The sequence below is a fragment of the Manihot esculenta genome, chromosome 18 (genome assembly GCF_001659605.2).
Source record: "Manihot esculenta cultivar AM560-2 chromosome 18, M.esculenta_v8, whole genome shotgun sequence".
NCBI classification, from domain to species: domain Eukaryota; kingdom Viridiplantae; phylum Streptophyta; class Magnoliopsida; order Malpighiales; family Euphorbiaceae; genus Manihot; species Manihot esculenta.
Window position 1 is genome coordinate 4,761,790 of NC_035178.2, and position 60,948 is coordinate 4,822,737.

Consider the following 60,948-nt stretch of genomic DNA (forward strand, 5'->3'; position numbering starts at 1 on the left):
TAAATTTATATAAATATAGCTATAAAATTATATTAATATTATTATAAATATTAATTATTTTAATTTATTTATAATATTACATTTTTTTTGAAATGGGTTTATAATATAACATTATATTTTTTATAGTTATTATTCTGTATTTTAAAATTTAATTTTTTATTTAATTAATTATATTATATTTTATTAAAATATTATATATTAAATTTATATAAATATAATTATAAAATTATATTAATAATATTAATTATTTTAAATTATTTATAAAATAATATAATATTTATTTTATTAATTATGTATTAAATTTATATAAATATAGTTATAAAGTTATATTAATATTATTATAAATATTAATTATTTTAATTTATTTATAATATAACATTATATCATTAATATTTATTATTTTATTTTATTGTTTTTATTACAATTAATTTATAAATATTTAATTTTTGAACAGTAACAGCTTTTAATTTTTTTTATTTTAAAATAGTAAAAGGTCCAAAATTTTTTTTAGGTGTTGTTAGTTATATAATTTTTTAAAAATTTTATAATAATAAAAATAATAAAATAAAATGATAAATATGAAAAATATAATGTTATATTATAAATAAAGTAATATAATTAATATTTATAATAATATTAATATAATTTTATAATTATATTTATATAAATTTAATTTATAATTAATAAAAAATATTATATTATATTATAAATAACTTAAAATAATTAATATTAATATAATTTTTATAATTATATTCATATAAATTTAATATATAATTAAATAAATTAAATTAATAAAATATAATATAATAATTAATTAAATAAAAATTAAATTTTAAAATGCAAAATTTTGCATTTCAAATTTTTAAAAGTACGGTGATGTAATTTTTTTTAAAATTATTCCTTCTTACTCCATTCTTAGAATGCGGTAAGCTCTACAAGTGATTGCGGTAAGTTTTACCGCAGTGCAGTAGAGTTAGCTTTGATCTGAAAAAATAATTTTTCTCAATTTTGAACTTGAAAAAGATAAAAAGCCCAAAAGAAATTAAAACCTCCCAGTTGCCTATTGTAATTATTTACTTATCCCAGGGCTCTGCACGAAAAGGATGACAATCGAATGTCGCGAGGGAAATTCTTCTTGATTGCGCTGATCTGCAGCTTCTCCTGGTACTTGTTTCCTGGATACCTTTTCCCAACTTTGTCAACGATTTCGTGGGTCTGCTGGGTATTCCCCAAGTCAGTAACAGCCCAGCAGATTGGCTCAGGCATGAGGGGCCTCGGTCTTGGAGCTTTTGCACTTGACTGGTCTGTCGTAGCTTCATACCTCGGCAGCCCCCTTATCACTCCATTCTTTGCCATTGTTAATGTCATTGTGGGCTATATTGCAACGATATATATGATAATGCCAATAGCTTATTGGGGCATTAATACCTACGATGCAAAGAAGTTCCCACTTGTCTCCTCGCACTTGTTCAATCAGAAAGGAGAGCTGTATAATGTATCTGCCATTGTTAACAACAGGTTTGAGATAGACCTTCCAACATATCAGAAGGAAGGGCATCTGTACCTGAGTACATTCTTTGCACTTACATATGGGATTGGTTTTGCTGCAATTGTTTCCACCCTAGTGCATGTGGCTTTGTTTAATGGAAAGTAAGCAGATTTAAGGCTGTTCTTTTTTTTTTTCTTGAAAGTAAAAGAGTTACAGACATTGTTTAATGGAAAGTTTCTTTTTTTTTTCAAAAAAAAAAAAGAAGAATTATATGCCTCTGTGTAATACCTAATTAGACCAACATTTCTTCCAGGGAGATATTTAAACAGTTCCGAGCTTCGTATGAGGGAAAGGAAGATATACACACAAGATTAGTGAAGAAATATAAAGGCATACCTAATTGGTGGTTTTACCTGACTCTTTTGTTTTCATTAGTCCTGTCTCTATTTTTATGCATTTTCATGAAAGATCAGATACAAATGCCATGGTGGGGACTCATTTTTGCAGTAGGCATTGCTTTGACTTTCACGCTTCCAATTAGCATTATAACTGCCACTACGAATCAGGTATCTACTCTAAACTATTACAATTTACTTACCTGTTTTCAAATACAAGTATAGTTGCAAGCTGGCCTTGCAATTGCTGATAAGCATTGGGTTATCAAAAATAAACAGAGAGGGGTCTAAAATCAGAATGCACTTTTGAAGATGATCTGTTTTTGATCCATCAATAGTTCTTTCTTCCAAGTTCGTAAATATAAAAATATATGTGATTGAGTTTTTTTATATTACAGATTTGAGACATTCTGTGCCAACTTTCTTTTTCTCTTTCCTTCTTTATTATCAGTCACCAGGACTGAACATCATCACAGAGTACCTCATGGGTGTTATATTACCTGGTAGACCGATAGCCAACGTTTGCTTCAAGACCTATGGCTATATAAGCATGAGTCAGGCAGTTTCTTTCCTTGCTGATTTCAAGCTAGGGCACTACATGAAGATTCCACCAAGATCAATGTTTTTAGTGCAGGTGCGACTTTAATACAGAGATTTTAAAGAAAATAAATGCCGAATCATAGCATTAATGGTACTCTGGTAACTATGAGGGCACACCGAATTAACGGGCGTGGAGCTCATAGAATATTAGAATTAAATGAGCTTTTCAATCGCATAAATTGATGGGGAGTGTGTGATGGTTAGAATTGAAAGGACAAAATTGGTTAAATTTTTTTTTCTTTTTCAGACTTAATATTCAATTGCCTAACTCTTTTCTACATTTTTGCCTGCTGCAACACAAAAGTGCATAGGCACTATAATATCCGGAACAGTGAACACTGGAGTGGCATGGTGGCTGCTGACCACGGTTGAAAACATATGTCAGGATAATCTACTCCCTCCAAACAGTCCCTGGACATGTCCCGGTGACCGTGTTTTCTATGATGCATCTGTCGTCTGGGGTTTGGTTGGACCTAAGCGAATCTTCGGGCGTCTTGGAAATTACTCGATGCTCAATTTGTTTTTCCTTGGAGGTGCAATAGGACCTGTTATCGTATGGCTTTTGCACAAAGCTTTTCCCAAGCAGAAATGGATTGCTCTGATTAATCTTCCTGTACTTTTGGGAGCAACAGCTGTAATGCCACCAGCTACAACTGTCAACTTCAATTGCTGGATTGTGGTCGGAATAATTTTCAACTACTTCATCTTTAAGAACAACAAGAAGTGGTGGCAGAGGTATAATTATGTCCTCTCAGCAGCTTTGGATGCAGGGTTGGCTTTCATGGGGGTTCTTCTGTACTTCACTTTGACCATGGAGGACATATCCATATCCTGGTGGGGTAGTGAGGGCGAGAACTGTCCCCTGGCTTCATGCCCAACTGCCAAAGGTATTGTTGTTGATGGATGTCCCCTTTATTAACTGTGATTTAGTTGTTAAAATCAAAGCTACTATCTAGTTTTCTTAGTTTGACAACTTTGTAGGGCATTCACTGGAGATTTTCTTTTAACAAATTAACAACCATTATATTTCTTTTCTGATTTTTATCTTCATTCTCTCATTGCGTTAAATGGAGGAAGGAATAGAAGGAAATTATTCCTGTACAGCTGATGTCATCTAATTTAAGTTTGAAGTGACTGCTTAGAAAAAAATCTTAGGATTCAAGCATATAAGCCCGTGATAAGTTTTTTACTGTTTTTGTCTGACATAGTCCAACTTTTTCCTATAATGCATATATTTATAATTTTTCAGGAGTAGCATCTACTAGGATGATGTGTTGTTTCTTCCTGTCAAATTATATATTCCTTTTTTTTTTTTGGCCTTGACTACTTACAGAAAATGTTAATTTAATTAGTCCAATTATTTCTGTACTTCACAGTCTTATTTCAGGCATATTTTGTTAATAATAATTCATATTCACATGGGAACTGTTAGCCCGAAACAGTTAAGTAGCCTTGTCCCTCTCTTACACATCCTCTACATCTATATGCAAATTGGTCCAAAGCAAATTAAGGAATCAAAATCAAGATTGTAAATTTTCCTGAGAAATTTCTTAATCAAAATGCTTACTATTCCAGAACCTAATATCAGAGTTTGATTTCCTAAACATGCGCGTCTACAGGCTCTTGCGGCAGAGGCTGATCTTGCCTACACAGCTATGGCTTCTACTGACACTTAACGTAATGAATTGGGCACGGGCTTAAGTAATTTTGAGGTCAGATTTTGGATAAAGATTTTAGGTTTTGAGCCCTACGTAGTACTACTCTTAATTATTTTTTTTTTTTTTAAAAAAAAGCTCCAATAACTTGGAAGAAATTGAGAAAGGAAAATTGTTTAAATTAAGTTTATTTTACTACTTTATTATCTATCATCAATTTTCTATCTATCATCAATTTTCTATAGTTGGAGACAATAAAAAGAATTGGGTTTGGGGGCGTCAGGAAGATAATGACACTAATATGCGTTTAACAGAATGGTATTGACTTCACAGCAAAAACAAACTTACAAATGAATCCAAGAAATTGGACTTCATGATCATCAGCACAATACCACATGTTACATCAGCAGTTTAATTAATCCCCCTCGGCATCAAAAGTAATAAATTAACCCCAGAGGAGAAAACAAATTCCTAAATTCAAGAACATGTTATTTTTTATCTTCATGAATCGATCTTGATGGAGGAGGGACAAATCTTGAAGAGAACCCACGATATATCCCATCCTCATTATCATCATCCCAACAGCCCTCATCAAAATTTTGTGCATAGCTTAAAGGGTCGTACCCAAAACCACCAGCTGGTCTTGGTTGCCTATTTGCTCTTGTAAAAATTGATGCTATGCTCCAACCTCCCCTGCTTCTCTGGCTTGTGCTAGTGGAGTTGCTGTTGCTGCTGCTGCTAATTCTTCTCTTTGTCCATGGAAGCTTCAACTTGAGACGGCCCCAGCATGAAAGTAGGCCTTCATCTTCTCTCTTTCTAGGAGACGATGAATTTCTCTCCATCTGTCATCAGTTGATGAACCTTTTCAACACTGAAACTTTTGCTTAGAAAAGATGATGATAGATTATTCTCTATATGAAGAGTTCTGGGGGCCAGTCTCTCTCTCTCTCTCTATATTTCAATTAATTTTTTTAATTCAATTAAAGATTTTGAGCGTGTGGTAGAGAAGATCTCGTAATATCAGTGGAAACAAGATGCCTTTTGTTTTTAAAGGAAAAAAAGAAGAAAATGGGTAATTTCTCTTTATTTCCGTTTTGGCAGGAGAATCTCTCTTACAGTGCATGATAGGTACGTGTACTGGTATAATAAATAAGGAACCAGAAAACAATGACATGTCATTGGACAAACCTTTCGCCCACGTCCACTCTCGCCTAAAATTTTTAATTACTATCCATAAAAAAATGGTTATCAACACTAATTATTTGTTAAATAATCTTAATCTTAGCATGAATGAGTTGCATGCTGTGGAATTTAGTTGATACGCTTAATCAATTGTATATACGATCGTCTATTCACAATATCTATTAGTATTATTATTATTATTATTATTATTATTATTATTATTATTATTATTATTATTATTATTATATTCTCTCAATCCCACAGAAATATTTCAATTTTAGATAATTAAGTTCAAATTTTAATCCTTAATTCATAACTTCTTATAAACGTCAAGCTAACTCATAAAAATAATAATTTAAACGCTTTCCTGTCTTAATTTAATAAAATTATTAATCATTTAGTTAAATTAGGCTGTTTTAATTACACAAATTTTCTTATAATTAAGATTAAATTTCATCACTATTAAATATCCATTGGTGATGAAAAAATGAAATTATTTGAATTGATTGATAAATGTAGATAAAATTATATTTTCAATAATGGTTATAAAGTTTTAATAATTTTAGAAACTTGACTAATTTTGTTGATATTTAAACACTTAGGCTACATTATCAAAATACAAAGAAAAAAAATAAATTATTTCTAAATTAGGCTAATAAAAAATTATAAATCGCAATAATAATTAAATGTAAGGACTTAACTCTAAATATTTTGATTATATGGAACTAAAGAACGTGGCAAAATGAGATTTACCAGCCAACTATATGCCAGAGACTAATAAGTAATCAAATTACTCCATGATTCAACTAGCAGGATTTCCTCCCTGTTGGCCAAATAAATTTAAAAAGAAAAAAAAAAAAAAAATAAACTAAGTAGAAGGAGAGCTCATAAAACTAAAGCTCGTCAATTAGCTTTGAATTTCAAATTAAAAAAAATTAAATAAAAATTTAATATTTAAACATTAAAATATTTGACATGTATTTTTACTGAATAATTTATTTTGCAACAATAATAATAATGAAACCATGAAATAGACTGTAACGAAAAATGGAAGGCACTGACCATTGGTGGAAAAAAAGGAGAAGGGGGGGGGGGGGCTTTAACTGTTTTCTTTCTTCTTTTTTTATTTTTGGCCTTTTAAGTTTGTGGCAGTGTTTTTTTTTTTATCTATTTTATAATTTTTATTTATTTCTATTTATTTGTATATATTAAAAGAGATATTTTTTAATTAATTTTTAATTATATATATTTTAAAAATATTAATTTTTATTAAATATTAATTTTTATTAAATATTAATAGATATTTTAATAAATTTTTAAAAAATAAGATAAAATTAAATAAAATTATAATAATGGATTTATATATTATTATAATATAAAAGTAAATAATAATAATTTTAATATAATTAAAAAATTTTGATAAAAATTATGAGTGGAGAGACATTATTTATCAATGGAGCGGGGAAATGAATGCGGGAAGCTTCTTTTTTTTTTGTTGAGTATATGAATGCCGGAAGCTTATGCACAGAATATCCTGCAAGCGCATTATTAAAAGTTAAAACCATTTAAAAATCAGGTAAGCAGACAAACAGTAAGTTGTTTTCTGCTCCTTTCATTCTCATTGGCTCACCTTTTGCTGTGTGAATCTCATTGCTTATCCGAAATATATGATGAAACGTGGAGTAAATATATAAAATAACAAGCTAATAAAAATTTAATAATTATATTCTATATTTTTATAATAATATTCTATTATTAAAAATAAAACAGTTGTTTTTTCTTTTTTTTTTTGAAAGGAGTGGCACCTACCGCTCCTTCCCCTCGTCCACCCTCTTTTTTTTTTTTTTTTCTCCATTTTATTTTTTTCTAAACATCTATTTTCTTTCAATAAATAGATTGACTCTTTTGTGCAGAATTTCCTGCAGATGAGTCAAATCCACAGAAGCTCCGTTAGCAGCTGTGAAATTTAATAAAAAATTATATATAGTTAAGAGATTTGTTTATACTTTTTGCCTATGAACGACATGGACTAAGACTTTGGACTGATGTTTTAGCACCACACATCTGCTTCAATATTCAAACTTGAATCGCTACTACAACGTGCGACGAGCTCCTTCTAGGAGGTACGATAGATTTGTCTTTTTCATTAGCTGTTTCGCTTTAATTATAAAAAATTACCTCATAAGTATTAAGAAGTTATAAATTATTTGAAACATATAAATATGAAAAAAATATTTAAATAAATAATTATTTTAAAAAATCACATAATGAAATTATACATTTTTAGAATCTTTATTAATTATTTTATTACATTGAAAGTTAAAAAAATTAAAAATTTAATGAATGTAAAAACACGTTGAAATTTTAGAGAATTTTAAAAATTAAATCCGTTAAAAAATATTTAAAAAGTTTATATTAAAATTATATATTTTGGATTTTATTTATTTCTTAGAAAAATATTTTTTATATTTTTTTAATTTTTAAAGCACTCAAAAAATTAATCAATGACTATTTTAAATATTTTAAAATTTTTACTTTAAAATATCTATTCTTATAATTTTAATTACTTAAGAAAAGTGTCTACTTAACATTTTATATAAATTTTTCATAATTAATAATAATTTTAATTATATATATATATATATATATATTAAAAAATATTTTTAATTTTTTTAAATAAATAAAACCTTGCGGGATGACTTTTTAATGCAAATGGTCATACTCGACAGTTTTATTATTGAACCTTGCAGCTTCACAATATAACAGATTGGAAGTGAGGTTTTCTGGAATTGCAGATTAGGCCTGCAACTAATGTGAGCTAACTTGGATGGTCTTAGAATATTGGACCAGCCAAGTTAAACAATTAGCCACTAGCAGGCCGAGCAGCACGGCCTAAACATAAGATGAGATTTTTGTAAGGCTCCGTCCCCTTTTATCCAAGAGAGGCGCGCGGTAATTGACATTTCGAAAGAAAGATTTTTGTTTTGAAAAGTAAAAGAGAAAAATATAATTAAAATCATTAAATTTTCATACATTTAATTATATAAAATTTTATTGCATCTGCTCAAGCACTTATTTACTTAAAAAAATATAAAAGTATAAAATTAATCAAATAATAATTTTAAACTATTTTTCTGTTGGAACTTCATAGACAAACAGCCTAAGATCAACATGTTGGTTGGTTGGTTGAAACATGTATTAGTCTATCATTCAAGATAGTAGAGTGCGGAGTTGGATTTCAAATGCATCCATGCTTTTATTTTATTCTCTAAATAAAATAAATATTTTATACTAAAGTTTCATTTATTTTATAAAAAATACTTTTTATATTTTTTAACATTTGAAACACTCATAAAATTAATTAATTAATAAAAAATATTTTTTAAAATAAATAAAATAATAATAATTTTTTCTTTTTTAAAAGATAAAATATTTTTTTAATTTTTATATATTAATTTTTTAATAAATTTTATTTTTGAAATTAAAATTAAATAATAAAAAAATTATGTTATTGAAAAATATTTTTATTAAAAATATATTTTCTGTAAAAAATATTGTTTATGAAAAATATTTTTTAAATATAAATTATTTTTTACAAATAAATGGAGTCTAAGATTTTGTTTATTTGTGAAATAACTTGTGAAGACATTTTTCAAAAAAAAATATTTTCTATTTAAAATATTTTTTATGATAAAATTTATTTTTTATTATTTAATTTTAATTTAAAAAATAAAATATATTAATAAATTTATATATATATATTTTAATAAATAGTTTAAAATATGAAAAAATGACTTCTTCTTTGCTTTATCCTTTCAAAGGGAAAGTTATTAAGGATAAACTTATTTTTCTTAAAATACTTTTTTATGAAAAAATATTTTTTATTAATTTAATTTTTTTAAGTATTTTAATTATTAAAAATATATATAGAAGTCTACGTCTAATTTTTTTTTTCTCCTTTTTCTCAAAGGTAGCATTCATTAAAAAGATTGAAAATTAAAGGCAAAAGCCACATTACAAATGAGGAAAATCAAAACAAGCTAATTATTAATGAAAAATTTGCTTGAATCATCTAAAAGAGCTAGTCTTTTTATAAAAAAAATTAAATAAGTCCATTTTTATGTATTTCAGATTTATGGTGGACTGCATTTAATTAAAAATTTTCCATAACTACCTACCCATTGCATCAAGAGCCCCATGAAGAACTGATCAAGACTCAAAAGCAGCAAGATTTGGAGTGATAAGCATAGCATTGCCTCCTTTCTCATCAGCCCATCTCCATTCTCACCGACCCAATACGATGATGCAACACCAAGATATCGAAAGAGAACTCCCTTTTTCTAGCGGCTTCAAAGGATATCTTTGTCCAACTAAAAGAATAACCCCTAAAAACAAACATCAACGCTCATGGTGGATGGAAATAAGAAAATATAGGTTAAAAAAAAGGGTCTTCTCTATTATCAACAAACATGCACGAAGAGAAAAATACAAACACTATTCACACCTAGCTCTGGAGCCAAGCAGGAATGAAATTGTCACCTGCCCGAAAGGGCAAGGGTTGACCGTAGATATCGGAAGATGAGCAAACAATGGTCTTAGAATCATAACAAGCCATAGATAAATTTTTTATCTCTTAAACAAATAGAGTTTTTCAGACGATATACTTAGTCAATTGCTGCATTGGTAGATCATGTTTCAGATTTTGTATTTTCACTGCAATCTATATGATTATTTATTATTCTCTATTCTAAAAACTAAATTTGTAGTTATTTTCATTTTAATTAAAAAATATAACTAATGGAGTTAAATCAATAAATTTTAAATTGTTCGGCTCATATTGTTTTATTGTTAAATTATTTCTAAATATAATAAAATTTATTTTTAATACATATTAAATAGAAATATTTTTTTTTTTGAAATGAGAATTAGAGATTGGAGGAGTAGTCAAATTTATTCATATGTGTTTATCACTAAATTATGTTTTTGAGTACTATAAATATATTATTAAACTGTGGTACATAATATGAAATATATAAAAATAAAATAAAATTTAAAAATGAGCATTTTATTTTATTTTAATGAATTCATCTATATAAATTCAAATTAACTGAATAACTAAATAAATATTAAATAGTTTATAAAAAATATAATATATATTTATAAAACATGTTTCATTGGTGTTGTAGTTAGTAATATTTTTTTTTTAAATATAAGTTTCCAATCGGTTGGTTTAATTTTGAATTTAATTGAATTTAAAAAATAAAAAAAATAGAAAGTATAATATTGTGAACTAAAATCGAACTAAATGTATAGTGCAATCGAAGTCTTCTTCACAATCAATAAGAAGATATTGAGATTTTTTCAAAATAATTTAAAATATAAATTAAAGAAATTAACACTCAATAAAAATAAAACTTACACTGTTCATGTGTACCAAAACTTAAAATCTTCAATCAAATGAAATTTTTTCATCAAATCACATATATATATTTCTTATCATAACTAAGAATTTCAATATTTAAAATGAAAAATAACTTTTACATAACTCATGATCATTTACTCATAAAGAAAAAGCAATAAAATTATTAAAATTAATTTCAATACATTAAAAATAGATTCAGTACATAAATTCAAAAAGTACACAAATTAGTTGTGTGATGTACGCACAAAGAATCAAAATACATAGATGTGAAATATAAATAATCAAAATACATAAATTTGAAATACCATTAAGATGAAAATCACCTAGTTAGCATGACAAAATTGATAGAACTCACCTAAACAGTAGTCCACTTTCATCGCATAGTTAGTATCACAAAATTGATAGAATTCATGTTAACTGTAGTCCACCTTTATTTAGGAGCAACGATAATTTTTTTTAATTCAATTCCAAATAATCAAATTAAATAATAATTTTAATTCAATTTAATTTAATTTTCAGTTTAAATTGAAAAGGACTCTTTCATTAATTAATTTATTGTGATATATTAATTTACAATTTTTTTAATTAAAACGATCAATTTTCTCCCTCACCTAACCAAATAGTTAACCATGCATTATTATTGTTCAATGCACGTAACTTTCTGTTGCCTCTCTCTCCGACAGTGATCTATATTTTATGTATCGAGTGGTGCCAGCGAGACAACGTCAATGTTGGTCGCTTAGCTCAAAAACAGGTTAAAGTGGAGACACACGGAAATCTAATACTGCCTGTAATTTCGACCAATGCTGACAAACCTCACATTATGGGCTTTGTCAGCGGCCCAACTCAAACTATGTTTGTCCAGGAAAAAACAAACTATAAATATTAAGTTTTATAATTATTATTATTATTATTATTATTTTTAAAAAATATTATTATTATGTGGTCACTTTATATTTATATTTTGGGTTTCCGTAAAATCAATTTAGATAATTTTTTTAACTACTAATCAACAAATATTTCCAACATTAAAAATCAACTCAATAATTAACCGTCTATAATAGTATTTCGTAATTCTTATTTATTTTATATTTTATAATATTAAAAAATAATTTTTTATTATTTTTTTATATTCATCTTTAAATATTAAATTTTACTAAATATTATAAGAGAGATTTCTTAAAAATAATATAAAATTAAATTGAATTATAATAGTCTATTTATATATTTTTATAATAAAAAATAAATAATAATTTAAAAACAATCAAACAATAAAAAAATAAAAATAATATAATAAAACAAGTAAAAAATAAAATGAAATTTCACTTTGTTTAAAAAAAATAGAAAAATAATATCCTCCGATTTCATAAAATTTACCCATCTTTTATTCTTTGGTTATTTTAAAATTATTATTTATTTATTTTATTTAAATTATAATAATATATAAATTAATTATTATAATTCTATTTAATTTTATTTTATTTTTAATAAATTTTTAAAATATTTTTTATTAAATATATTTAAAATTTGATATAATTAAAAAATTAATAAAAAAATTACATTTTTTAATATATATAAAAATAAAGTGAATAAAAATTATAAAACATAAAAAATTGTTATTTTATTAAATTTATTATCTCTCTAATTTAAATAAAAAAAAATATTGTCGCTCTAATTTAAATATATAATAAATAAATTTATTTTCATATTTTTTAATATAAAAGAGGAAATAAAAAAGAAAAAAAATCTATGAATTATTTTTCTTTGTTCTTTGTAAAATATCCAGAGTGTAAAGCTCAAAGTCGTGAAAATAGGGGAAGAAGAAATAAACAAATAGGGTGTTCAAGTGCTATAGCCTATAAAGATACAATCTAGTAAAAAATTTTCCAGTGAGAAAGAAAGTGTTTGGGCATTTCTACTTTGAAAACAACAAAGATATTTTCAGTCTTATTGAACCAAACCTCTCGCTTTTGGAAAAACGTGAAATTATATACACGTGTCACAATTATACATCAGCAAAACACGTTTATCTTATTTATCTTACGTGTCTTTTAACCTGTTTGGAAGATATTTTCTTTGATAAACATTATTATATGTTATTTCTCGGGGATTATTAACTTTATAAAAGTAGTGTTGTCAATTAAGCAGGCATGCTTCCTCGGCACTTGACTGGGAATGAAAAATTGAAAATTAAACTCCGTTTATTTTATAAAAAATATTTTATATTTAAAAAGTATTTTTTTATAAAAATATGTTTTAATAAAAATAATTTATTTTTTATTATTTAATTTTAATTTAAAAAATAAAATTTATTAATATATATATATATATATATATATAAACGTTAATAAAACTATTAAAATATAAGAAATAATTTTTTAAAATATTTATTTTTTTATTAATTAAATTTTCTGAATAATAAAAAATATAAAAATATTTTGTATAAAATAAATGGAGTGTAAGAAATTATTGAACTTATTTGTAACTTTTTTTACTTGTTATTCATATATGAATACATTAGTAAGATGGGGATATTAAAGTATATATTAAATTTTTATTTAAGTGTACTTTGTTTAATTATTTATCTTTTGTGAACTTATATTTTAATTTACAAATATTGAATTAAAACACAAAATAAATTAGTATGCTTTATATCTATTATTTAACATTTCTGCTTGTTATACCTAGCTTGTTATACCTAGTACGGTCATAATCTTTCCCACCTGGTAGCTCAATTTTATTGGTGGATTTTGACTAACTCCGCTTAACAATTGCCTTCATCTCATTGGCAGGTTATTTTAATCCCATAAATTGACAGTCACTTTTCCTTTTTTTGTCCTTTCCCTTATACTCTATTCTAGATTGTTAAAATTCTCAAAACCTCGTGGCGTGAGAAATTAAAAAACTGTATCATTCTCTTACCGGTTGGTAAATACTAAATATTCCCTAATTATTATAACAATCACATCATTATATAGTGATACTTTACATTGCTCAGCTTTAAAAATATCAGGGCTATTAAAAAAATCAACTTTGCGGGATTCATACTATTTCATCATTGCTGAGCTAATCAAATTTACTTTTTCTATATTTATATATATATGTGAGTGCTAAGAATCGTAATTACTGGAATTATCAATTACTAAAGCTAAAGGTTTATTAAAATCACAAATAAAATGCTCTAGTTACGGTCAGAAAATTATCGATAAATTCGATTGGATTGGTGGCGTCCGTGCTGGACTTCCTCTGGCCAATTGGTTAATTTAGGCCATCTGTTTCTTTAATTTTTACGTTGACTGTAATTTGTATTTCAGCCTATTTAACGTTGTTAAAATGCAATACAATTTGCATTTTGTAAAAGAAAAATATAAATAATCTAAAACAAATTATAATACTTTGCTAAAATATCTGTTCCTTTTGCCTTTATTTAAAAAAAAAAATGTCAAATTACATATAAATTATATTATAAAGTCCAAATGGATTAAAGTGCAAAGTGGACGAGTTTTTTCTTTTTTTCCCCCGAAGAAGTGGACAAGTTAGATGTCAGGTGCTCAGGCTTCCGAACGTTTTCTTTTGTTTATTTTATTTCCTAGAAAAGCATAATTGTTTTGTCATTTTATTATATAAAAAAAAATTGTCATTATTTTTTCAGTGCTACCTTCGAAAGTGAGCCTAAAGAAAAGGTACCTACAATTTGGAGGGAGTTTTTTGAACTAGGCTGAGGGTAGACGTTGTCTACGTGTTCGATTTAGATTTGCTGAAAGCTACATGTTAAAAAATTAAATATTTAAGACCTGAAAAGACTGTCGACATTCGACGTGGCTAATTTTAAAGCCGATACGTGTACCGCTTTGATGCGCTTGCTTGCTCAGTTGCCCTTTGTTTCCCGGTAGTTGGTTTGCCTAACTGCATCATCTTCACGTTTCCATATGCGGCTTGAAAACAGCGGCGGCGTGGGTAAAACTAAGTTGAGCCGAATTTTTATTGGCTGATATTTTTTTTATATCAGTAGAGTGAGCAGCTTTTTATTTAAATTTAAAAAATTAATTAAATCAAATTAAATTAAAATTTTAATTTAATTCAATTTAATTTTTAATTTTAAAATTTTTAATTATTTTAATTTAATTTAATTTTAATAAAAAATAAAAAATTAAATATTAGTGATAATAATATTATTATTTTTAATAATATTATTATTTTTAATATTATTATTATTTTTAATAATATTATTATTTTAATAATATAAAATAATTATATTATAATTAATGTTAAAATATTTTAATTAAATTTTAGATTTTATATATAATTAAAATTAGTATAATTTCTTTACTATAGACTCATAAAAATAATGATGTATCGTAGATCCTAACCTACTGTCTCACTATTGTTATATGTTGGGATCACAACGGTAGCTTTATGTTTGTTCTTTCTAAATGGTGACATGGTAACTTTCAAGTCATTATTGAGGAAGTGATTATCATCCGGAAAGTACTCTCAAAAAGTCGTGCCTTACAACTCTCAAAGGTTTGATGAAAAAATGGATAATCTGTAGTATTTTATGAAATTGTGTTGTAACTTTGCTGGTAAGATGAGCTCTTACTTTCGATAGTCATCATTTATGAAATTTTATTTTTCATTTTTCTTTTTAATGCTATTTACTCTGAGGATAATACAAAAAATATTAGGATGAATAATGTATTGAGTAGACTTGTTGGTATGATTGGCTTATGATTCTCTCATTGTTGAATTTTGTTTAAACTCTCTTTTAGTAATTTTATCTTTCTTTGTTTTAAAAAAAAGCCATTTTCACAATTATAAAACTAGTTTTAGAAATTATCGAGATGAAAATAAATTTATATAACTGAGTATTTCTTATATTCCATAAATTATAAAATTACACGTGTGGTTGTAAGAATTATTAAAATAGTAATTTATTTGTAAATAAATTGAGATTAATTTTTATTCAATTTAAATTGTAAAATATTTTCAAATATTAATTTATTTGTAAATATCAAATTAATATGTTCTATTTGAAATATATTTTTAAAAAAACCTTTATTAGTCTCAATAATAGTTTAGTAAATTAACAATATTACAGAAACAATGTAACCGTACATTAAACATGCAATATTAAAAAAAATATCGGTTAGTAATATTAGTTGTTTTATTTTTAATAAAATAATTTCGGAAAACTAAAGTAAATATAGGCATGGGCATTCCATCAGCTTCGGTCAAAACCAAACTGCTATGGCAAAACCGAAATAAGCTAGCATAAATAAGAAGAAACAAGTGCTAGGGTTAGTAGCAACCAGGAAGAGAGCAAGTGAACGAGCAAATAGAGATGTGGGTAACGAGCAAGGAATACAAAGAGACAAGGTTTATGAAAAATGCCTGTGTATTATGAATTAAAGGACTAAGATTATTTCAACTAAACAATTTGGGTCTATATCAATTAAAAAAAATGAAAAATATTATATAAGACTTATTTAGATCTGAAATATTCTGTATTTTTTAAATAAAAAAAAGAGAGATTTGTAGTGATTTTTTAATTTTTATATTAAGTAATATAATCATTGTACACGAAAATAACTAATTTAATTATGTTTTTCACGAGTTTAGTTAAGACTAATTTAAAAGTTTATTAAAAATTAAATAAAAAAGGGAAGGGGAGAGTTGAATTTCAAAAATTAAGCCTCCAAGTTTTTAACATCGATTTTACAGCAGACTTGATGATTATTTTTTTTTTTTGAAATGCAATAAGATATGGATAAGTGGAGATTAACAGGTTTCTATAATTACTCTGATTGTGTAAATAGTAGAATGGGTTGGAATCTCCTTCGTTCAATTGTGACTTGTATAAATCGTAGAATGGATTGGAATCTCTTTCGTTCAATTGCTAGCAAGTCACAACTTTCATGGTGTATAATCGGAGATTTCAATGACTTATAATTTCCATCTGAGAAGTAAGTTGGTCACTCACATTCATAATGGCTTTTATCTGGTTTAAGGTAAATATTAACAGATTGTGGTGTATATGACCCGGGACATGTGAGTTCAAAATTCACATGGGAATTGATGAAAGTGACTATGGCATTTTTCAAACTAAATACTTATTTGATTCGAATTGTGGAATAATGTTCACTTTTATTTACAACTTATTTTTTTTTAAAAATTTGTTAATTACAATTTTAATCAATATAAAAATAAAAATAAATTTAGATGATTTTTTCTGATAATTGATTTAGATTTAAATTTGGCATCAATGGGTTAAATCAATTGGTTGAATAATTACTTTTTTATATTATGAATAAAATATTTTTTTAAAATTAAAAACAGAATTAAGGTTAATGTGTTCCTAGAAATTCCCCCCAGATCCTCTATTTGCGCCAAGACGACGTTGCGAGCCGGCTCAATTAAAAAAGCCCTGCTTGCTACAGTGAAACAGCAGCAGTAGCGGAGACAGAGAAATCAAACTTCACCCCATCGAGGAGAATCCGAATCTAGGTACTGTTAAAAGGAGGAAAATACACACAAATCTATATAATATAAAAATCCCCCAAAATTCCCAGTAAAAACCCTATTTGGACTTTGATTGATTACGTGTATAGATCAAGTGGGGGCATCGCCAGTACCTCCCCAACTATAAAAAAAGGGTCTATTGCTTCAGATGTTTCTGATCCGTCCTCTCTTTTTCTCTCTCTATAACCTTTTATTTTCTCTTCCCGTTCCAAAATTCATGCCCTACCAAGCAGATCTCTCCCTTTTTGCCCTCGATTGATTATGTTCACTCTTCTATTCTCTCTACGATTTTCCTACAGATTTCGATCTTAACTTTCCTGTATTTTGATCTCTGCTTTCTTTGTAGTTTTCATTTTTTTTCCTTGATAGATGACTCGCTTCGCTTTGAGCTTTATATTAACGCTTTAATGCTGGTTTCTCTTCAGTAAGTTTTCGCTTGAATCATTTGACAACAGTTTTTTTTCTCTTTTTTCTTTCGCTTTTTAATTTGCTGGAAAAGTTTCATCGAGATCTGTTTGGTTGCCGAGAATCCTTAAGAAAATGAAGGGAAGCTGAACTGATAACCTTATTATATATGCATTTGCAAACTACTTCAGCTCCTGCCTTTTGTCGTTCTATCGAGAGGGAGCCTTGTGTTTTTTTCGTATCGTTTACTCAACACTCATTACCAGTTTTTTTTTCTTTGTTTGTTTTATTCTTTTTTTTTTTTTAAATTTCATTTTGTTTTGAAATATCTGCAGCTGATTTTTAGAGGAAGAACGGAGTTAGCAGATGCCGTTTGGCTCTCAGGTCTGAAATTTTTGAAGGTACCTTTTAGATATTATTCTTTTTGCCGGTTTTGGTACAGTGTTAGCCCAATTCACTTCTAATTTTAGTTAAACTTTCATTCTCAATCATTGCACCATGATGATATTTTGTCTATGATAGTTCACGTTTTATGTCCTTTTGCTGGATAATTGTTAAAGTTCTGATTGTTTCATCATGAGGTAATCTGTGATTTTCTCAATTAAGGCCAACGCAGAAGAGCACATAAAATTTGCATTATTCAACATTTTTCAAAATCACGTACACTTTTAGTCAGTTACTTGATCTTGGCACTTGTTTATTCAGCTACTATCTTAATTACTATGATATTGAAATAATCAGAGATGATACAATATACAGCTTCCGTTTTTCAATTCGAGTAAATGATTATGTATTTATGGCTTTCCTTTTGTTTCTATATATTTGTAATTCAAAAGTGATGCACTGTCCTGAAGTTTCTTTTATTTTATTTTTTGTGCTTTATGGTTGCTGAATTTGAAGTGTCTGGTGATGCATTTTTTTTTGCCAGTTGTTTTCTGAGCTGGTGAAAGGAGTATTAGAAAAGCACATCATAGTTTAATTTTCTTTTTCTAGTTTGTGATGCTTGATATAATTTTCCGCTTGCAACTTGTGGAGCTTAATAGTGATCACTATGTGGATGAGATAAATTGATATGTGGGATACGATGTTGAGTAGCAAGCTAGCAAAAGGAAATTATATTATTGAATGTGGGTCTCAAAATAGCTGAAATATATTTATTAGTTGTTGTAATGAGAAGATGTGGATATCTGAAAAAGGTGTCATTGCTTCCATATTCACATGAAATATGGACCATAAAGTTATTTTTCGTATTATTTTGCGGTTTGTGAAACTATTGTGTTTGATTGTGCATAAGTTAAGCAATACAATAACATATTTGTTTATAGCTAAGTTTTGCACTAAGACAAGAAGTTTATATGTGATCTACGGGATAAATTTACTTTAGGGCTGTTATTCATAGATGTATCAAAGAATGTAATCATCACGTTTGAATTCTTGATTATTCATTTCAAGTAGGAGAGACCACTCGGCAGAACCAAATCAAAATTGAAAACTGAAAAACTGATTTTAATAAAAGCACCAACTGACAATGATCTGAACTATCATAGTAACTGAATTGAATCAAAATTTTTTCTATTCGGTTCATTGGTTTATGACCATAGAGTACACAAATCCATTTTACAACTTTTTTGCATCCACATGATTCAAAATCAACAAAAGCCCCAAATTACAATATCAACAATAAATGATAATCAAACCAAAAGACTGAAAATTTCTATACAATTATCAACTTCCCAATTACAATCGGCAACAAATAACAATCAACAAATAAAAAAAACCTGTCCAGACAATCAATGAAGTTCAAATCTGTGATTAGAAAGAACATGCTAAGAGGGAAAGGTTGACACCACAGCCCCAACCATTGATTGCCGCCTTCTAGCCAAGAAGTACACTCCTCACCAGATCATGAGCCAATAGCCAAAAAGTCTAGACCATTGTTTGCCACCTTCTAGCCCTCCTTGCCAAATCGCGAAGCAAAGCAGCGTCCATTCATTGATGGATCATGCAAAATGTTAATCGCAGTAGAAGAGGTGTCCATCATGTGAATGTAACGACGCCCTCTAGCACCCTTTATATTTGTCATGGGTTTGATATGGTTATGCAATGACGAACAAGAAGAGGAGGAGGAGGATGTGGTGGTGGTGGAGAAGATTGCAGTTCTTCGTGTAGATGGGAGTTAAGAAACTGGTATGAGAAGAAGAAAAGGAGAGGGAGATTGAGTCTTTAGATGAAATATGGAACTTTAGGTTGTGAGAAGACGAAAGGAATTAGGAAAACGATGTAGTATATACCAAATATCGGTTCGGTTTTTGATAAGAAAAATCAAAATGAACCGAATAACTGAAAATAATTAAAACATTACCGAATCACATTGATTAATATGAAAAACTGAACAGATTGAATTCAACTAGTTGGGTTTACTTTTTTGGTTTTAACTGAATATATTGCTCAACCTAATTTCAAGACTTCACATGTGCAGTTACTTATACAATACTTATTATGGGGCATTTTAGCGTTAAGACAAAAACCAAATTTCTCTTTTTGTTACCCTTGCCCATTCATATAATCATTTAGCTAAAGAAGAGATTAATACCTTTCCCTATTGACTTTTGATTAATAAACTCTACTAGCGTTATGTTTAGATGAATTGATCGCACATAATCAACTAGATTTGTTAAATTTTTTCATGGTTTAAACATGGTTATACTTGTGCCACTTGGATTTCTCCCATTTTCCATAGTTTGCTTGAGGTGGAATGTGGCACTGTGACATATATTTATTATCTATAAGCGTAAGTTCTATAACTAATTACAAAAATTGGTGATAGCTAGATCTGGCTACAAAAGATTGGGCCTAGAGACAGAGGAGTCAAATTTGAGATTAGAATTTATCAATGGTTCCTACACCTAAATTCAACTACAATTGCCTTGGGAGGGCTAGTCTTGATCTTTCTTCCTTGAAGTGGTGGTTGATATTGGTTCAAACTACTATGTTAACTAGAATTTGAACCAAGACTAGAACTATAAGTGGAATTGCATAAGTCGTGCTTGAGTTGGCGCCATGTAGTTCGGTTTAGGGCCCTCTGAGCCACAACATAAAACTGCCAATTTTTAACCAAAATTAGACCATGGTTGAGTCTAGTGGTAGCCCAAGTGCGATTTGATTTTGAATACGTAATTGTTAGGATTGTAAGCAAGTCTCTAGGCTATTGGAATGGAGGCTATTTAACTTAACATAGATGTTATCAAGGTTTAAATTTGTGCTTTAGTTGCTTGCTAAAGATTTTAATTTGATCTAATGACGGGTTATGAATTTCCTAATTTTGTTGGGCATAGACTGTTACCAAATCTTTGCAAGTCTACACACGTCACACATGGCTCAAGACCAAACAACCATGCATTGAAATCCTAAACTAATTACCATGTGGAATTTGACTCATTCAATTACTTTGATTATTTTATGCATTTCGTTATTTCTTTTGAGTTGTGCTTCCTGTTTTGTAGAAGGGAGTTTCTCTACTTTCTTTTAGTTGTTTCTAGTTGTAGGAGGGTGTTTCTCCACTAAAAAAGTAATGCTCTCTTTGAGGTAGGAGGTAGTTATGCCTCACTCCTATATTTAAAGAATAATATCAATGAGAGAAGCAGCTTTCAAAATCAATTAAGTCTTTGAACACTTTAGTCTCAAGAGGTTCCAGGTTTCCTCGGTTTCCTCTCTAGCGCCTGAATTAATAGCCATCATAGATCGCAAAAAAAAAAAAATCCCAATCTACCCACTCAAACACCATCCATACGCTTACCCAAAGGGCCCATAACTAGATTCTTAACCCGGGACGATAACATAAACTCTTCTTGAAATTAAAAAGTCTAGAGAACTAAAGAAAGACAACACAAATCTCTAATATAAATTTTTTGAAAGATTGCCCGAATGTGTATGAGTTGAATTTCATTTTTGTTAGTGGGAAATTTTGCCCATCAACGTTTTATGGCAAATGCAAGTCATTTAACAAAGTTAAAAGTTTTTGATAATTTATTGAACATTATATCCTTATTTGTCCAACTCTAATTTTGTTAGGATGATAACCCAAGTAGTATGAAGTTCAAAAAATTTTAAATTGATCATTTAAACTCTCATTCAAGCAATAGTGAATGATTTGTTTTGGCCATACCTTCGGAAGTTTATATTGGTATTCTTTGACCACATATTGGTATACAGTTGGGATTGGGATGCTCATTTAGACATTTGAAGACAGTGCTGAAATTACTCCACCACAATCAATTTAAAGTGAATCATAAGAAATGTTCATTTAGTAGAATTTTAGTTGAATATTAAGACTATGTCATTTCTAGAGAGGGAGTAGAAATGGATCTAGAAAAAGTTTCAGATATCCTAAGATGGCCGGCACCAAAGTCAATTAAAGCAGTCAGGGCTTCTTGGGCATAACTGGGTATTATAGAAGCTTCATTGAGAAATTTGGCCAAATAGCCAGGCCTCTTACAGAGTTACTAAAGAAGGAAGCTTAGCTTAAGTTTCAGTGGACAGAGAGTGCACAAAAGGCTTTTGAAACATTGAAGTAAGCAATTATTTCATCACTAGTGCTGGTCATGCCTAATTTTTCTTAGTCTTTCGTGATAAAATGTGATGCATCGGGATGTGGAGTAAGGGCTGTTTTAATCCAAAATTGCCATCCAGTGGCCTATTTTAGGGAGGCCATTTCACATAAATCTACCGTCCATTTTGCTTATGAGAGGGAATTAATGGCTTTGGTTTTGGCAATACAACATTGGCGACCTTATTTAATCGGAAAGAAGTTTATAGTGAGGACGGATCACTGAAGTCTCAGATATCTAGATATCTGCTGTTACAACAATACTGGCTCTCAAAGTTAATGGGTTATAATTTTGTCATTGACTATAAAGCCGGTATAACAAATAAAGCAGCAGATGCTCTTTCTCAGAAAGAATGGGGATGCAGAAGTGTGGACAATATCCATTCTAACATGGGCTGATGAAACTTTAAGGAGGATTATTCAAGAAATTAAGCAAAGAACAACTGCACTTGATAATTACTCTCATACAAGACATACTCTATTACAAAGGGATTTTTGGCAATCCCAGCAAATTCAAGCTGGATTCCAAAATTGATATCGGAATTTCATACTACTCCTCAAGGTGGTCATTTTGGCGCTTATCGTACGTATCGGCGGATAGCATCTAATCTCTATTGGAAGGGAATGATATCTACTATCCAAAAATTTGTTGCAACATGCTATGTTTGTCAAACCCACAAGTATGAAGCGCAATCCTCGGCCGGTCTTTTACAACCACTCCTTATTCCTTCTGCCATTTGGGAAGTCATATCAATTGATTTGATCACGGGATTACCACCTTCAAGCTGTATGGACCGCATATTAGTAACTCTGGATCATTTATCTAAATTCGTACATTTTATTTCCTTAAGGCATCCATTCACAGCTAAACATGTGGCTGAGGTTTTCTCTAGAGAGGTAGTACGATTATATGGGATACCTCGGATGATAGTGAATGATCGAGATCCGGTATTCGTCAGTAACTTCTGGATATAGCTCTTTCATCTACAGGGTACTCAATTGTAATTCAGCTCGTTGTATCATCCACAAATCAACGGGCATATAGAAGTTTTGAATTGATGCCTAAAATTGTATATTTGTTATTTTGCATCAAAACAGCCCAAAGGGTGTATAAAGTGGCTAAGTTGGGCTGAATATTGGTACAATACTTGCTTTTAAGGATCAATTGGTAAGACATAGTTTGAACTAGCGTATGGTAGGGAACCATCTGTACTACTAAAATTTTTACTAGGAGAAACCAGAACAGAAGTGATGTCTCAACAATTGTAGAATCGAGATGAGGTACTACGACAATCTAAATTTAATCTTAATAAAGCACAATAGTTGATGGTTAAATATGCCAATAAGAAGAGAAGGGATTTGGAATTTGTTGTAGGGGATTATGTGTTTTTAAAGTTGAGACCACACAGACAGTCATCTGTTGCAAACCGGATTTGCCCAACACTGTCCGTGAAGTATTTCAGTCCTTTCCAAGTCACTAGCAGAGTTGGAGTAGTAGCCTATAAACTGAAGTTACCGGTCTCTTCGGGAGTTGATCCTATATTCCACATCTCTCAACTCAAGAAGGCGATCGGGAATCATCCAATTGTTATTGAGTTACCTGCACATTTGGATGACCAGAGGAACCTATGATTGAACCCTAGAAAATATGCCAGCAATGCAAGTTTTATCGAGATAATCAATTGATACCTCAAATTCTGGTATAATGGAAGGGAAAGTCAGAAGAATAGGCATTTGGATTGATTAGGTTAATTTTCAGGGACAATTTCCTTATTTTAGCCTTGAGGACAATGCTAATCTTCAATGAGAAGGCAATGATAGAGAAGAGGTAGCCCAAAAAATAAATGAGAAAGTTCAATTAGTAAAGAAAGATAAATCTAGGCATTTTAAGGTTTGTTCCAGAATGTCTAAGGGTTAGGAGGATAAGAGGAGAATATTCTATTTTGGTGATGTGGAAATTACTCTTGCGGGATTCATGGAGATTGAGGATACTTGTCAAGGAGATTTTACTCCTTATTTAAGAAGAGGGGAATGTGTAGGAGAGGCAACTTACTTCTACCGACAAAATTAGTTAAGGGCAGAATATTTCTGCATGGGAGTTGATACTCTCTTGGGGCCTGTGACAACCATTTCTTTTGCATTGTCCTTCAGCCATTTCTTTGCATTGTCCTTTCTTTTTTATAATGCAATATTTCTTCTTTGTGTTCTGTTTCTTTGCAAGGAGATATAAATACAAACCTCTAGACCTACTTCATCTTGATTTCTTTATTAATCTTCTTTCTTTTGTGTGGGATTTGTGTTCCTTAACTCTATCAGATCCTCACTTTGTCAACCACCTTCCTCACATCATCTAATTGTCCACATGAATAAACCCTTGGATTAGTTTAGCACAGATGCAAGTGTATGACTTTAAGGTTTTATCTCTTAGTATTTGCCAAGAGGTCTTTAAAAGTGATGGCAGCTATTTGGTTGTGATATTAACATATGCATTTAGAGATGAGATTTTCAAAAAAGTACAAGAGGCTTTCATAAAGTATGGATTTCAGATGCTAATTACCCAAAACATACATGCCTCATATCCAAACTCTTTCTCTGGGAAATTTTGAATTGATTCCAACTAAGAGTCTTAACTTGATTAAGGCACTATTGTAGTATATTGAAGACCCATTCGTGCCTGAGACTCGAAGAGTTCTTGTTCTCATAGTGCACCCATTAATGCATAAAAGAATTTCAAGTCATATTTTGTCAATTATTGTACTTTTCAAAGATAGACAAATAGATAGGTTAGGATTAAATATATTTTTAAAAGTGAAGTTCTCTGTGTTCTTTATTTATTTGTTCACCATTTTTGTTTCAATTTTGACCTATGTATAATAGATTGGGACATGGAGCTGGTTTCAGTTTAATAAGCTTGTTTGGTTCAATCCTGAAAACATTGCTTAAATGTGATAAATGAATAAATATGAATTGAGTGAAACAATCACATTCATCTTCCTAACATGGCCATAATTAATCGAGTTCAAAGATAAATAATTAATCAAACACAGGTAGGTAGATAGATAGATAGATAAAAATGTGTATGATTGAATATAATTTTAAAAGTAAGTTGTGTGTTTTTTTTCTTCTTCTTCACCATTTTTGTTTCACTTTGACCTATTTAAAATAGATGAGATATGGAGTTGGTTTTTAGTTTAATAGGCTTTGTTTGGTTCAGTCTTGAAAACATTGTTTAAAAGTCATAAATGAATGTATATAATTTGATCAAACCAATCATATTCATCTCTGACATGGCTGCAATTAATCAAGTTAAAAGATAAATTAATCACTTTCATCTTCCTGACATTTGTCACAGTTAATCTATTACTCTATTACTTGGGAATTATGAGGGCGATCTGATTCTTCTTTCTAGGAAGTCTTATGTTGATGAAGTTTCTCCGTAATTTTCATGCACAAGTACTCAGGGGAGTTCCAAACCTACAAGTTTGTAATAATTACATTTAACTATAAAGGTACAGTGGTGTATAATAAATCAGAGTAAAAAATAAATTGGCTATTGTGTAATGATCACAAAATCCTTGCTATGTTAAAGGAAAAGCTACTAGAAGAATGAGATTTGTCTACCTATGATGCATGGCAGTGGATGTTTGGTGATGCCTAAGATCATGTCTACAAGATGTTGATTTATGGAAGTACAACAATTTGGTGAGAAACTATACATTCATATGAAATTGGAAGTGGCGTCCATTATGCTAAACTAGGGGACCAGTTAAGATGGTTTGGCTTTATTGGTGTACATTAATTGATGCATATTCATGGAAGATTATAACATCCAATTTATAGGACTGAACATAGTAAGAGCTAGGCTAACAATGACATAGGATGAACTGGCCCAGAAAAGCTTGACATCTCTTGACCATTTCTTAAAATGTACGTTCTAGAAGTGTTGGAGTGGAGGAAGAAGTTTATATAGGCAACTTTAACTAGATTGAGAGTGAGGATGAGTCGAGTACTTGGGCTGTTGATGGGAAGTGTGGGCTGTGGATATAGGAAAAAGCCTAGTGAACAATGCTAATACAACAGTTGCATGCAAGTGCAGCAATGATTATGAAAAATTTACAATAAGAATGCTGTAATTACTGAAAAGAGCTGGAAGAAAGTATGATGCCAGTGAAAGAAAAAATTGCTTGGAGCAATGATAGATTAAAAAAGAAAACTAGTTCCAATTTGCACCTGAAGCCGTGATTACTATAAGATCTTTGCATGAAAGTCTGGCATCTTTTTCTCATACCCCAAACTTTCATTAACATTTTAACATTAAGCCATTCATTCTTGACAACCTTCCAGAATTCTTAGAGGAAAGCTATTCAGAAACTGTCAGGTGCCTGCTCCTGAAAAATTGATAAGGCCTTCTGTATGCCTAAAACTTGCTGCTCACCCCTTCCTCCTGAGAAAGGAAGGCCTTTCTAGCCACAAAGGACACCCAGGCAGTGTATGCTTTGGATTATTAACATGCTATCGTTCTTCCCTGTATTTGCTTTGACTTACCAATTTTTGTTTTTTGATTTCTTGTCAAGTATGTTATTTCTGCTTATTTCTTGTTGAATGGATGTACATATGAAATCGATACAGCTAGTCTTTCTTCCTTATAGTTCTACCCTTCAAGTGTAAGCTCGATCTCAATGGTCTTGTGTTTTATTTCCATTATTGAGTGCTTATGCATCTTCAAAATAACTGCTTTTAAGCCGAGGTTAATGTAGTTGATGTTGCATCAACTAGTGTTGGAGACTATCAATGCTAAAGATGAATATACTAGTGAACTTCATTAATTAAAAATAATAGTAATAATAAGCAATGCACATTAATATTTGAAAGAAACTTGAAAAAACAATGATTGAATAGCACTTGCATCGTTCCTCTTACCTGCAAATATTGCAATATGGAAAAAGGCTCAATTGCATTCTTGTAAAGTACTAAACAATTAATACTCAGCTTCATACTATATTGCTATCCTATCTGAAATACTATTTGTCCAGTAATTCCTAATGCCAAATTTGGTACTGTTATAGTCTTGATTGTTTGAAAAGAAATATCTGTTCCGCGGACTTTTTTTGGTAATGTTTAGGAGAAGGCATGTTTCATATACTGATCTTGAATAGTAGATGCTTGTATTGAAAATTTAGATGCTCCTTTCTCTGCACTCGTTGCTGTCTATTAATTTTACTGCATGAAGTTGCCGTTTGATTCCCAATATTCTTAACAAAGGAACTTCTTGAAGCTGCACATGCGAAGATTTATTTGGCAATGTTTCTTTGAATGAGGTGATCTCTGTCATAGCATATGCACAAGTAAGCCAATGGTTAGTAGGAAAAAGAATTGTTTTCATTTTCCACATCTTTTGAGCAATTTGCTAACCATACTTGGACAATATCTACCATTGTGTTATTGCCTTGAAGCTGCATTAAATTCACGACGAGGAAGCAAGGATGTGTACAGTGTACCAGTGGCATGTTTTTTCTTTTTCTTTTTTTTTTTTTTCTTCTTGTTAGTTTCGTTGTTTCCATGTTCTTTTGATTTGTCTAAAGGGAATGTGTTCTGATGTTAATAGTTTATGTTCTTTCAATTTTTTCCTCCACTTGTGCAAAGAAGGATGTTTTATTTGAATGGATTATTATTTGTAGGTTTGCCAGTCATTGGGATCAGTAACACTCTAGTTTTTGACATAAGTAGTGCCAAGTCCCAGAAGGTAAAAATCATCACTTTCTGGTACAAATTATTCAAAGCTATATTTGTGTAGAAATCAAAGTTAAACCTGTAGTTATCTATAGTTTGCATCTCAGAATGTTGTTATCTTCCTGAAGCATCTATACTAGTGTTGGTCCATCAGATGACCTGATGCTTATGATTGCTTTCTCTTTTAGCAAATATGAACACTCTCAATTCAATAGTGCATGTGCATTTGAAGGGATATTAAAAACTTAAAAATGTGTTGATTATGCAGTTTACAATCATTTTTCTTTTTATTACATTTCATCTTATCTTTATATAAGCTACTGGTTTCCATGGTAATCACGCGCATGCTAATGTTTTTTTAATCGTTGATCATGTCAAAGTCAAACCAAAGTCTGCTTGTTGAATGGTCAGCGGCTAGCACACCATGCGACATTAATAGAAGAATAATTATGAAATCTTTGAGCCATAATATCGTGTAAACATCCATTCGGAGCAGTTGCTTCTTATTGACTAATGCAATTGCAGTCTGCTGCAGTTATCAGAGAAAGAAGTGCTCAACATCAAGATATGATAAAACATCTGGTGGGGATAATCAAAATGCTTATTATGCAGATGAAGTTGTACCACAATTTTGTAGATCTAGCTGGTGTTTCATAGTTCTGTTGCTGTGGTTGGCTTAGCCGAAGATGGACAGGCACATTTGGTTCCTCTGCAATGCCCAGCCCTTCGGTTCTGAGGTAATCTCTATTTACTCCGTTTATGTTCCCTGCTGCATAAACCTGGGATGTGATAGTTTTCAGGTGAGGATAAGTAAAATATCTCTCAATTTCATGGTGAACTTATGTTTGATGATTTCATACGTCCAAGATATTTGAAGATTCATTACTTATGCAAACCTCTACCTCGTACATTTCCATGTTTTCTTGTCAAATTAAGTTTACCTGCTTATATAGCTCCACATTCTCTTGGTGAATGAGGTTCCCCTGAAACAAAAACAATAAAGTTAAGCTACTTGAATTGGAAAAATGTGAAAGTAAAATTAGCGGCCATTGTCTCAAGGGCTCACCTTTCTGTTTAGTTCTTCTATTTCATCCATTAAGGTTTTGTCCTAAACAAGTCAAATATTAATCAGTGATATGTATGTGCTTGATATGCAAGTATGTAAAAGCTCAAGAGGATGATCATCGAGATAAGATTTCCAAATGATAAAGATTAAAAAAAAAAAGAAGAAGACTTTGTGCGGTTCAGCTACGAGGGCATGCACTCACAGACACAAAACCTCAACAGGCTATATTTTTATTCAATTATATTCTACAACTCATATATATAAGCTTCTGCAATTAAAATGGAGAACTTAAAGACATATATGGCATGATACTATAAATTAGAAGATTCTCCAACAAAATAGATAATATATAATATCCTCTTAAATAGGAACACATAAATTAGAATTGCCATGTATATTTTAGGGCATAAATATAAGAATTTATATTCCTAAATAGGACAGATTGATATATATTTGTATCAAAAGCATTATGAATAACGTACTGTATTATTCTACTACACAAACCTTTTTCATACGAACACCCCGGAGACTCATTTCCAGGCGGCTTTCCAAATTTTGTAACTCCTTTACACTCAATCCAGAGAGCTCTTCACCCATCATTTGCCTGTTATTGTTGCATGCCATTGCAATGTTAAAACTCCATTTCTTCTATAACAGTATTTGGTTTGTGGATTTGTGGAGGTTGATATCATTAAAATGTGCTGAATGCTTTGCTTCCTTTCTTGTCCAGATAAAAAAGGTGTCTTCTGTGGATATCTATTTTTATGAAGGTAGATTGTCTATATAGAAAAGCCACTTGGTCAATGCTACTTGAAGCTTTGTGCACATGGAGAGTAATTGATATGGTTCTTTATTTTTTGCATGGAAAACCAACATTAATATCCTTTATGGTTATTCTTGAGGTGAGTTATCATCATCTTCTTTCTTTCTCTAAAAATTGCAAATAGTTGCATGCCCAGTTTGTTACATAAGGACCTGCTTGGTGCACCCAACTGTCTAGACTACCTCAACAATGGAGAATCTAATACAAGTTGCAGCTACCTATCATTTATTAGAAGTATATTGGAGTCCTGATAAAAAGTCAAACATGCAAGGTCCAGTAGCTATAGGTTTAATTGTAATTTCACCCACTGTAATTTCTACGGAGACATAAGATGGCCGAACAGCATAAATAAAAAATGACTCCAAAATGCATTAGCTATTGGTTTTATGAGTAAGAAAACTTACTGTAGGATGTGGACATTATCAATGCTGTTGAGGTGTTTATCTAGGTGCTGACTGATACTAGATTATGATAAGGCAACAAGCCAGTCATGTACATAACTATACTAGTAGAGTGAAATAAAAATTTGGAAAAGGGAAATTTTGAATTGGCTTCAAAATTTTAGATTGATTCAAAATAAACTCTAATGTATAAAGGTCATGGCTTCCTGAATGTTTTGATGGTATCTCTTCACTTTTTCCCAATGGAATTGTACTCGCAGAGCATTGCATTTAGCTATTCAAGACTGTATTAGGAAATGGAGTTTTTGGTTCTGGTTTTCTTAATACTTTAGCTAGTTTGTAAAACTTTGTTATAGTTCCTAAATGGTACTGTTTTATGGTGAGGGGGTGCATATTAGGAACAAATTGATGTTTTCCCTGCTTCAAAGAAGATTATTTGCTTTTAGTTAAATTGATAGCTACTTGAATGGTTTAATATGCATTCAATAACTTTTGTTAGAATCATTACAATGTAGTCCAAAAACATTTACCCATATATATGTTTACACATACAATTTATGGAATTCAACTACTTTGCTTCTATCTGTTTATTCATGGTAAATGAGTTGTATAAAGAATAGCATGTCTATAAAGGTTCAAATTTCTCATCCTTGCTCTGTTTACTCCTCATCTTCATACCTCTCAAATGACATATTAATGTTCAAAAGGAGAAAAGTCATACCTATGATTTTCTTGTAAGTTTTGCAGTTGTTGCCTCAACATAGCTGCCTCCCTTTGCCAAAACTAGCAAAACTCACAAATATAGAAACATATTAGCCTTTTTGAAACATAATATATCATCAACTGATTTTCTTCACCCTCCTAATTTCAGTGTAGTGGTTAAATGTTCTTGAACCAGCTTGTTCTTATCCATTGATTGAGTTCCAAGATTCAGAATTTTAGTGCAACCATAGATTACATGACAAATCACATGAGAGTTATGTGATGTATGAGATGCCTGATTGATTTGATGACAAGTATCTGGGAAATAAAACATGATGAACTGTTTTTAGTATAAAAAATACTCTTTATGGTGGATAATCTAGTATGTATGACTGGTTGCCTGCCCATTCAAAGGAGAAGATTAGCAGTATGTTAAGAGGGCCAGCAACATAATAGATGGAGTTATATCTTATCATTGTTATCAGCATGAATCAGTATCAATTAACTCTGTTGTTTTGAGTGTTATCTGCTTAAGGGGACTATTTTGACAAGACGTGGCCACAATTCACTAATGGACTACATTGCAGGAGTCTGATTATGTCATCTGTTATTTCATATGTATTTTTGGTTCCACGTCACTAACACCTCCTGTTGATCTGGTGAGATGTTTTATATTGACATCATAGCATTAGTAAAATAGAAAAGTAAAGCTTCTATATGGTGTAAAAGGACTCACAGGAGGTTGGAGAGAGGGTAAAATTATATGAATCTGGAAGCTAAATATCTAACGGATTAAATTTTCAGGGTGGAGGAAATACCCATTCTCTTTTTCTACTTATGTGCTGGAATCCTGCCAATAATTAGTGTTGTTTTCCATTTTCTAGAGCTTTAAGATCATTTATTTTCTCTATTGATATATTCTGGAATTCAAACACTTGGATAAGTTGTGTGTGAGGGTGGGTGGGTGTTTCCTTTCCTTTTTCATTTTAAACTGATGTAGCAATTTTTTTTTTCATGTCATTTGCGACATTTACATCATCATTTTTTCCCTTGTACTCGTATCAAAGTATCCAACGCATGTGGCATGGGCTATATGTACAAACATCTGTTGTTGCCCATCCTTTATCGATACTTATTTTTCACATAATTCATACATTCACTCCTTGTTTGAAATAAAAAATTTCACAAGAATTTAAGTCATTTCATTTTTAATTATAAAATTTTCATTTTCTTTTCATACATAATTTTGCAAGAATTTATTTAAATTTATTTTCTTGCAAAATGGATCATGCCAAATGATATGTTAGATCTCCGTTCTCAGACCATCTGACACCAAGATTAGTGGGAAAATGTCATTTGTCTATTATCTCCTTTTATGCATAACGTACTCCTACATGTGGATGCTGTAATATCTGTGTAGTATGCAGAATTTTTTAGGTCAAAGTTTCACAGGATTGTTAGATTTAGTATCATTTCGATTTAAGCATGTTTGCCTCTACTACCATTTGTAGCCTACACATATGAAGGATCCTGGCTTAAAAAGGCCCAAAAACCTGTAAGTGATATGAAGGGAGAATGTAATGAAAATATGATGAATTTTCTTGCGCAAGTTAAATACATGGAAATGCAGTGACAAAAAATTGAGTGCTGAAATACCTTCATTTCGGAGGTCAAATTTCCCATCTGATGTTCCTCTTTTGATTTGTTGTATCTTTCAATTACTGATTTCATGCTGTAAGAACAGGGTCGAATGTAATCAGAAATACGTTTTGCAGAAAGTGAAGTATAGCTTCAGAATTGAACTGATTATTATTTGCAATATATTTTCTCCTATCATGTAGAAGTATCAAATTTCGAAGCTGTCAGTTTGAATCCTTGACTGATGTCAAGACTTCCGGCATATTATCAAAAGAAGAAGGGGGAGGTGTGCTAGGGGTTTTATAGCGAGTAAACAATCTATAGAAGTTCTGGTTCTGCTAATTACTGTTGCAATTAGAGTTCTGAGAGCCTGTATTTGATTCAGATTTCAGAACAACGGAAGATAACTCTGAAAGAGACTATAACATCCACTTCTTGGAAAGCAGTGAATGAATCTGATGACCATGGGTTAGAAGAAAATAATGTTGTATAAATAATACTAGCTGCAACTATTAAAATAACTTAATTAATTGTTTGGGGCCTGATAGAAAAAGGTCATAAGTTATTTGGCTATGTTGGAGGTGGCTATTATGATACAACAAGATATATCTATTGGACAAGGCATGAATTTTAAAATGCAACTCTCTCATCTTTTGAGACTTTGACATGGAAATTATAGTAAATTATTGGGTTGGGTTTTAACATTCACTGGAAGAAAATGCTCGTAATTATTCAATAATGAGCTCTAAGTTCTGGTTCTCTGATGTGCAAGGCTCAGGTTGCTTTTCTATAGAACAGCAATATCCAATTATCTTAGTAAATGTTTGGTAAAAGACTGTACTCTGCTCTCAGTTTTATTTTCATTCAATTTCTAACTGACGGGGACATTAACCGAGCATAATGAGCTCAATCTCTTCCCAGTGGTTATGCTCAGATAACATGAGACAGATCTCATGCAGTTGTATGTTTGTGTTTTCCTTTTCATTCAGTTTTAGGATCTTTATTTCTAGAGGCCTTAAGATGCTTCTACCATTTCTTCTTAAACTGATTCTAACATGAGAGCCATCATATTCACTATTAGGCAATAATATCTATAGATTTCAATTTAATTTCTTTCACTTAGATGTTTTGTAACATTTATAAGCACGAGTTCTGCAAGTTATGTGAATTCATAACCTCATAGTCACAGTAGCTGCTAGTTCATCGGATATTGATTATTGGCCATCCACAGCTTCAAGTCATAATTAGGAGTGGCATGGCAAAGTGGGAGTCACTCGGGTATCCTGGGTTTGACCTCTCCCCCCCTCCCAAATAATAATAAGGCAGTATAATAAGTTTAATAATGAGTGATTAATTTAATATTTAATAGCCTGTGGACAGAAAAAATATTGCTCACTTATTTCGTGCATGTTTTGTGATTTACAACTAAAATTCTACAGTCAATTTGAATAGGCTTGTGAGTGTGACTGAACAAATATTAGACAGATCAATACTTCTTATGGATGAATAGGGAGTTAAGAATTGAACCCAGCTTGTGAATCCTTGGTTGGAGTCTATTTTGAAAAACACTTCTGATATATATTTTTCAGCCAATCAAAATTTAATCCTTTCTTGAGTCAAAGATTCCACTAGGAAACATGAAGGAAAATGCTGCTCGAGATTCAGGTATAAAGAATCTAGACTATTATATTCTTTTCTTTTTGCTTGTAGCCAGGACTAATAGAAGCCTCAAATATTTAAGTGTAGTTACCAGTGAGGACCTAGTGCCTTTCACTTTTTGCTTTTCCTAACATCCTTTATCAACTGATAATAGTATTTGATAGAAAAAAACTGATAATAGTATAGAGCAACAATGTTATTTCGGAATGCGTTAAATTTACTAGGGATGATTGAGATATAATGTGGGTGGCGTTAGTGACAATGTTTGTACATTGTACTTTTTTGTAGTTATGGTTGTACTACATATATGCATGGAAAATTACTGTATGTGAACAAGGTACTGGAGGGAGAGGCATGCAGAGCTAACAATATTCCTAGCTAATTTCAGAACTGTTAGGGGAAGTGGGAGTGAGATGTTTAACTATGGCCTGTGTGGTTCATAATTATGATTGCAAAAGCATAGAGGATGTTTGGTGAATGTCTTCGAGGTTGGTGGGATACTGAATCCTTGTTTCTGTGTACAAGGTACTGAACCTGGAAACAGCTCTACGGAAGTAGCGAGGGAATAAATCTAGTGCTAGTAAAGAATGTGTTATGACATAAGAGTACTAGTAGCTAGTGGAAGAAGTATTGTTGAATTCAGTATACTCATCTCATTAACCATTTTCATTATTTTGTCTCCACCATAAAAAATCAAGACACAGAATTCATTATCAAGACACAGAATTCATTCATTATGCTTCAAATCGAAGCATAATTGAATTTTTGTTTCCCTACATTAAATTGAAGTGAGTGATAGTTTCTATTCTTCCTGTGTTATTTAACCATATAAGAGAGAAATTTTCTAATTCTAACTCTTTTTCGCCTCCTTTTGCCTTTATTATCATTTCTTTTTTCAAACATTTCGCCCCTGGTGAAGATTGAAATGTGATGAATTAGTGGTTGGATTATAGGAGCAAGGAGGAAAAGGAGAAGGGCTAAAATGTGCAAAGGTAAAAGATGCATACGATTGGAGTAGATAAATAAAGGTGCAGTTTAAATTGGAATGGTTCGGAGTAGTTAATAAGGTGCATTTTATTTTCTCTTTTTCTGTTCAGTTGTAACAGACAAATGGTGACAGGTAGTAATTAGCCAGCTAATAGTTCATTGCTGGAACCACTAGACTAGTAGTACCAGTGGAGAACTGAGGAATGAAGGAGAAACAGTGCAAGTAGGGGGACGCTGGGTAGAGCAATTCATAGGGAAACACCACCAAGTTGTGATTTCCTCGTTTCAATGGGAAGGTTTGGAAGGATGGTTATTAAAATATTATTAGATTTTCTTTGAAGTGCGAAAGACCGTGACTAAAAAACTAAATGAATATAGCTGTGTTGCATTTGGAGGAACACACTATTCAATGGCATCAAGGATACCTTAAAACCAAGGTTATGGAGGCATATGCTAAGTTCTTATGCTAAGTGAGGTGGATTTATGAGGTTCTTGGTATTTAGATACGCCTTTGATGACTCTCTGGCTGAACTGAAAAACCTGAAATAAATAGATTCATTGCAGGAGTATCTTAATGCTCTTGATGAGCTATACTTAAAAGCAGGTAGCATTGAGGATCGTTCTGAGTTTTTTCTTTCTTTCTTTTGATAGTACTCATTCGTATGTTTCAACCCAGAAGTTCAGCAGAAGTTTATGCTCTTGCTAGGTGGCAAGAGTTGACTGTTGCAGCAATACAACGGAAACCTAAACCATTCAAATCCTTTTCTTCATACGGTAGCTAAAGTAATTTTCAGAAACCACTCTTAACCACCGCCATAACCAACCAAACCAAGCTAGTGATAAACAAAAAAACACACACCACGCACCATTAAGCCAACCAACAACTTAGCAGAAAACCTAGACCATTAATTATTCACCAGCAAAAATATGGATGAAATAGAGCCGCCAATTTGTGCTTGAGCATGTAAGGGTTTAACTAGATAAAAATTCGATTGTACTCAGTTCATCTAATAAACAAGTCAAGATTGACTTTAAATTTTAAGTTCGTTTATAAGCATGAGTTTCAAAGTATTTACTTCGTTGAGATTTGTAAGTTTGGTTCGTTTCAAAGTTAATGAGTTTTGCTAAATAGGCTTGTGAAGTAGGCTAAGGTCAATCTTATAGAAGGAACTCAATCCACGCTTGAACTTGTATAAATTTTCACGAGCTAAGTCTAAATCTATTAAAATTCAGTTTGGTTCAATTTAATTGAACTCTTAAACTTTATATATATTTAGCTTTTTAAAATTTAAGAATTTTTTTTTTATATATTTATAAGTTAATTTGTATATATATTTGTTTAATTAAAATTGTTAAGTTTTAAATTTGTTAATTTTAAATTAAAATTTATTATAGTTATTAAATTAAATTATTTGTAAATTATTTAATATTAGACTGGATTAAAACTTCACTCATTTTGGCTTTGTTTGTCAAATAATATATACAACATGTAAAAGGTATAATCATTAAAAGTGAAATAGCAATGTCTTAAAAGAACCAGTCGTGTTTTAATTTTGCTGACTTGCATGAATTGACAGTTATGGGAAAAGGAACTTATTTTATGCAAATTTAAGCAATGAGTGGGATTATTTTTCACTAGTCATTGATGGAACGCTAATTTGTGTATTCAGTACCATTTATTTTTTGAAAAGTATATTTAATTTGTTATGCTTTATATATGTTCGGGTGGATAGGTTTTAATTTAAAAGTTCAATGAGTTAATGTTAAATCATATATATATATATATACTCAAATTCAAGTTTATATTTCTCTGAAGGGCCTCTCCAATGGTTGGATTTGGTTAAGTCTCAATTAGATAAATTAATGTAAATTCAGAATTCATTTGTTTGCAAAAAATAATTTGTATTATAGAAATATTTTTATAAAAAAATATTTTTTCTTTTAATAAAAAAAATATTTTTTATTGATTAAATTTTTTGAATACCCAAATGCTAGAAAAATATAGAAACTCAACCTCAATCTAATATTTTTTCTCTCAATTTTTGTGAGGTTAAGCTTTGGAAAAGAGAGAAAATAAATCATGTCTACACAAATAAGCTTTGGAATATCAAAATTAATTTAATTTCTATTTAAATTGTGTTTTTATCACATTTATTTGCATGTAACTTCATTTAATAATGTATGCGAGCTTATATTGATTATTTATTTGCACAACCAAAGAGTTAAAATTTTTCCTTTTCACATTTTACCTTTTGCTAATGACAAAGCTTGTTTTCTTTTGGGGTAGAATTATTTAATCAACAATTGTATCAAGTGTTTAGCTTAGTTTATAAAATTTAATTTATCAAGTGTTTATACTGTAATTTAAATTTAAAAAAACTTTTAAATTTTAAAATATTACATGTTTAGTATTAGAATTTATAAGTGCTGAATAAAAATTTATGTGTTGAAGTTAAAAATAATTTATAAACATATTTATTATAAAAATGATTAAAAAAATATAAATTATTTTTTAATTATGAGGATATATTTTGTAATTTTCAATTTTTTTTAATGGTAAATTGGTTAAATTGACTTATATATGTTGATTATAAACACTATTGGATGGAAAAATCAGGAATCTAAATAAAATGGCTTGAAGGAATTACGTCCTATATGCTATTAAAGAAAAGAATTATGTTCTCTAAAATTATTGTATTTAAAGGAATTTTACATTTTAGAATTCATTGATGGACTTGTGGGCCGTATAAAATGATAGTCGATATAGCTATTTTGTTTTAGGACCTGTGCAACTTTTCTTTATAAATGGGGCCCATATGAAAGGACTCATTTAAAGGAGGCTAAAAATAAATAGAGGGGAACAAGGGATGAAAGGATAAATTAAACACTCTTGAAATTTAAAAATTACGATTAAATTTATTAATTAATTTTTTAAATTTAAAAAATATAGTAAATATCTTTAATGTTTTAAAAATTTTACTAATTAAATTTTGCCTGAAATAATTTATTAACTAATTTTTTAATTTTATAATAACTCTACTAATTAATTTTTTTATATATTAAAAATATTTTCAATTTGTTTTATGATATGTAATGGTTAAAATTAAAGAAGAAATTAATTAATAAATTTTTTATAATATCAATAATATTTTAATATAATTTTTTAAAATAGAAAATTAATTTGTGAATTTTTTTCATAAGAATTAAACAATAATTTTCTTTTAAAATTTCCTGAGTGGCCCTCTCTCCTCCGCACTTTTTTCTGCTCTCTAAGTAATAAATATAAACATAAAATTTAGCTTATGAATTCTAATCATTTTATTTTTAAGCATTCGTTATTGCCTTTTCTTTGATTTGTCATTTGATTTTTGTTAAAGAGTGATGCATATCACAGATTGTGAGAGAAAATCAATTATGATTTAGAGGTTAGATTTTAAATTTATAATTATGTGGAGAACACATACATATATAGAAAACTGAAGTTTTGAGGATCGAAATTTAGAGATGAGCAAACACTGCTGCCAAATAAAGTTATTCACAAAAATAAGGTAGAGCATTAAATAAAAAAATTGAAAAAGGATTGAATTAGAAGCAAATATGAGGTGAGAAAACCAACGGAAGTTCACATACATTATAAATGAAGTTATCCGATTGAAATAAGGGATAATTGACGATTTAATTTTATATTTTATAAATTTTTATGATTATACTCTATACTTTGAACATTTAATTAATTATTATGTCAATAGTAATTTTATAATATAGATTAAAATGATAACAATTTAAAAAATATATAATTTTGATTAGATAACCCTCTCGTATTATCTCAACATTCAAATAATTTTTAAATTTTTTATTTTTAAAGTAATTTACAATTCACTTATCATTCAATATTTAATATTTTATAAATTTAAAAATTGATTGAGACTCATATAGTATAGTTATATAGTATTTTTATTAGTAATGTAAAAATTTTTTAAAGGTGGGTGAATTGGTTAAATGTTCAAAATAAAAGATTTAATTACTTATTTTTTAAAATATAAATAGAATTATAATAATTTGAAAGTATAAAAAATTTTTATAATAACATTGTATTATGCGGCATATATATGACAGTATTTATTATTAGTGTATTAATGATTAAATAGAAGATAAAGTGTAATTGGTGAAATGTTTGAAATATTAAGTTTAATTGAATGTTTTTAAATATATGCTAAAATTACACATATTTATAAAATATAAAGTTAAAACTACAATTATCCTTTGAAATAAATGATGCAGTACACTTCTTTTTTTAGTTTTTTGTCCGTTAATTTTCACTTAATTGGAATAACTTGTAGATATACTTTTGGCACAAGGTTCATATAAACCATTATATGGTTGGTTTATACATAATATGTAAATATTTCGAAGAACTTGATAGATTTGTAATTGTCATTAGTACACATGAAAAATATCAATATAATAACAAATATAATTCCCTTGCATCACAGCACATACTAGTTCGCCAACCAAAATTTATACTTGAAGCAATCTCCGATCACATCAAATGTCTACATCTTCCTAACAATAATAATTAAAAATAAAATCCTTGTCACCACTTGGTAATCACAACTTGCAATAAAAATTTATTCAACGTCATCAATTGAAAGTTGGTATATTTTTATTGTAAAAGTTTCGTATGGGAAAATCCGTACTATTCATGCCCCTGAGCTATCCTAGTCTTCTTCCTCGGTTCATTTCCGAAAAGAAATCCTTATCTCCTCATTTATAATTGGTAATTGGATAGTGCATCATTGCAAGGACAAGACAAGAAACTGTGCCTCAGCTATTAAACAATAGTAGGAAATGGGCCTTAGGTGGATGCATATTCCGGGCATATCCTTCTTGATTAACAAAGCTTGACTATTACAAGTGGATAATTTTTCAATATATTAAAAGAATAAAAGTCCTACGTTGGGAAATATAACTGGACCCTTTTTACTCGTTTTTCTATGGCGACCTGTTCTAGCTTGTTGGAGACTATCCTGAAAATTGATAAATTTGCACGGCTTCTAAGAATCAAAAGATTCAAAACTATACCCCTACTTCGAAAAATAAAGAAAGAAAGAAAATATCTCCCAACCACTAAAACTAAGAGAAATATGCCCCGACTTACTAGCCGGGAGCCCTCTGACTAAATACAACATAGCAATAATACAAGGGATGTGCATGTTTTTTTTTTTAAAAAAAAAAAAAAGGTGCATTAATTCATTGATGTTCTCAACTAAAGTCAAAAAATCAAACAGAACTTTTTTCCAGTCTAAAGGATTTAGTTTTTAGATAATTTCACTCTTTGATTGCATTCAATTATTTAGTAAAAAAATAAAATAATTAAATAGAAAGAGATACGTCTCTCATCTCTTTAGTTCTCTGTTCAGCTGAGTTATGAACTTTTTTCCTTTTGTTGGTTTTGGTTTTGACTTCTCTAGCGAAGGACTCTCTCACCTATGTTGGACGTTTAGCTATAGATTTTTTTTTTTGACATTTCTTTCATAGATTGTGGGGTGCGTGAAGAGTCTTTTTCACAAATATGCTGATAAGAAGCTTTAGTTATGGACTTGTGCTCTATGGAGACCTTGTAAGTGTTAAGTGGTGGGACCTCCTGGGAGATTGCAACCAAGCGATGCAGTGTTTGCTTTCCTAGACGCTATAAGAGAGTAAGACACTACTGATGCTTGGATCTGTGCTTTAATCAATTGAAATCTGGAGTGCGCGTAACTTGTTTGATCGTTTTGAATTCCTTCTGTCTTGTTTCTTTTTAGTTTTGAAGGAATTCTACGGGGAGCTCTATCCGGTGGCCTTTTCGATCTACAATTGATGGATATGAGGGGTTTGAGTTCGGTAGCGATGATGGAGGTTTCTCCAGGACTATCGTTTTCAAATCTTCTATGGTTGCTAGAGGTTGGGAATTTTTTGATTTGTGCCAAGTCGAGTGGAGTTTGTGAGGATGCTCTGGATTAGATTTGTTTATATTTTCTCTAGATTTTTACTTGGATTCATATTCTGTAATTTGTTCATTTGGGCTCCTGTTTGATGTAATCCATGACATTGTCATATACTACTATGTTTTTGAGAATCAATCGTTTTCGCTGGGCTTTCTATTTTTTATAAGTAGACATGCAATAACTATGGTCTCCTCTCTTCAATTCAGTTTTGTTCCTTCTCTCCATCTCATGACAAACTAAAATCAGCTATGCTAGTTGAATAGAGAAGATATAAGATTATTGAAGCAAGGACCGAATTTTGATTTTTTGATTTTTCAATTTCAACTTGATGATTTAACTTATCATTGTTGAGGTTGTTGAATTACTCAAGTAAACTAAAAAAAGGCTTCTTTAAGCTTTTTTTATTTTTTATTTTTCGATTTTACCTAAATTATTTTGTGAATGCTTGACATTAGTTGATGTTTTAATTTGGGGTCAGAAATATTTTTAAAATGTATCTTATAATAAATTGATATATTTAAGATAGAATAATCTTAAAGTTATTTCAATAATGCAATCTACCGTTGAGAAAAGGTCAACAATGGAGGAAGCTCCTAATAATTTTCAAATATATTGGAATATGGAAATTTAAATAGAAATATCATTTTCACCCTAGTTTTCCTTTTGAAAAGTAGAGATATACCTACTCTACCAATTAAATCATCATCAGATTTTCCAATATTTCTTAACTTTTAAATTTATTCTGGCAATTTTCAAATTTTGAATTAGACGAAATTGCGTTAAACATTAATTAATGAAAAATTTTATAATATAATCATTATATGTATAATAGTTATATTAGTCTGGTGAGTCTCAGGTAAGTTTCACTACGATTAATGATTACCTGAAATAATTTTTCCTAATTAAGATCATCACTCACTACCTCTAGGCTTTAGCACTCTTTGATGAACACATCAAAAGCACCTCCTTCACTATGCCATTGTCATCAACTAGACTATTAAAGCCAATCTACCTCCTTCCATAAATCATGGGCTAATTGTTGACAACCTAAATTGCCTTCATCAACTAACCTAGCATGAAAATACAAGTTAGAGAGAGAGAGAGATATGAGGTTTACACATTTATAAATTGTTGTTTTTTTCCCTAAATCTTAAAATACTGGTAATATTACTGTAACAGATATTCATCATCTCTATCTTAATTCCTACGGAAACAGTATATTTTTGTTTACATAGCGTAATGCAACTGTCTGCAAAATCGGTAGGTTTAATTTCAACAAAGAGTTTTGAAAGCTACCTAAACTTAAAGAAAAAGATTTGATTAAGCTATGGAAAGATCTCCGATAAAATGTCAAGCAATGACCATACAGATTGATATGCTAATCTAAAAGAAAGAAATACTAGACAGCTAAACCTCAGCCTGCTACTGCAGATGAATATCTAGGACTAGTTGGAGTGATAAGTAATCATAAGTATAATAGGTATCACAATATAAGAATGCAGAAACAAAAGGCTGCTTAGAATTAGATGCAGTAGAGAGATTGAGAATAAATCTAGTTGGTATAGGATTGTTGGAAAACCAAAGACATTGATGCTGCCTTGCGAATAATTTTTTCTGCAAAATTTAGGAAAATATAAAGCAATACTCAATAGAAATTCATCAAATTTGATGTCTCCAAGCTTAAGAACCTTAACGATGCAATACTCCATAGAATCTTCGGCCAACAAATTGCTTGATGCTTAAAATCATCAATGTCGGTTGCAACGAATTACTCTTCTTGAAGGTAATTAACTAATGTCTAACTGAGATATGTGTATACACATCTACAAATTCTAATGCTGCTGTCTCCACGAAAACTTAATTATATTATTATAGAAATACTCCTGATAATTATCTAAAATGTTAGTGGCTTGACCTTTTCCCCTATATATATAACAAACCGACATCAGATAAGCTTCAATGCATAAGCAATTAATTAGCTAGTGTGGACAAACTTTTTCATTATTAATCATCAAATTAGTCTAATCAAAATTTGCATCATGAAATGGCAATCTCCTCTTAATTAGCTAGTGCATGCAGCTCACTAAAGTTAAAATAATTTTTTGAAAAATCTCACAATTCCACAAAGAAAAATTTATATATATATATGTCAAATATAGACATAGTATAAAATATAAATAAAAAATTGATCCACACAAATATCATCAGCTAAACTGAATATATTGATGATAAGATCTTTAGAATGACCTGGAGCTAGCGAAATCGTAGAGCTTGCCGGTGCTAGAGAAGACCACGACTCCAACTTCCGCGTCACACAGGATTGCAAGCTCCTTAGCCTTCTTCAAGAGTCCATTTCTTCTCTTCGAGAACGTAACTTGCCTACTAGTCGAATTGTCTATCCTCCTTATCACTATCTTCCCTCTCCCCATGCCGAATCACAGTTTCTCGCAATTTTCCCCCTATGTATGCACCAAACAGAAAAAGAAAAAGAAAAAGAAAAAGAAAAAGCAGATCGAACTAATTAATACTTCTTGAAAAGTTGAATATATAAGTATATGTAATCGAAATAGAAAAGAAGCCTACCTGAAGAGGAGAGAGAAGTTGGCGGGCGGAGCGTTAATGGAAGCGCAGTTGGAGTTTCAGAGACGTCGTTTGGAAGCTGAGATTGTGTGTGGAGTAATAATGTGAGGTACATCAGCAAACAAGCTATATAAGGAAAGCGTATCCGAGGAAGCTAAAAACAGCTGATTTTTAAAAAAAACCGCTAATGGTTTTCAGCTTTTCTTGACACGTTGTCCAGTAATAAGCAGAAAAACATAATTCTTTTTATTTAAACGCTGCGCCGTCCACCGTATAGATCATTGACGCGTGGGTATACGGATTCCTATACCGTAGTTCCTATTTTGGGTTAAAGAATGAAAAAAAGGAGTTTTTTTTGGAAAAATGGAAATTAAAGGGACAGGCTTCTCCGCACTCCTTTCCTGGGGAAATGGGAATATTACCCTTTCTATTTATAAAATGGCCGTTGTGTACCCGGATGACCAAAAAGCTTGGGCATAGTGAAGCGAAATCTTTTTTTGGCTGCAGCAATTTACATAACTCAAAAATATAAAAAATTTATTATTTAGTATTTAAATTATAAAAAAAAATTATTATTTTTTTAATTTTAAAAATATATTAAATATTATTAAAATTTTAATAAATTTATTAATTAATTATTTTATTAATTTTAATTATTAAATATTATAAAAAATTTTAAAATATTCTTGATATAAAATACTGAATAGTAAATTTTTTATAAAAATATGAATCAATGAGTTTTTTTAAATATAAAAATTAATTAGTATAATTTTTAATATTTTTATTTGATATGCAGTTCTTTTTTAAAAAAAATAAATTTTATCAATAAAATATAATTTATTTTTATTTATAAAAAAATTTATTCATTTGAAATTAATTTAAATATAATAGAATTCCATTGAACTCTTTTATATTAGATAAATTAATAATAAAATTTAAATTAATTTAATTTATTCATTATTTTTATTATTTTTAAATTAAATATAAATATTTATTTTTATAAGTAACAACTATTTTTATCATATTTATTAAAAAATCATTATTATTTTTATAATATTTAAATTTTAAATTTTATATGATTTTTTACTATTAAAAATGTAAAAATTATTTTTTAATTAACAAAATAATATAATAAATTTCTGAATATTAATAGTGACTATTAAATAATATTTTTAAAATATAATTATTAATTAAAAAATAAGAAATAAATTTAAAATAAGAAAATAAAAATAAAAGATAAAATAAAAAGAGTTTTGAATGATTAATTAAGTAATTTTAATGTAAATAACCTTAAATAAATTACTTCTTACAAAATTTTAATAATTTTGACAAGATTCACTTTTAATTCAAAATCAATTCTCCTAAATTAATTAAATTTTTATACTATTAATTTTATCAAACACAAAACTTTGAAAAAAATTTTTTTTTAAAATTATTTCAAAATTTGACATTCTAAATAAGAGTATTTGATAAAAATAATTTATTTCTTTAAATTATTTTAAAATTTAGCATTCCAAATAAAGGTAATAACTAAAGTTAATGGAGATTAATTAATAAATTTTTTAAAATATAAAAAATATTTTAATAAATTTTTAAAAATTAATATATTAACTAATGAGTTTTTCTATAATATAAGGATTATATAATAAATTTTTAAAAATATAATTCATAGTACTATTAATTTAATATTTTTGACGAACTTAGTAATTCTTTTTATTTAATTAAAATATTTTTATTATTTATAAAATAAAAATAATAATGAAATAGACTATTAATTATCTTAAATATTTATACAATTAAATACATACTTGTATATTTATATTTTAATATTTTTACTTATTAAATATATAACTTCAATCATAACTTAATAAATATTTAAAATTTTTAAAAAATATTAATTTTAAACACAATTTCACTAAATCTATAATTTTAAAGTTTTGTTTAAAAGTTATATTTTTAAATTTATGCTTAAATTTGTATTTATAAAGTTATTTTTAAAATAAATTTTTAAATTTATAATTTTAAAATTGTGTTTAAAAATATATTTTTTAAAAAAATTATATGTTTAAAATAATATTTTTAAAGTTTATATATTTAAAAGTAATGCGTTTTAAGGGTTTAAATATTTATTAGGTAGCAATTAAATTTAAAATATTTGATAAGTAAAAATATTAAAATATAAATATAAAAATATGTATTTGGACATATTTATACTATTTATTTTTATCAATATTAATTATATATATATATATATATATATAATTAATTTAATTTTAAATATTCATATTATAGTGTTTAATGTTTAGTTGAATCAAATTTGAATCCAATCTATTTTCATCCATCATAACACATAATTAACACATAATTAGTTGGTTTTATAACCAAATTTAATCTAAACCATGTATTTTTTATTGATTAACTATTTAAACCATCTACTAATTCTATATATACTAATGATGAAATATAATGAATAATTATTAAGTCTCAGCTGTAAATTTGTTAATATAATAAAAGTACAATTGAAAAATATAAATTAAAAATATTTTATAAAAATTAAATGAAAATAAATAAATATAAATAAAAAAATTAAATTTATATATTAAATTTAAATAATAACAAAACAAAATATATTTAATTAATTTTATAAATTACACACTTTTAAAATTTATAAACTAAAAAAAGCTTAATTTCAAAAAAAATATATAGTTTTTATTTTAATTAAAATATTTTTTACATATTATTTTAATTATTTTCAGGAATGTGACTAATTTAATTTTATAGAAATTAAAAAATAAAATATATTTTACACATTATTTTAATTTTTTTAAAAAATGTAGCTATTTTTATATTTTGTACGAATTAAAAATTAAAATAATTTATAAATATTAATTTAATTTTTTTATAAATGTGATTAATTTTAATTTCATAGAAATTAAAAAATTATAACACCTAAAATAATTGTAAAAAAATAAAATAATGTATGTGTGTACTATGGTTAATTTTTAATTTTTTAAAAATAAAAAAATAAAAATAAAATAATTAAATTTAGATATTATATTTTTAATAATAATAATGGAGATAAAAATGAACACAAACTAAAAAGAGAAAGTAAAATTAAAATTTAGGATGTGCAATTAAATATAAAATAATTATTTATTGGTTAATCAATCAAATGACTTGATAAAATATTCAAATCAATCCAACATAATAATTTACTAAATTTATCAGTTTGAATTGAATTGAAATTTATCAGTTTAAATTGAATTGAATTAGTGAAATTTATCGGTTTGGATTGAACCAATTAATGAATACCCTACATATTATTTAATTAGTTTAACTTAGCTTAATATAATATTAAGCAACAATTTTTTTTAACATAATGGCTAAATAGCTTATTTTATAAAATATAAAAAAGTTTTATTTGAGTGATTAATAATGAATTAATTATTTTTTGAAAAGTATAAGTATCTAGTAGTATTTTTTGTAACTTTTATATGTCCGTTGATTGAAAAGTGCAAACATATACATTAATTCAAATTTATTGTAAAAACTTTAAATTTTAGACAAATAAACTAAAATATTTAAGTTAATCGTAAATTACTTCTAAACTTATTTAATTAATGAAATGCTCTTTAAAATGAATATTTTCATTTCATTGTGTTCTTTTTCTATCAATTTTATTATTTATCCTTTGTTCTTACTTCTATATACATATCATAGATTACTGAAATTTAAAATCTAAATAATAGATTAAAATTTTTTTTAAAACAAAACTACTGACTGTATTAATAAAATTCCATCATACAAAAATGATATTATTCCAAACAGAGAGACGATTATACTTAATAAATTCTCTGGTCAAAATATGAGCAGTTAAAGTAGTATTAGGACGAATCCATCCAACAGAAATATCAGTTCAAGAGTCTAACAAATATTTACGATCATTCAAAATCAAACCCCTACATAAGATAATTTGGCAAAAATGCTCCTCAAGTACCTGTCTAAATTTGATAAAAATACTCCTCCTTCTTTCTCATCTCTCGAGTATAAATCACTAAAATCTCCCGAATAAAGTTACGGAAGAGAGTTTCTACAAGATAAAATTCGAATAAGGTTTCAAGACTGACGTCGTCGTTGCGATTTTGGAAACCCATAATAACTGGTAAACTTTCATTCAACACTCCGCACCAGAGCTTGAGCCACTCCCAAATCCCAGACTAGACTTGACTTTATTCCAGAACTTATTCTTTTTACCCTTGGGCTTACCCCATCTCTTACTGCTTGAAGCTGCTGCACTCAGGGTAGAGGGATCTAATCTTCCCCCACCCGGAGTTTTAGAACCGGAAGACTGTGCCACTGACTGCTTAACTGTCCCCTGAACAATGGCACTGGCCTCCATTTTCCTGGCCATATCTACTATGGCATGGAAGCTCTCCCTGTCCACTGACTGGATCAAGGAGGAATACCTGGAATGAAGTTTCATGACATACCTCCTTGACCTCTTTGAATCTGTGTCCAGACTCTGTCCAGAAAAAGGCAACAGCTCCATAAATCTGTCGGTGTACTCCTCTACACTCATTTCCTCCGTCTGCCTCAACTGCTCAAACTCTATCATCTTCAGCTCCCTTGAACTATCGGGAAAAGCCCATCCTGCAAACTCGTTTGCAAACTCTTCCCAAGTCATGCTGTCCACTCTCGGGTTCACATAATTCTTGAACCACTCTCGTGCCTTCTTGCACTTAAGCGTGAACCCAGCCATCTGAATGGCTCTACTATCATCAGCCCCAATCTCATCTGTGATTATTTTAACCCTTTCAAGATACACAAATGGGTCATCCCCTCTTTCATACTGGGGAGCACCCAATTTCATGTAGTCAGTCATCTTGACCTTGCTCCCACTGGCTGAGCTAGGTCTAGAAGGTTGAGTAACTGGGGCTGCTGGTTCTGCTGGTGGTGGAGATGGTACAACATTTTCTGAGGTAGGTTTGCTGGATTTGGATAGTAGGGTGGAGGTGGATACATTGGGTACTGAGAGTACGGTGGGTAGTATGGTGGGTATGGCATCTGCGTGGGATAAGGGGTGAAACTAGGGTAATCCGATGTACCTCCCATCGAATACCCGGGATGTTGTGAGAAATGTGGGTAGTGAGGTGGCTGTACAAATCCCGAGGCCTGAGTGCCTCCTTGGGACTCTTCCATTCCTTCTTCTGACATACTGACTCCCAAACTGCCATCCCTTCTCTGATCTACATCCATATCATCCCCCATATCCTCTGACGCTCCTCTCTGAACTGTTCCTCTAACTGACCTGCTTCTACCCAGATCCAAAGACCTTCTAGGGTCTCTTACTGCTCTGTCCCGGTTGGACCTGCTTGACATTGCCCTAGGCAATGTAGGAGGACGGGCGCTCATGCCCTCATCCTCAGGTGGCACTCCAGTCAATCTCGCTGATCGACGAGTTCCCTTCATCCTGTTTTCTGAAAAACAGTACACATAGCACAAACATTAGCATCATATGGTTCATGTGGGCACACATGAACCCGCATCACATACATCACATATCATAGCACATCATTAATGCACATGCATAAAATCATGGCATTTCACATCATCATGCAAGACAGGACTCCACATCCTATCCTAGTGGACATGATCTTTCCTATTGTGCTTGACCTTCTATGACATCTATGAGCCCGACACTCTAGGTCCGACCATATGAACCTAGGGCTCTGATACCATTCTGTAACGACCCGAAAATCGGACCGCTACCGGCGCTAGGATCCAGATCGGCTTAAGGCCGCCGGGACCCGTAGCAAGCCTGGCATATAACCTGTAAACCTGTATAATCCCATACATGATCCACAACATACATAAAAAATTAAAACTTTTCTTTACATGAACACCAACCAAACTCAACCTGTGCATAAACATTAACATAACATTGATCCCTCTGTGGGATCTCATCAGTGCCCCCAAGGGGTGACATAACATACGTTGAGTTGGTTTACATAAACATCGTAAAAATCTCTAAGATCATGTGTAAAAGGGATAACACAATCTATGGTCAAGCTCACACTAACATCCATAAACCTTATTACATAACTATACTGTACATTTACATTACAATTGATCATGTCCATAACTAGCTATTACATAAGCATGACTTCTTTACTTTATCTGGACTCCCGCACTATACCGTACCTGCAAGCCTGGGGGTAAAGGGAGAGGGGTGAGCTAAAAGCCCAGTGAGTAGAGCTAGTAAAACACGTTAACACTATGCTCTATGAAATGCATCATAACACAAACAATTCACATAAGGGTTGGGTGAACTCGTCTCCAATTAGTCCAAGTTAACTCTGTGCCAGGCCTGTAGAATGGGGTCCTGGTCTTTCCTGTCAAACATACATTACTTACCATTTTCCCAAGGCCCCCTCTGGGCTCCTGGTCTTCAAGTCCCATAACCGTGCTAGACCATAGGATGGGATCCTGGTCTTTCCTTACTCTGTGCCAGGCCTGTAGAATGGGGCCTGGTCTTTCTTACTCTGTGCCAGGCCTGTAGCATGGGGCCTGGTCTTCCTGTCATGGACTAACTGGGTCATCCGACATTCACCCACAACAACAACAATTGATGCAATGCGACATATTCGTGAAATCTAATGCAATCATCCTATTGCATAATCATGATGCATGAAACATGATAAAACATTTAATTTAAAAGATTAAGTTTTAGTTCCACTCACCTCTGGCTGACTCTGACAATACTGAAGCAGCTGAACTCACTGTTGGGGTCCTCGGTTCCCCGGGTCCGAACCTACACAGGTGGACTCAAATGAGGGACCAAACATACTTGAACATAACTCTAAAATATTCCCCAAAAACCCCCTAAAACATCCTGAAAATATCACATAGAGATATGCATGAAATGGCTGAACAGGGCACTTTCGGCGGCACCTTCGGCGGCCGAAAGTCCCAGACAGAGACGAAAGTCTCTTTTCGGGGGCAACTTCGGCAGCCGAATGCTGCCTCCACAAAGGGGGTTCGGCGGCCGAAACTCCCTTCGGCGGCCGAACCTGGTTTCTGCCAGAAGGGCAGAAACTTGGTTCACATGAACCCCTTGCCTCCCAAAACCTCAAATCAAGCATATATCTCAACCAAAACATGTATACAAGTTCCTAGGGGCCTCAAAACATCCAATACTCCAACTACAACACTTCAAACATACTCAAACAACACACATTGTTCAAAACATCAATATTAACCCATAACTCAACATATAACCTAACATGCATTTCTACCCATAGATCTTGCATAAAACTTGTTTAAAACACATAAGGAGCTTAAGATCGACTCTTACCTCTTGAAGATCGAGAGGGAGGCGACCTAAACTTGGAGATCCACGAAAATGAGCTCCTGAGTTCCCAAAGCTCCAAAACTTGGTTTAAACGCTCAAAACTTGCAATGTGAGTTTAGAACTCAAGAAAAATGGAAGAGATTTGAAGGAAGAACACTAGAGTTGCAAAGGGAAGGTCGGAAGCTTGCTGTGGCCGAAAATGGGAGAAAACTCGCCCATTTCGGCTAAGTGCCCCTTTTATAGGTGGCTGGCCAGGCCACGTTCGAGGGCCGAATGTGCCTCCACATCCATGCAATGTTCGGCGGCCGAACTTGACTTTCGGCGGCCGAAACTGGACTTCCCTAACTCATGCTTTCGGGGGCCTAACGTGCCTCCAAAACGCATGCATGTTCGGCGGCCGAACTTGACTTTCGGCGGCCGAACCTGGGTTTTCCTCCAAGGACTTTTCATGCAAAAACTCATTTAATTTCATACTTAAAATCATAAAACACATTAAAACATTTTTATAAAACATGATTCTACCCTTCTAGAGGTCTCCGACATCCGAGATTCCACCGGACGGTAGGAATTCCGATACCGGAGTCTAGCCGGGTATTACAGAAAATGCTTTTCATAAGGATCCTTCATCGATCAATAGGGCTACTTGGAATAAAAGACAAGCTGATTTAATCCAAAAATTAAATTTCGAGGAGACATTTTGGAGGCAAAAATCGCGTATTAAGTGGCTCAGTGAAGGGGATGCTAGTACAAAATTTTTTCATAACTATGTGAAAGTCACTCGGAGGATGCACAGGATTGCTGAAATTAAAAATTCTCATGGGATCTGGATCTCTGAGCAAGCGAAAATTGGTCAAGAGGCAGTGAACTTTTACTCGGCTCTTTTTGATTGTGAGCCTTCAAGGAATATTGATAGAATGACTGACTTTCTTCCAACAATTGTTTCTGTTGAGCAAAATTCTATATTGGAGCAGGTTCCTACAGATTCTGAAATTAAGTAGGCAGTTTGGCAGCTAGATCCAAACAACTCTCCAGGTCCGGACGGGTTTGATGGTGCTTTCTTTCGGGCATGTTGGGATATAGTAGGATGGGATGTTTGTAGTGCAATTAAAGAGTTTTATTTGGGTGTTCCTATTCCGAAGGCTCTTAGCAGTGCTCGTATTGTTCTTATCCCTAAGGTGGATAATCCGGATTCGTTCAGCAAATTTAGGCCAATTTGTCTTGCTACCTTCATTAGTAAGGTTTGTACCAGAATTCTAGCTAACAGGTTATCTTCTTTCTTAGGTGAGCTTATTTCGCCTGAACAAGCTGGATTTATGAAGGGAATGTCCATTCATTCTCATATTCTTTTAGCTAATGAGATGGTTCATGAGATTGATAGGACGACAAGAGGTCACAATTTTGGCGATTAAATTAGATATGGCAAAGGCATTTGATCGAGTCTCTTGGGAGTATATCAAAGCTGTGCTACTTAAATTCGGTTTCTCTAATCAGGTGGTGGAATTAATCATGTCTAATTTGGCAGCTACTCGGTTATCGGTAATGGTTAATGGCATCAATTATGGATTCTTTCAACCATTGCACGGAGTGAAACAAGGTGACCCGCTTTCTCCTCTTCTCTTTATCCTAGCCTCAGAATGCTTTACTAGAGGTCTTAAACAACTTATTCATCAAGGGAAAATATTGCCTTATAAGCTTGGCAGGAATTGTCCAATTGTGTCTCAGCTATCTTTTGATGATGATCTTCTTATCTTTATAAATGGAGATGTCAAAAGCATTCGTAATTTCAGGAACTTTTTGCTTGATTATCAGACAGCTTCGGGCCAATTAATTAATTTTGAAAAGTGTTCCTTTTATTGTACCAAAAAGGCGACTCCAGCCACTGTTTCAAAATTTGAACAATTGTTGGGTATCAAGAGAAAATCGTTACCTTTTATCTACCTTGGGGCTCCTATTTACCAAGGGATAAATCGGGCAATTTATTGCAAGGAGCTGCTTCAGAAAGTTGATGCTAAATTGATGGGGTGGACAAAAAAATTTCTTTCTCCTGGGGGTCGATTAATTTTGATCAAGCATGTTTTAAGCTCTATCCCTATACACACCATGTGATCTATGCTCTTGCCGAAATCTATTATGAACTCTCTGGAGGGCAAATTTGCAGATTTTTTCTGGAACTCAACATCGGCGCAACCAAAGCATCATTGGGTAAGGTACTCGGAATTCTGCCTGCCTAAGGAGGAGGGGGGTCTTGGATTACGCTCCCTACTCTCTCTACAAGAAGCTTATTCTCTAAAAATATGGTGGTTGTACCTTTTGAAAGATTCTCTTTGGTCTGCTTATATGCACAGTAAGTATCATCGGCAAGGAGAGATGATATATAAATCACCAGATTCTTGTTCTTGGAAGCGCATCTGCCATGCAAGTTCAATTGGTGCTGAGTTAATTGAAATTGAAAATGGAACGGTGAGATGGAAAAATAGTCATATGGGTAATTTCACGTTAGCTGCAGCATATAGCGAAGTTCGACAACGTCGAGGAGCTTCTTTATCTCATCGAATGATTTGGGACAATAGTATACCACTGAAGTTCTCAATCCTGGTTTGGAAAATATTGAGAAATGTCATTCCTTTGCCATCTCAACTGCAAAAACTTAGTATACAGACCGCATCAGCTTGCCCCTTTTGTCAATCGGCAGAAGCTTCGGTCAACCATGTTTTTTATCTCTGTAACCCTATTCAGCAGATTTGGAAAGTGTTTGGTTCTTATGTGCTGCCTGATATATCGACTAAAGGTACCTTGAGCCAGGGGCTCATGACTTGGTGGCTATCTTTTTCACAAAATTCTTTTGCTGGCCGAATTTATAGATTGGTACCAGTGGTAATTTTGTTCTATATTTGGCAAGCTTACTGCGACATAACCTGGGGAGATACTGCTATTTTCTTTCCAGCAATTAAGCATCAGATTGCCACTTTTATACTTAATTGGGGAATAGCTAATTCAACGAAGAAGTTTGCTCGACCATTTCCACAATTGTCAGATATTCTTCCTGATGGATTCAGTTTGCAGAATTTGAAGCCCATGCTGGTTTATTGGAAAAAACCAGCAACTGGTTTTTTGAAACTTAATATCGATGCTTCCTTCACTCCATCTTTCTCGTCAGGAGGTGCAATTATAAGAGATGAATTTGGTTCCTTTGTTGCAGCTATCTCCTTTCCTTTAGAGGCAACTAACGCTCTTGCTGCAGAGATGTGTGCTTTGAAAGTTAGTTTGGAGTGGTGTCATAGCCAACAATTATTTAATTTACAAGTGGAAACGGACTCAATGGCCTTAATATCAGCTCTGAACTGCTCATCCTCAACAACGAACAAGACGATTGAAGATATTAGACTGCTTATTAATTCTTCTTTGGTCCATCATAATTTCAGAGAGGGCAACAAGGCGGCTCATTATTTGGCTCTTTTGAGCAGATTATCCAGGAGATCTATTTGTTTTTTTTTCCTTTAAATCTCTGCCTCAGTTGTTGAAAGGCATTATACTTTCTGACTGTATGCGTACGCCCTACATTCGTTTCAAATAAATAAAAAATAATGGTGGTCTGCCCACCTTCAAAAAAAAAATGATTAAATACATTTAATAATATACTTTTATATGTAATATTTATATATTCTATTTTATTTTATGCTATATGAATTTATTTATAATAAATATTTAGTACATATGCAAAATATATATATATATATATATATAGTTTTTATATATAAAATTTGAAATTGGGATACTGTAAGTCGTATTAATGAAATAAAACTTTAGGAATTATATATAAGTTATTGTAAACTTTTCAAATTTAATTTAATTATTTAACTATAATCATAATAAATTTTAAAAAATAATTTTATTTATTTAAAAATTAAAGTATTAGATATAAATTTAAATCAACTTAAGTGTTTATAATAATGTGAACCAACGTTGTAAATTATTTGCTAGTTTTAATATTTATAATTCATTTATATATAGCTTTTATTAAAAATATATTAAAAATAAATCATTTTATAAATTCGTTAAATAAATAACACATTGATAAATAGTTGCATAATAATTTATACAATTAATTTATTGCATTATAAAGAATAAAAGTAATTATATATTAAGTTATTTATTAATATTTGTAATAAAGAGTTTAATTTTTAGTTTTTTTAATGGAAATGACCTTTTAATGAAGTAATGATTTTTTTAAAGCTTTATTTTATAATTTTGCTTTACATCACCATGCACAGTAAGTTAATAAATAGTATTAATGCACGTTAGGTATTCACATTTTAGTTTTATAAATTTTATTTTACATTAGTATAATAAGATTTTAAATATAAATATGAGGAAGAATTTTAAATTTATATAAATTATGAAATTACATATACAATTAAATTTAATAAGACTTAAATTTAAATAGAAAAATAATTTTACCAATCAATTAAATTAACTTTTTATATATATATTTTAAGCTTTAAAATTTTATTAACTAACTCTTAAAATGAATTTAAATAATAAAACATCATCAAATTTTATATTTAAAATGTAATTATAAACAACTAAGAAATCTAAAGATATTTTAAGTAAATTCATTATTCCGCTATTCCCAATATAGAAATACTATGATAACTTTATACCATATTCGGTATAAACAAGTTTTCTTTGTATTTAAGGTTTTTGAGTGGGGGCTAAAGTGACAGTTGGCTTTTATCGTCAAATATTGCTGACCAACTCACTGCCCGGCTTTGACCATCACTGCTCTTTTCCGCCGGTACTACTTGTGTTTTATCATTAAATATTTTGTTAAAAAACATCTTATTAAAAACATTAGAAAAATAATTTTATACTATAATTGAAACATTTTTAAAATAATAAAATTATATTTTAAATTATTTAAAATGAAAATTCTATGATTTTTTTTAAATGAGAACTGCCATATAAAACGAAACAAATACTTTTATAATCTTGTTAATTGCTCAGGAAAATTAAAATGTAATGTTATCCAATTATCCCGTTAATTACATAATGGATAATTACTTTTTATTTAAATTATGCCGTATGTCGATTTGTAACAGACATTTAATTTGTTTTCCAAATATTAAGAGTTTTATTATTGTATTTTGATTTTATTTTTTAAAATATTGTTTTCAAAATATGGACCGGATAATTTTTTATTTGACAGGTTAAAATTATGAAATAGCTAAATTATTGAATTTTTATAAAGTGTGTGTATATAATTAATTGACTGATTGATTGATTAATTATGAATGAATGAACATATAATTTACTCTTTAAATATATCAACTTGCTAATTGAAAATGGCGAGAATCAAGTGGATTATTAAACAAATTGATCGGAATTGTCCGCTTTTGTTGATGAATTAAATGCATACACTATAAACAACGTCAAGTTAGTTGAGAAGTTTTTGTTTTTCTTTTGTACGAAACTGAACTTTTTTTTTCTTTTTTCTTTTTGTTAGCCTATTTTAGTTTCTCTGGAAATTATACTTAGGTCACTATTAATTTAAAAATCTAAAATTTTGATAAATGTCAATTTTGGAAAAACAAAAATTGTAATTATAAATGGAGCAAAATTGCACGTGCTGGTAGGAAAAATAAGTTTAACAATCATTATAATAAATATTTATGTGTATATAAATTTGTGCGTTCACTTTATATATTTTAATCAATTATGTATAAATTTTGATATAAAAATTTTCTAATATAAAATAAGCTTACATTTATCTTAATTATCCTTATAAATGAATTTAATAAATGTTATGAGCAACAAGACATGTTGTGTATTATTATACTCTCTCTATTTTTTGTTCATATGTCATTAAAATTGTTATTTATTAATTAAAAATAATAAATATATAAAATCTTAATAAAAATAGAGATAAAAAGACTACGTTACTATTTAATTAAAATATTTATATAAATAGGATCAACCAAATTAATATTTTAGAAATACGCAACTAATTAAAAGGTAAATTGAAAAAAAAATTTAATAAATTATTAAAATTACAAATACTTATTTAAAAATAAAAAAAATTGCTAAAACGATAAATAAGAAAAAAACAAAGAGAGTATTAGTTAATTTTTATACATTAATCAGTTTGCATGAGAAGATGAGAGATAAGGTGGTTTGAGAAGTCTATTATTCTTGCTCTAAACCAACAGATCACATCGGATGGGATAAGTACCGAATTTTGTGTATACGAAGAGGTTCTATTTGAAATAGTTAGATAATTTGCTATTTAGTTGTTTAAATTATGTAACTAATGATTTTGCACTTGCTGAAATTTGCTCTTGAATTCTCTTGAAAATAAAGTGACAGAAAAGGGGGAGTTATAAAGAAGATAAATTAGGAGTTTCAGTTTTATTTATCTAATTAATTATTAACTCCAATTAAATGAGGGGTATTTTAGTATTTTCAATTAATTAACGGAATATTGCCTTTAAATTAGATAGAAAAACCAAATTTTAATAGAAAATTATATATATATATATGTATATATACGCATAACTTCAAAGTCAAACTTTGTTTTTATCAACTGTAACAACTAAAACTTATTAGATCAGTTTTTATGGTAATTGCAACTTTAAATAACAAGTTCTGCAAACTTAATGGAGATTGCTGAATAGATATGTAAAGTCAAACTTTACTTGCTTATTTGTCCTCTTAATTAAGAAGCAATTTAAGGATATTAATGAAGGTTTCGACAAAAAAACAAAGGACATTGAAGGTGAACAAAAGCAAAGTACGCATGGGTAATGAGTTGATCATGAAGAGAAGCATAAAACACCTACCAATTATTTTATAGTCCAAATAGTAAACTTTTATTTCGTGCGATTTAGAATCAATGATTTTGTAAAAAATTAAACTAATATTAATTTTTAAAATAAAAAATAAAATTTCTCAAATTAAAAAAAATTAAAATCAATTTATGATTTTATAAAATTTATTTAAAATTTTTCATTACAATAATAAATTATTCCAAATTTAGCAGTTTTATTTTATACTAAATGTAACTTTTTTTTTATATATAAAATACCATATAGCCAACTCAACAAGTCAATCTCTTTATATCATTATATTTTATACTCTCTATTCCCTGATTTATTTTATAAGAAAATAACCCTGATTTATTGTATAAGAAAATAATTTATTGTAAAATTATGGACAATTTTATTTTGTTTAAATGAATATTTTATAAATTAAAAAATTAAATTATTCTATTTCAAACAATAATATTAATAAAAAATAATTAAATTTAATTTAATTTTTATAAAATCTTTAATTTCAAACAACACAATAACATATTAATAAAATATTGACACATTTGCTAGTCAAGCCAAATGATACTCATATATTTTTTCATGTCAATGATAGAATTGCATCACATGTTACTTGAGCCTAACACATATAAAAGATATGTATTACAGTTAAAAAGATTAACATTTGATATAATATTTAGATCTCACCTTGAGTTAAACCGAATGTTAACTAGTACGATTTTATCAAATTTTTTTATATACATCAATATTAGAATAATATAAAATTAAAATAGTCCATCCCAAAAATTAAGCTAATGAATATTTACTAATATGAAAATGTATATTATAGAAATTATAAAATGTAATCTCAATTTTTAATGACAACTTAGAGTATTTAATTTTCAATTTAATATAAATATATAATTTTTTAAAAATAATATATGTACTTTATAATTGTACCATCCAAACTAATATTTTTACATCCTGCTCACTTGCCGGAAAGATATTATATTATTATTAGCTTATCGCCCCCTGCATAATGGGTAGTGCTCAGTGATAATAGAAACACAACCTGTCTAGGATTTGGAGTTGCCTTATTCAAATGGCTTGCCCACGTGAATAAAAATGAAAACGAGTAAACAAACAATGAGGTTAAGGAGGAGTTATTAGCAATAAAACCATGGGCACTTGGAGATTAACAAGGCTGGTAACAGGACCACACTGAATAAAATAACATAATCTACTAAAAAAGTCATGGACAAATCAGCCAAATGATGCAAGTGCTTACATTCCAATGTGGAAAATATTCCTTTATTCAAATGTGTGAGAATCTCTGAAATGACTTCTTAATTTATTTTTTTTCATTGAGAAATTAGTGTACATTAATTTATTAAAAATAAATTCAATTAACTTAATAATTAGATAAGATTATTTCAATTTCTTAATTAATTATTTTTTGTTTTTTATTTAAATGTCAAATAAATCTTAACTTAATATAATATTATTTTTTAATAATAAAGTATTTTTTTAAAAAATCATATAATTTTAAAAGTTATTCTTGATATTTGAAATTGCACAAAATAATATTATATTATTTTATAATTTATTTGGCTTTTAAAGTAAAGTATAAAAAATTAATTAATAAAAAAATTAAATTGAGTTTATTTAATTTTTGAGTAAAAATATAAAAATTTAATTGGACTTATTTTTTTTCATTTATTTTAAATGTGAAATGAGATAATAAAAATTATTATATTTTAATAATTAATTTTAAGTTTGAATTATAAGTATAAAACACATTTAAATTTTAATGAAAAAATTTACTATTTTTATTAATTTGAATGTAAATTTAGAGTAGTCGAGACGTTGAGATAACGATGTATAGTGACTTAAATTTTTTAAAAAACGAAAGTGCATAATAAAGAGAGTCGACAGTTTTATGGGAAGAATAAGACGAGGATGGCTCCACCCACCGTGCACCCTTTCTGGTGGTTTAATTAGGCCCAACCACTTAGGTTTGCAATTCTCTTCATGAAGCTTAGGCCACCAGCATTTGGTCTTTTGCTTTAAGAATGCATCTTACTTTTCCATCCTCTTTATTCTTTAGAGGTGCAAAAATATTAATAATTTAAGTAAATTATTAATTATTTTGATAAAACTACATTAAAAGGGAAAATTAAAATTTAAAGCATGATATTACACTTAACTGTCTCTGTCTTTACTTTCATTGAATTGCACTTAAAGCTACTTCATTAATTGGATCACTAGAGGGCAGGTATATCAACTCATGGCCAATTTGTTTATGGAGACCATATGTTGTTAATCACGTGTATATACAGCTTAAACAGAGGTTTAAACTACTGTTATAAGAAGATTTCCAGTCCATGAACCATGATACATTTTTAGACAAAGATATATTAATTATTTGATTGAATGTATAAAATGACAATTAAAATATCGTGTCTTTAATTTTTATTTATGTATATACGTATTCGATTGTATTATGTTCTTATTAAAAATATTTATTATATTTGAATGGTTTGAATAATAGAGTATTTAATCTGATAATAAATATAATTAGTAAAAATATAATTATTACATTTTAAAATTTTATAAAATCAAAGAAAAATAAATAAATCATACGTAAATGATGACCGTCATTTATTAATTATATGAATTAAACAACTATAATTTTAAATTTAAAATACATATTTGACATTTAATTACTAATTTTTTTATTGAAAGTCTGATTCAATTTAGTATGAGAAATTATTTATCACAATACTCATCTATAATCTTTTTATTTTTATATAAATTTATAAAAGTAATTATTTTATAAATACTTAATATATAATTATTGTTTCCTTATAATTTTTATTTATTTTATTTTTTTACACATATTAAAAAATTTTCTTTTATTAACTTCTTATTATACTCATATTAAAAAT

General features: G+C 29.6%; 3 protein-coding genes and 1 long non-coding RNA gene across 27 annotated transcripts in view; 3 read left to right on the forward strand and 1 right to left on the reverse strand.

Annotated features, from left to right (window-relative positions):
* The window catches only part of LOC110607056 (oligopeptide transporter 2), a 5,441-nt gene extending 1,922 nt beyond the window's left edge, over positions 1–3,519 (forward strand). Inside the window, exons 3-6 of the mRNA XM_021746111.2 lie at positions 1,087–1,650; positions 1,803–2,055; positions 2,336–2,518; positions 2,789–3,519. Of these exons, the coding sequence (XP_021601803.2) occupies positions 1,087–1,650; positions 1,803–2,055; positions 2,336–2,518; positions 2,789–3,403 (1,615 nt within the window). The 3' untranslated portion in view covers positions 3,404–3,519. The remainder of the gene's footprint in view (positions 1–1,086; positions 1,651–1,802; positions 2,056–2,335; positions 2,519–2,788) is intronic.
* A 13,759-nt stretch (positions 3,520–17,278) lies between these two features.
* On the forward strand, positions 17,279–36,538 carry LOC110607148. Of its 23 annotated transcripts, none has more exons than XR_006349390.1 (7): positions 17,288–17,686; positions 18,003–18,068; positions 27,952–28,016; positions 28,539–29,971; positions 32,837–33,594; positions 35,212–35,284; positions 35,390–36,538. XR_006349390.1 is itself a non-coding variant. In XM_043953217.1 (4 exons), exons 1-4 carry the CDS (start codon positions 17,837–17,839, stop codon positions 28,658–28,660), a joined length of 315 nt encoding a protein of 104 aa, XP_043809152.1. In that variant the 5' UTR covers positions 17,285–17,836; the 3' UTR covers positions 28,661–28,740. The 23 variants fall into 23 exon arrangements, 1 of the variants encoding a protein (XP_043809152.1); XR_006349391.1 differs by having other exon boundaries at positions 35,246–35,284; XR_006349384.1 differs by having other exon boundaries at positions 17,283–17,686; positions 32,837–35,284.
* LOC110607147 (MADS-box transcription factor 23) lies at positions 27,672–43,976 on the reverse strand. 2 transcript variants are annotated; one of them, XM_021746228.2, is made up of 9 exons: positions 43,850–43,976; positions 43,514–43,725; positions 32,652–32,727; positions 31,015–31,076; positions 29,574–29,673; positions 29,070–29,111; positions 28,945–28,986; positions 28,628–28,782; positions 27,672–28,529 (listed from the first exon to the last, which is right to left on the reverse strand). In XM_021746228.2, coding segments are annotated over exons 2-9 (660 nt in total). In that variant the 5' UTR covers positions 43,696–43,725; positions 43,850–43,976; the 3' UTR covers positions 27,672–28,528. The 2 variants fall into 2 exon arrangements, with proteins under 2 accessions (XP_021601920.1, XP_021601919.1); XM_021746227.2 differs by having other exon boundaries at positions 27,672–28,532.
* LOC110607149 lies at positions 40,759–41,427 on the forward strand. The gene is made up of 2 exons (XR_002486680.2): positions 40,759–40,978; positions 41,084–41,427. It is a non-coding gene; the product is annotated as an uncharacterized LOC110607149 (long non-coding RNA).
* Positions 43,977–60,948: the final 16,972 nt, after the last annotated feature.

Bases quoted from the DNA above. Each gene is read 5' to 3' on its own strand.
- LOC110607148 (XM_043953217.1), top strand. From the start codon at position 17,837: ATGCATTTGCAAACTACTTCAGCTCCTGCCTTTTGTCGTTCTATCGAG. The intron at 18,052-27,951 runs GTCTGAAATTTT...TATTATTTGTAG, and splicing joins AGATGCCGTTTGGCTCTCAG to GTTTGCCAGTCATTGGGATC. The intron at 28,017-28,528 runs GTAAAAATCATC...ATGCAATTGCAG, and splicing joins GTAGTGCCAAGTCCCAGAAG to TCTGCTGCAGTTATCAGAGA.
- LOC110607147 (XM_021746227.2), bottom strand. From the start codon at position 43,695: ATGGGGAGAGGGAAGATAGTGATAAGGAGGATAGACAATTCGACTAGT. The intron at 29,674-31,014 runs GTATGACTTTTC...CAACAATAACAG, and splicing joins AACTTACAAGAAAATCATAG to GCAAATGATGGGTGAAGAGC. The intron at 28,783-28,944 runs GTAAACTTAATT...ATCACATCCCAG, and splicing joins ATGTGGAGCTATATAAGCAG to GTTTATGCAGCAGGGAACAT.